The following is a 72,089-nucleotide window of genomic DNA, read 5'->3' on the forward strand; positions in this document are numbered from 1 at the left end:
CACTGTAATATGCGCCGTCAGTCTCCAAGCAGACAGCAAGCCCCCACCTGTCACCAACGTTTAGAGCAAAGCGTGCTTCAAATGAAAGAGCTCCTTCTTGGGTTTGCCGAGTTCTGCTTTGCTGGGCCTGGCAGTCTCAGTCCTATGCCGCTGCTGCTCTGAACTCCACCCCAGCCCCTCCGGCTTAAATGCACTGGCAAGTCTACTTGGATTCCTTCTTTCCCCTTTGTTCTGGGCTATATATGTATAAAGTAACATGGCTGCCCTGCACGTGGGCATTCATCATATCCGCTGTTTGGAACAGTGAGGGATAGAGCTAGTGTGTCATTGTGTTCACTTGAGGTAGGCCTCCTATGTAAAACTACATCAGGTGTGTTTTTGCACCTCACAGTGAGATCTCAACACCCGTTTAGTAAATGCCTTCACTCTAATCTGTGGCTACTATATTAGTCGGCTATCTATTATCAAGAGACATCTCTCTTACTTGTTACTTCTTTTTCTCTGTTACTCTATGAGCCTTAACTGTACGAATGTGCACAATGTTTCTGTTAGTTTATGTCAATTTCATGTTCTTGAAACCTTATCGGATATAACACTTCCCCGTGTGAGGTCAAAAACGTCTGCTCTCAGATGACACATAATGGTGTGAAGTCAAAGCTACCACCTAATGGTGTGTAGTTAAAACAGGCCGTTAGCTGTCATTTGTGGTCAGCTCATCTGCCAGAACAGGAAAGCACAAACTCCTGGACATCGGGCGCTCTTACAGAGCCTATGAAAATGTGTTCAGTAAGTATAGCACACTAACCGTTTGTGTTAAAGTGCGTTGTATGTTTGTAGAACATCTTTCATTGCTTCAATGGCTACAGACCGCATGAGATATGGAAGCTGTCTTAAATTAGGCTGAGTTCATGTCAGCACCCTCCCAAGGCATGTGGACATGGAGCCCCCTATTCTCTTCGTGAGTCCAGGGTGAGGGAGCATGCTCCTGAGGAATGTGCACACGTGGGGCTCTATTCTACATATGAGTTCATGATAAAGGAGCACCCTCCCGAAGCATGGTGGGCATGTAGGGCCCCATTCTCCCCATGAGTTCAGGGTGAAGGAGCACCCTACTGAGGAATGTAGATACATGGGGCACTATTCTCATTGTGAGTTCAGGGTGATGAGGCAACCTCCCGAGGCATGCGGACATGTGGGCCCCTATTCTCCTCTTGAGATCAGGGTGACGGGGCACCCTCTGAGGCATGTGGACACGTGGGGTCCTATTATCCTTGTGAGTTCAGGGTGATGGAGCACACTCCTGAGCCATGTGGACATGTGGGGCCCTATTTGCTCTGTGATTTCAGGGTGAAGGGGCACCCTCCTAAATCATGTTGACACATGGTGCCCTATTATACTTGTGAGTTCAGGGTGATGGAGCACTCTCCTGGGGCATGTGGATATGTAGGACCCTATTCTCCCCGTGAGTTCAGGGGGAATGAGCATCCTGCCGAGTCTGCTGGACATATGGGGCCCTATTTTCCTCGCAAGTTCAGGGTGAAGGAGCACTCTCCCGAGGCATCTGGACACCTGGAGCCCCATTCTCCCTGTGAGTTCAGTATGATAGAGCACCCTCCCTAGGCACATAGACACGTGGGGACCCTATTCTCCTTGTGAGTCCAGGGTGAAGGTGCATTATCCGGAGGCATGAGAAGATGTGGGGCCCTATTCTCCTCTTGAGATCAGGGCGAAGGTGCACCCTCCTCAGGCATGTGGACACATGGGGCCCTATTCTCCCCTATGATTTCAGGTAGAAAAGGCAACCTCATGAGGCATGTGGACACATGGGACCCTATTATCCTTGTGAGTTCAGGGTGATGGAGCACACTCCTGAGCCATGTGGACATGTAGGGCCCTATTCAACCCATGATTTCGGGGTGAAGGAGCACCCTCCTGAGTCATGCGGACATGTGGGGCTCTATTATACTTGTGAGTTAAGGTGGATGGAGCACCCTCCCAAGGCATGTGGACATGTTTGACACTATTTTTCCTGTGATTTCAGGGGGAATGAGCACTCTGGCGAAGCCTCTGGACATGTGGTGCCCGACTTTCCTCACAAGTTCAGGGTGGAGCACTCTCCCAAGGCATCTGGACACCGGGGGCCCTATTCTCATTGTGAGTTCAGCATGAGGGAGCACCCTCCCATGGCATGTAGACATGTGGGTAACCTATTCTCCTCGTGAGTCAGGGTGAAGGAGCATTCTACTGAGGCATGTGCACACATGGGGCCCTATTCTCCTTGTGAGTTTAGGGTGAAGGAGCACCCTCCCAAAACATGTGGGTATGTGGGGCCCTATTCTACCCATGAGTTCAGGGTGAACAAGCATGTGGACACACTGGGCCCTATTCCCTATTTTCCTCTTGAATTCAGGGTGAAGAGGCACCCTCCTGAGGCAAATGCACCCATGGGGCCCTAATTCTCCTTGTGAGTCCAGGGTGAGGGAGCACGTTCCTGAGGAATGTGCACACGTGGGGCTCTATTCTACATATGAGTTCAGGATGAAGGAGCACCCTCCCGAAGCATGGTGGGCATGTAGGGCCCCATTCTCCCCATGAGTTCAGGGTGAAGGAGCACCCTACTGAGGAATGTAAATACATGGGGCACTATTCTCCTTGTGAGTTCAGGGTGGTTGAGAAACCTCCCGAGGCATGCGGACATGTGGGCCCCTATTCTCCTCTTGAGATCAGGGTGACGGAGCACCCTCTGAGGCATGTGGACACGTGGGGTCCTATTATCCTTGTGAGTTCAGGGTGATGGAGCACACTCTTGAGCCATGTGGACATGTGGAGCCCTATTTGCTCTGTGATTTCAGGGTGAAGGAGCACCCTCCTAAGTCATGTTGACACATGGTGCCCTATTATACTTGTGAGTTCAGGGTGATGGAGCACTCTCCTGGGGCATGTGGATATGTAGAACCCTATTCTCCCCGTGAGTTCAGGGGGAATGAGCATCCTGCCGAGTCTGCTGGACATATGGGGCCCTATTTTCCTCGCAAGTTCAGGGTGAAGGAGCACTCTCCCGAGGCATCTGGACACCTGGAGCCCCATTCTCCCTGTGAGTTCAGTATGAGGGAGCACCCTCCCTAGGCACATAGACACGTGGGGACCCTATTCTCCTTGTGAGTCCAGGGTGAAGGAGCATTATCCTGAGGCATGAGAAGATGTGGGGCCCTATTCTCCTCTTGAGATCAGGGCGAAGGAGCACCCTCCTCAGGCATGTGGACACATAGGGCCCTATTCTCCCCTATGATTTCAGGTAGAAAAGGCAACCTCATGAGGCATGTGGACACATGGGACCCTATTATCCTTGTGAGTTCAGGGTGATGGAGCACACTCCTGAGCCATGTGGACGTGTAGGGCCCTATTCAACCCATGATTTCGGGGTGAAGGAGCACCCTCCTGAGTCATGCGGACATGTGGGGCCCTATTATACTTGTGAGTTAAGGTGGATGGAGCACCCTCCCAAGGCATGTGGACATGTTTGACACTATTTTTCCTGTGATTTCAGGGGGAATGAGCACTCTGGCGAAGCCTCTGGACATGTGGTGCCCGACTTTCCTCACAAGTTCAGGGTGGAGCACTCTCCCAAGGCATCTGGACACCGGGGGCCCTATTCTCATTGTGAGTTCAGCATGAGGGAGCACCCTCCCATGGCATGTAGACATGTGGGTACCCTATTCTCCTCGTGAGTCAGGGTGAAGGAGCATTCTACTGAGGCATGTGCACACATGGGGCCCTATTCTCCTTGTGAGTTTAGGGTGAAAGTGCACCCTCCCAAAACATGTGGGTATGTGGGGCCCTATTCTACCCATGAGTTCAGGGTGAACAAGCATGTGGACACACTGGGCCCTATTCCCTATTTTCCTCTTTAATTCAGGGTGAAGAGGCACCCTCCTGAAGCAAATGCACCCATGGGGCCCTATTACACTCATGATTTCAGGGTGCAGGAACACCCTCCTGAGGCATGTGGACAGGCAGGCCCTATTCTCCTCCTGAGTTCAGGGTGAAGAAGCACCCTCCCGAACCATGTGCACACATGGGGCCCTATTCTCCTTGTGAGTTTAGGGTGAAGGAGCACCCTCCCAAAACATGTGGGTATGTGGGGCCCTATTCTACCCATGAGTTCAGGGGGAACAAGCATGTGGACACACTGGGCCCTATTCCCTATTTTCCTCTTGAATTCAGGGTGAAGAGGCACCCTCCTGAGGCAAATGCACCCATGGGGCCCTAATTCTCCTTGTGAGTCCAGGGTGAGGGAGCACGCTCCTGAGGAATGTGCACACGTGGGGCTCTATTCTACATATGAGTTCAGGATGAAGGAGCACCCTCCCGAAGCATGGTGGGCATGTAGGGCCCCATTCTCCCCATGAGTTCAGGCTGAAGGAGCACACTTCTGAGGAATGTAGATACATGGGGCACTATTCTTGTGAGTTCAGGGTGATGGAGCAACCTCCCGAGGCATGCGGACATGTGGGCCCCTATTCTCCTCTTGAGATCAGGGTGACGGAGCACCCTCTGAGGCATGTGGACACGTGGGGTCCTATTATCCTTGTGAGTTCAGGGTGATGGAGCACACTCCTGAGCCATGTGGACATGTGGGGCCCTTTTTGCTCTGTGATTTCAGGGTGAAGGAGCACCCTCCTAAGTCATGTTGACACATGGTGCCCTATTATACTTGTGAGTTCAGGGTTATGGAGCACTCTCCTGGGGCATGTGGATATGTAGGACCCTATTCTCCCCGTGAGTTCAGGGGGAATGAGCATCCTGCCGAGTCTGCTGGACATATGGGGCCCTATTTTCCTCGCAAGTTCAGGGTGAAGGAGCACTCTCCCGAGGCATCTGGACACCTGGAGCCCCATTCTCCCTGTGAGTTCAGTATGAGGGAGCACCCTCCCTAGGCACATAGACACGTGGGGACCCTATTCTCCTTGTGAGTCCAGGGTGAAGGAGCATTATCCTGAGGCATGAGAAGATGTGGGGCCCTATTCTCCTCTTGAGATCAGGGCGAAGGAGCACCCTCCTCAGGCATGTGGACACATGGGGCCCTATTCTCCCCTATGAATTCAGGTAGAAAAGGCAACCTCATGAGGCATGTGGACACATGGGATCCTATTATCCTTGTGAGTTCAGGGTGATGGAGCACACTCCTGAGCCATGTGGACGTGTAGGGCCCTATTCAACCCATGATTTCGGGGTGAAGGAGCACCCTCCTGAGTCATGCGGACATGTGGTGCCATATTATACTTGTGAGTTCAGGGTTATGGAGCACTCTCCTGGGGCATGTGGACAGGTAGGCCCTATTCTCCCCGTGAGTTCAGGGGGAATGAGCATCCTGCCGAGTCTGCTGGACATATGGGGCCCTATTTTCCTCGCAAGTTCAGGGTGAAGGAGCACGCTCCCAAGGCATCTGGACACCGGGGGCCCTATTCTCATTGTGAGTTCAGCATGAGGGAGCACACTCCCATGGCATGTAGACATGTGGGGACCCTATTCTCCTCGTGAGTCAGGGTGAAGGAGCATTCTACTGAGGCATGTGCACACATGGCGCCCTATTCTCCTTGTGAGTTTAGGGTGAAGGAGCACCCTCCCAAAACATGTGGGTATGTGGGGCCCTATTCTACCCATGAGTTCTGGGTGAACAAGCATGTGGACACACTGGGCCATATTCCCTATTTTCCTCTTGAATTCAGGGTGAAGAGGCAACCTCCTGAGGCATATGCACCCATGGGGCCCTATTATACTCATGATTTCAGGGTGCAGGAACACCCTCCTGAGGCATGTGGACAGGCAGGCCCTATTCTCCTCCTGAGTTCAGGGTGAAGAAGCACCCTCCCGAAGCATGTGGACAAATTGGGCCCTATTCTCCTCCTGAGCTCAGGGTGAAGGAGCACCCCCTGAAGCATGGGGTATGTGGTGCCCTATTCTCCCCGTGAGTTCATGGTGAAGGAGCACCCTCCCAAGGCATGTGAACATGTGCGGCCCTATTGTCCTTCTGAGTTCACGGGCAAGGAGCACCCTCCCGAGGCATATGGGCCCATGGGTCCTTGTGAGTCCAGGCTGAAGGAGCACTATACTGAGGCATGTGGACATGTGGGGCCTTATTCTCCTTGTGAGTTCAGGGTGATGGAGAACCCTCCTGAGGCATGTGGACACATCAGACCATATTCTCCAAGTGAGTACAGCGTGAAGGATCACCCTCCCGAGTCTTGTCGACACGTGGGGTCCTATTCTCCTCTTGAGTTCAGATTGAAGGAGCAACCTCTTGAGGCATGTGGACAATTGGAGCCGATCCTCCTTGAGAGTTCTGGATGAAGGAGCACCCTCCCAAGGCATGTGGACACGTGGCGCTCTATGATCCTTGTAAGTTCAGGGTGAAGTAGCACCCTCCCGAGCCATTTGGACATGTGAGTCCCTATTATTCCTGTAAGTTCAGAATGAAGGATCACCCTCCCAAGGCAAGGGGACAGATGGCGTCCTATGCTCCTCGTGAGTTCAAGGTGAAGGAGCACCCTCCCGAGGCATGTGGCCATGCGGGCGCTGTTCTCCTCATGAGTTCAGGATGAAGGAGCACCCTCCTGAGGCATGTAGACACATGGGGCCCTATTCTCCTTGTGAGATCAGGGTGAAGGAGCACCCTCCCAAAGCATGTGGGCATGTGGGGCCCTATTCTCCCAGTGAGTCCAGGGTAAAGGAGCACCCTCCCGAGGTATGTGGACATGTGGGGCCCTATTCCCCTCTTGAGTTCAGGGTGAAATTGCACCCTACCGAAGCATGTGGGCATGTGGGGTCCTATTCTCCCCGTGTGTTCAGGGTGAAGGAGCTCCCTCACAATGCATGTAGACACGTGGGGCCATATTGAAGTAGCACCCTCCTGAGGCATGTGGACACCTAGGGCCCTCTTCTCCCTGTGAGAACAGAATGAAGGTGCACCCTCCTGAGGCATGTGGACATGTGGGGCCCTGTTCTCCTTGTGAGTTCAGGATGAAGGAGCACCCTCCTGAAGGATGTGGACACGTTAGGCCCTTTTCTCATGAGTGTTCTTCTCCTCTTATGGTCATTGGTGACTTGATTAGAAACATGAAGAGGGAACTCACCCTCGCCTTCTACTCTAGGGGTGTCCGCAGCAGTTTTTGTTTGCGCTTATTTCCCTTCTCTCTTTTCCCGCAACCAGTGCTTTCGAGGGCCTTTATCGAGGTTCTTCTATCCTCTACCCTGTAAGGGACTCATGGTGATGAGAGATAAGTGGGCAGAACCCTCTTTTTTGAAGGGGGCTTGACTCAAGAGGGTAGGAAGTACAGTAGGAGTAAGAGTGAGTCAAAGCTACCCTAACCAAAAGCGTGACATAGGGTCACAAAGTTAATGTATTGTCATGTAAAGCAATAAATAAAATAATAATATTTTTGTCACTCTGCCTACTAACCCACATATATGCAGACCATAATGTGCTCAATAATGCATATCTTCAGCGCTATGGCACAGTTTGTAAACATGTCTCGTTTCTTGTTAGTGTAAATTAAAACACTTTTTTTGTTTTTCCTGCATCTTCGGTTGTTTTGTCTCTTGAGCTAGTAGCTACCTAGCTCAGCTGCATACCTTGTGACCCTATGTCACGCTTTTGATAGGGTAGCTTTGACTCACTCTTGCTCCTAAGGGACTCATCGTGGCCACAGTAAAGACACACACAATTAATCACAGTTCAAGGGTGTTTATTGAACTGTATAAATGGGTGAGAAAAATGCCTAACCTAATCCTAAATCTAAAATGGGAGCAAGCTACGGCCATCAAATAATAGTACGGCAGTCCTAGTGGCGTCTTGTCAAATAAAAAAGGGCCTATACAAAAAAACGTATTGCCAATCTTTACAGCTAAATTACAAAATAGTGTTGGATAATGTTCACTAGAATAGAAAGAAGTGTTTACAAAATGATAAGTCAAGATGGCATAACTGGGATCTCCCTTCCCCACATTTTTAGCATGGGACAAGGCAAGACTCTCAAGCACAGCACACTCATGGGCTTCTCCTGCACTTTATTTTGTCCAAAATATCAGGGTCTTCTGTGGCTAAGTCTCTTTTAGACCCAGTTTCTTGCCTCAGAGGGCCTGATGTACTATAAACAACAAACTAAAAGTTCCCTTCAGTAATCTTCCCATTGGGTGATTTCCTTTCACCCGTGGATCCCCCTCAACCATGCTCCGATCCTTTTTGTAACGTTGGATTCCTGCCCTCTGGTTCACATTTGCCAGTTTCACACACTTCACTTGTTCGTAATACCTTGCAGGATTGACTTCCCTTAGCTTTTTCTTATCCCCTGTCAGGCTTTCCATATTTATCGTTCGTACACAGTTTACCTCAGCTGGGTGCACACGTCTGTTTCACAATGTCAAAATATTGTTTGGTAATTGGTTAAGGACTTTCGATTGTACAAGGGATTTTATCTCAACCCTTGAATGACTGTAACGCTCACCTGATTCCCACGGAGGCGCAGGTCTGGCTTCGAGTGCTGATGCTTCTTCAATGGTGAAGCGCAGGACTCTGTAGATGGACAGGAAGGGCCCTCTACTCTGGCTTCTCCGGCTCGCAGGAATATTCCCCTGTGCGTGAAAAGGGAGTATTACCTACTGACTGAGTTATGCTCAAGCCTCCCACTCTCTTCCAACCCTCCACGATACCCTTCCACGATTCCCCGTGAAGTCTCACCTTAGGATCAGAAAGGATGAGCTCTCCATCCTGCTTCTGATGCAGGGGCGCGTTGAAACCCAGTTACTTCACTGGATTGAGGATTGATGGGAGTTCAGGTAAGCTTGACTATTCAGGTAAGGCTCTGTAAAAGTTCTGTTGCAAGTTCAAAAGTCCAAGCTTAATAATAATGTTCATTGTCTTTTTGCAGCAAGCGCTAATGCTTATGTCTTTTTTCCCCTTAGTGGCCGGGGTTCGGAATGCCGGAGATATGGCACCGACCCGAAGTGAAACGTGCAGTTCCAGTTCCAGTAAATGGCAGGTTAGTTCTGGATGAGCGCTCAGGAACTGTCTTTGCATACGCTCATTCAATGTCTTTGTCTTTTTTCCCCATAGGGGCCGGGGTCCGGAAAATGCCTGGAAGCGGCAAGACCCGAAATGAAATGGGAATGACCCAACAGGTAAGTCTTATTCCCTTCCTTCTCTCATCTCTTATTCTTGTCTTTTTCTCTAGGCTCTGGGAAGTGGCTGTGTATCCGGATGATCGCTGCTGAAGATGGAGGAACCCAGGAAAGGTGAGTGAAATGCAGCGCTGCAGCGATCGTAACGAAATGCTTTTAAAAATAATGTCTTCCCTTTCAGGATCGTCGGTGATGTCTCCGTGGAGCAGATTTAGCTGGTAAGGTCTCTTGGCTCCCTTTGCAGGTGACCCAGGATGCTGACAGGCGTGGCTGAAGTCCAGATGCAGGAGCTGACACGGTGAGCGTCCAGCTGCGAGGAGCAGAACAATGCGAAGCGTGAGTTGCTGATCGGGTGTGGTTTAAATAGCTTTGGAAGAAGTTCCAAGTGTGTATCCTTCCTCCGATCAGGTATGTATCCTTCCCCGACCACACCCGGGTGGAAAGTAGTCACACAGGTAAAGTAGTTCCATTCAGGCCTCAAGAGGGCCTGGATGTGGCAGCATGGTCTGCATCAGGTAAGTGCACATAAAAACACTTGAACACATGTCTAGCTTTATGAGCCTGGCGCCTAAGGCGCCAGGACAGAGGTCCAACATGAGCCTGGTGCCTAAGGCGCCAGGACTGCGTCCAAAGGGCCCCAGCTTGGGCCCGCTGGCACTCCCCTGGGGGAAATGATGCCTGCCTCTGGGGTTGCTGGGTCGGACCTGGCTCCTTGGAGGTAGGCATCATGACAATGACCACCTTAAATCTGTATTGTGGCCTTTCCTACGGCCTCTTGGTACTATAATGTTCTGTAACGCTCACCTGGTATCCACGGGGACGTCACTCAGCCTGTTCTGACCTCTTACGACCTCAAAACCTTCCCTGGAGGCTATTCGACTGGAGACTGGGCCTGAAACACAGGATTGGTAGAGTTTAACTCCCTATTGTCTCTGTGTGCTTGAACCCCTTCTTCCCCGGGGTCCAACCCTTCCCTTTGATCCACAGCTCACCTTGTTTTCTTGGATAGTGTGCTCTCCATCCTGCCTTCAGCGCAGGGACGCGTTGATTGATGTGGGCTTGTTATTGCCTAGTTACTTCACTGGCAAGAGTCCGAAAGTTAAGTATAATGAGTCTTTTGAACAGTTCTCTAACTTTGTTCCTTTCCTTCCTTAGAAGATGGCCGGCGTCCGGGGAAGGCGGCGTGCTGCTGAGATGAGTAGCACTGAAGGTAAGTGAGAGAGCGAAGCGCGATGCACCCCTTTCGTATTTGCATTGAACTGAGTTCTTTTTCTGTGTCTTTTAGGTGCCGGGACATTTTCAGCGTAGATGCCGGTTATGAAGAACAAATGTGGTAGGTAAGCGCGGTATGCGGCGTCTCTAGATGTTGCCACGCTAACCTGGAGTGTCTTTTCCCTCTTGCAGATGGATGAGAAGTTCCGGAGACACAGGTCCCCCAGAGCGGCTGGGATTCAGGAAAGCGTTTGAAGCTCGTACAGTATTTAAAAATAAGTGAAGATTTGCAGAATGCTTACTAATGCCTTTTTTCTGTTCTTTTCCCTTTTCCTTAGGAAGCGGCGTGCCGGGATGGGAATGACACTGCCGAAGATGCCCGCAGAACAGAAGGAGCGATGACTGATGGGCAGAAGCGCTGCAAGGTAAGGCTGTTACTAATGGTGTTCTTGTTCTTGCAGGAGCTGAGCACAGAAGAAAGATGCAGGCCTACTGGATACCGATCCGAACACGCTGACTGTCACACTGCAGGTGCAGAAAACGCAAAGCATATTTCTCGGCATGGGTGTGGCTTAAATAGTCTCTGGGTATCCCAGGTGCCTCTGGGCTGAACCACACCCAAAAGACTAGACCGCACATGCAGTTCTGGGAACCAAAATATGTGGAGGCATCCATCTTGTCCCCATCAATGCACTACAAGTCCGATCCCCAATGTTATCTTATGGGAGTGAGTGAGTCTGGTGCCACAAGCGCCAAGTCTGACTCCAAGTGGGTCTTTGGAGGGATGGAGAGGCCCTTGAGGGCCATGTAGGTGATCGTAGCCTGGCTCCAGCCTGACATCTTGGAGGCCTGGGGACATGAGGGGCAGGAATCATGACAGCACTCCCCCCCAAGGCCCCTCTCAAGGCGGCTCTTCTGTCTGGTCCTGGTTTGGTTGGATGGTTTTGATGAAATCTTCTAAGCAAGCGAGGTGCATGGATGTACTCACAAGGCTCCCATGTCCTGTCTTGTGGACCATACCCCTTCCAGTCTACTAAGTAGTATAATTTGAATCTGACATACTTTGAATCCAGGATTTCCTTGACTTCTAATTCTGGCTCCCCGGCAACTACTACTGGATGCGGTGGCGTTGCTACCAGGGTCCCAGGTTGAACAGGTGTAAGGAGAGAGACGTGGAACACAGGATGAATTTGCATGTTTGACGGTAAAGCTAGTCTGACCGCCACAGGATTTATCACGAAGGTAACGGTGAATGGACCCAGGTATCTTGGATGGAAAGTTCGGGCTCCTTGAATGGACACGTGTTTAGACGCCAGCCAGACCTTGTCTCCCACTTGGTAGTTGGGGGCCTTTGCTCAGTGTTGATCAGCAAACTTCTTTTGCTGATTCTTAGCTTGAAGTAGGTGTTCAGCTGCCCTTTTAAAGGTTTGAGAAGTGGTTGTGTTCAAGGTTTTGACTGTTGGCATTTCCAGGGATGTAGGAACGTCCAATTCAGAATTATGTGGGTGCCTGCCATACATGGTATAAAATGGTGTCTGCCCTGTAAGAGGATTCAATCCAGCACTACAGCTAAGTCAATGCCTAGTCTGGGATACTGAATGGAAACCCTTATTGATATATCTTTATGTCCAGTTCATGAGTTCTGGATGACTACCCCTATATAACACCCCTCTCTTGGAACCCCCCTGACCCCACTGAGCCAAGAAGTAGTTCTGTTTTGCAAGTTTAAACGGTTTATTTGAGAATGTAAACAATATATATATATCACACTTTATAATAAATTAATAATTAGTTTCACACTTCAGAACATGAGCAGTTAACAACAATGGGTAATGTTCTACTAATAAACTGATTTGATTACCCAGGAGTAGTATAAAGGATGATGTAGCACGCTTGGGAATAGGAACAGAAGAATAAGGTGGTAGAGAATGCTTTATCTAGTTTCAGATGGATGCAATGTTGAATGAAAATGCAATACAGAAAATACTCAATATGATTTCAACAAAACAATGTAATCACTTTCCTCTGGCAATCCACTCCCCCCCTTTATGCAATGCAAGGAAATGGAACGAAAGTACACAGTTCTCAGAAATGCAATCAAATGTAATTCAGTTCACCCCAGCAAGCTTAGACTACAGAAGTTTGAAACACAGGCCCAAAATGCTTTTATATGTGCTGGCAATGAAGTGAGGAATATGCTGAAAATTATTTTAATTCCCTTTAGGAGGTTCAGGGTGAGTGAAATATACTTGGGATGAGTTCAGGCTCACTTTAGCAAGGATCTAGGAGTAACTAGCAGGTTAAACGATTTTTTGGCAAAGGAAAGCAAGGAAGCTGCTGTTTTCACACGTGGCTGGATTTTTAACCAAATCGCGAATCGCGGCAAAATTCGCGAATGCGTGAATCACGATTACGGCAGAATTATGAGAAGTAGCAAGTCGGTTCTAAGCTCGTTGAAAAGCTGAGATTCCAAGCTTTCAGAGGAAAGTTAAACCAAGTTCCTAGCCCAAACGGTTCCAGAGATACGGACGATTAAATAAAGGTAGTTTTTCGGATTTGAAATGTTAAAAGTTCAAAGCGACAGGTTACAGCTTGCAGCTAGAAAATGACAGGTGACAGCTTTGCAAATGACAGGTGACAGTTAGGAGGCAGTTCTGGTTAGATTAAAATAGATTGAATTATATTATTTTAACTAAGAGATTGGTTCTGCACAGTTCTGCTAGGTACTCACAATATATTTTGAAATAGGCCTCCCCACGGATCTGGTCAGGTTTTGGACTGGACTCCGGTTCTGGTCTCGGCACTTCACAGTGATCTGGGTCAGCTCTCTGGTTCTGCTAACAGCGGTCTGGGTCACTCTGGATCTCTGGCCTCTGGTTCTGGCTACTGCTCTGCTTTCTCTGGGTACAGCACTGCTTCTGGATCTTTCTGGAATAGGGTTTCAGGCCAGAATCAACACCTGGGTCCAGCTGTGAATATTCTGCAAATGATTTTTGGGCCTGCTGACAAATACTTTTGCTTGCAGTGGGCCTTCTTGGTTCAAAGTTCTGTAGTCTCTGTTTAGCTTGGAAGTCTAAGTGTAGGATCTCTGGATGTGAAGTCGTCGGTCAGAATGCTCCGCAGCAAATGGAATTAAATGTCCCTACCTGTCCCAGCAGTCTCTTTTTATGTGTTTTGAAAGTGGGTGGAGAGGCTAGCTTTCTAGGCCCAACCCCTTCAGAGTTCTGATAGGTTGGAGAATTATTTGCGTTCTCACTGGAGAGCAGGATTGTGTGTCAGAATGATGTCATTTAATGGCTTGCAGAAAGGACACTCCCCTGTCAAATTGCACACAAATCTATATTTGATCAAAATACACATTTCTCAAATACATAGTGGTTTGTCATTGCATGTACATATTACCTATCACATGAGGTATACTCTGTTCAAACTCTGCTCTTCCTGAGGGCTTGCATTCAAAAATGGCAACTTATTTTCGATTTTAGTGGGTTATGCAATCTTGGTTCTTCATTAAAAATTATACACATATACACGGCCTGTCCTTACATACTCCAGTAAATTCCCATGTCTCTAGCTTAAACACAGAGTCTGTAGTATCCATAAATAGCGGGGTTTTGCCCCAGAACATCACACAAATTCCCAACGCGTCTTAAAACGTGCACAGAAAATTCACAAGAATGATGGTATAATTTAAATAATTTTGACAAGTCCGCACTGTGAGTTATACATCTTTCTTAGAATCATATTCTGGCCAACAGGGGTGTGTCTTTTCAGGTCACATGGTGTAGAAACCAGTTTATCCAGTTTCTGCCAAGCTCAGAGACCCTGCCCCTCCCAGCTTCTGCCAAGAGGAAGCTATTTTACGGTCCCCCTAATAAACCATCTGCCTGGGCCCTGGAAGGCCCATTGTTCAAGAGGAAGCCATTTATGGCCTCCCCCCAATAAACCCTCTGCCTGGGTCCTTTGTTTAGTCTCTAGCAGTCCCTTGGTTATTCAATCAGAGAGGGGTAACCTCCCCTCAGAATGCAGCCAGGCCTGAGAACTGCTGTGGATCCAGTTTCACTCCAATTGGGGGGAAGTTGTCGGGCAGAATCCAGTTCCTTAAGCCAGGCCCCAGCTACTGTCACTTTTAGTTACCCAGTTTTCTGCATTCAAATAAAACTAACAATTTTTACACATGCAGCTGGAATGCTGATTCTAAGTTCAAAACTATGACATTTTAACAGTGACAAACTATGTGGCAGTCACAAGTCTGTCCCTCAGTTTATTTACACATTTCGATTTTTGGTAATTTTAAATCCAGTTTCAGTTTAAGCCGCTGCAGACCTGCAGAGCTCAGCCAGTCTTGTTATAAACCTTCAAGTCACTTCAGAATATAACTTTACATTGTATCCACCTCTTAGTAAGTCTTTCTTTGGCCTGCTTTTTGTTCATTCATTCAGTTTTACACAAATGTCTGGTGTTGTTTTAAAACGCCGGCTTTCTAATAGTGGTGAGTACTGGTAATGCAACCATTTTTGGGATTTAAGAAAATGAATTCCCCACAGTTCTAGGTTGCTTTTGGCAATCGGCATTGCCATTCCCTATGGTTTCAGGCTACTGTGTGGGTAGCCCATGGTGGTTTTAGGCAGTGCCCTTCTGTGCCCATAACATCGGCAAAAATGGGTGGCAGCCTATTCTTCATGCATTTCCCTGTGCATTTTCTGGGAAGCTCTGGCCTTCATGATGTTTTCAATGCCAGTAATGCACAGTTTTTTTTGGTAGGGCTCGGATGCATGGGTAAAAACATCCCACAAGCCCCCCTCTTGCGATGGCCATTCTGTTTCACTGATGGAACTCGCAAGATCTGGGATGTTCTCCTCATCTTCTTCCGGTAGATGGCACAGTTCAGCATCTTTTTCTCCATCCGGTCGGATCGATCGGTTCTCCTCGCCGGTCCTGATGGGAGGGTTGGGCGGTACCCCGGGCCCCTTGCGTCTCTGCTCCGGTCTCCGGATCGTCCTCCCTGGCCAGTCTCAAAGTTTTCTTTCTCCTAGGACGACAAAGGAAGAGCGGCAATACCTATTCATAGACATTTTTCCCCCACCATTGATATAGTGGGGTGGCATATAAATTTATAGTCAAAACATATGAACATGCACATTTCTTTTTGCATTCAAAAACCAAAACACCCACATTGTGAAACTCAGAATTTGATAGGCGATATGTAGGATATTTTAAGTTAGAACTGAATTAATCTGAGACAGTACCCTCTAGGATTCCAGAGGATTCCTCCAGTTGTTGCAGAGTGTGCCTGGGATGGCGACACTTTAGCTGATTTATATGTACCCACTTGTCTTCCCCCTCTGCCAAACCGCCTTTGGGGATGCGGATCTTGTAGGCCACAGGGGAGATCTTGTCTATAATCTCAAAGGGTCCCTTCCATGTAGGCAAACATTTTCGCTGTTTGGCCTGGTTCCTTTGGAAATTGTATAGATAGACCCGGTCCCCCACCTGATATTCCTTCCTGGAAGTTTTCAGGTCATAGTGGGTCTTCATACTCTAAGCTGATCTTTCTAGATTCCGCTGAGCATAGGCAAAAGCATGTTGAAGGTGTTTCCTTAAATTCTCCACATACTCATGAGTTGTGGAGGCATTTATTAGTGTCTGCTCTTGGGTTCTGTAGAGCAAATGCTGGGGAAGCATCTTGCGTCCAGTCATCAACTCAAATGGTGACAATTTGGATGCAGATGAAGGGGTAGATCTGATGGCCATTAGGACCAGAGGTAATCGGATATCCCAACTTGGCCCAGAATCTGCCACAAACTTCTTTAATATGCTCACAATGGTTCGGTTATATCTCTCTACTGCCCCAGAAGAAGCTGGCCGGTAAGCAATATGTAACTTTCTCTTGACCCCCAGTATCTCCCACATCTTTGTCATCACTTCACTGGTGAAGTGGCTACCTCTGTCTGACTCAATCCTTTGAGGTAGACCAAAACGGGAAAAGATGTGGTTAATCATCAAGGCAGCTGCCATTTCTGCCTTGCAGTTTGGGGCTGGGAGACATTCCACCCACTTGGTAAACAAGCATGTCACAGTCAAGATGTACTTATTCCCCCTAGCGGAGCGAATCACGGGGCCTACAAAGTCGATTTGTAAATCTGACCATGGGAGTGTCATTCCCCTCTTTTGGAGAGGCGCCCGGTGTGTGAGGGATGTTGGCTGAAATTGTGCACACACAAGACAACCCTTCAAATATTGGTTGAGGTCCTGGCCCATGTGTGGCCAGTAGGCAACCTCTCTTAAGATCTCAAGTGTTGTATGAAACCCCCTATGACCGGCGGTAGCCGCATCATGGGCGTGACTTAACATCAGGCTTCGGAAGGAGGTAGGAACCACCCACTGATCATGGCCAGCTTTGGATTTCCTTACCAACAAACCGTCTTGGATCCGGAACATTTTTGGACATTTCATCAACACTCTTAGGTCCTCTTTCCCAATGTACTTGGTATCCGTCAGGGGAAAGTTCTCAGGGTCCTCAAGGTGTTGGTAAAACTTACCAATAATTGGATCCCTCTTCTGAGCTGTAATCAAATCAGCATCAGGGGTCTCCTTGCTCCATTGGGCAGTTGAAAGATCATTGTGAGCATTTGTCTGGGACCTAGTGATAGCAGTGACCTGGATTTCCCCCAACAGGGACTCTATTTCGATTAGATCCCCTTGGATGGCCCCGGTTTTGGCCAGCTGATCAGCTAAGTCATTTCCAGTTTTGTCTGGTCCCTCTACTTTGGAATGACCCTTGATCTTCTTCCAATAGATGGTCATCCCATTCGATGTGACCAGATCATCAATGTTTTGGATCAACTTCCCATGTTTCAAGGGTTTGTTGTTAGCACATAACATGCCTCTGGTTTTCCAATTAACCAGGTGCTCCACGAACCCGTTCCGTACATAATCCGAATCTGTGATTATGACCAGATCGTGGAGTTGATGCTGGACAGCAGTGAGGATAGCCTGATGCACAGCCATCAATTCTGCCACCTGACTACTTCGGGGACCAATTTTGTATCCGGCGGAGGGTTCTTGGAACTCCTTCACCCATGCATTCCCTACGCCAGCCACCAGTTCTTTCTCCCCGTTGTTGTCAACATGGTAAGAGCATCCATCCACATAGACAGTGGGCATTCCCTCACACTTGTCCTCTTCAAAGACTTTGTGTGGGGAATTAAGGTATGCCTCCATGTTGTCCTTGATTTTTAGACTTTCGTCCTCAAGACAGTTTTCTCTGGCACAATCATGCAAGTCAGCCAGACCTTGCGCGAGGGGACTCTTCTTGTTTTGGCCATATCTGACCTCCACAGGAAAGCCTTGCATTGACAGAATCCAGGAAGTAATTCGGGAATTACTTACATTTCTGGCCCGGATTCTGTCACTTTGGAGGTATTGAAGAGGCTGGTGTGGAGTCTCCACGATGATGTGTTCCCCCTGGATAAATGGGCGGTAATTCTTCAATGCCCACACCGTTGCCAGGAGTGCCTTCTCACAATCGTTGAATTTTTCCTCCAAAGAGGATAAAGTTTTGCTCGCATAGGAGATTACTTTATTGACCTTGTCATGCTTTTGGTATAATACTGCCGTCAAGCACATATTAGAGAACCCCGTCTCCAGGAAGAACTCCTTGTTTCTGACAGGGTAAGCTAGGCAAGGCGCTTGTGAGAGGCTTCTTTTGAGTTGTTTTACCGCCTCGGCTTGTTCTGGACCCCATTCCCATTTGACCCCCCCCTTCAGGAGATGAATCAGGGGTCTGGTGATCTCGGCATAGCCCTCAATGAACTTTCTGCTATAATTAGTCAGTCCAAGGAGGCTCCTTAGTTCCCGCAGAGTTGTGGGGTCTTTCAGTTTCTGAAGTGCTTCCACTTTCTTTTCCTGGGGACAGAAACCCTGAGGAGTAATCTCATGCCCCAAGAAATTAACACGGGTTCTACACCACTGTGCTTTCTGAAAGGAAAGTTTTGCTCCGGCGGCCCTCAACTGGGTCAGAACATAACGGATCTCCGCTATGTGTTCCTCCACAGATGAACTTTTGATGAGGACATCATCTACATAAGCCAGGTTACCCCTTGCACCCAGGTCGGGCATGGCCTTGTGTAGGAAAATGTTGAATTCATTGCCGGAGTTGAGGTATCCGAAGGGAGTCCGGGTCCATGTGTACTGCTGGCCCCCAAAGGTAAAAGCCAGTTTGTATTGGTCCTCCCTACTGACAGGCACGGTCCAGTATCCATTGGTCAGGTCGATTGCAGTGAATACCTGTGACCCCTGGATCTGGGCCAGCCCTTGGTCAATGTAGGGCAGAGGCCATCGGGAAGTATGGACCCGTTTGTTCAGCTCCCTAAGGTCGGCGCAGAGTCTCCACTGGCCATTTGGCTTCAATATTCCCAGCACCGGATTATTGAAGGTGCTGTGTACTGGACGGATTTTTCCCCGGGACTCAAGGTTCTTGATTATTTCAGTAAGGGGCTCCATGGATGCGAGAGGCAAACAATATTGCTTCACAAACACTGGAGTCATGCCTGGGGCCGTGGGAATTGTTGTTGTGTGGATGTCGGCGCGACCACAGTCATATGAGTCTACCGCAAAGAGATCTTGTCAATCCAAGAAAACCTTTTTTCAACTTTTGCTTCTGTTCCAGAGTCACGCAGGCATCAGCTAGGTTGACTCTCTCTTCCACCATCTGCCTGAAGCCTGGAAAGACCTCTGGTTTGGCTATTTCAGCGGCCTCCTCCAGCTGGGTGGAGAAGTCCCTGGTCAGAGTGCTGATTTGGACTGGAGGCTTCAGGTGGGAAAGGCAGCCCTCATGGACCTGGAAAATCACCTCATCCCTCCTGAAGTCACAAGTCACATCTTCCTTACCATAAGGGCAAGAAGTGTACACCAGGAAGTTCCCCCCATGCCGGGTAAAAATCCTGTCTGGTGTTGTATTGTCCTCACTGTCACTGTCAAAACAGTCCTTGGGGATTGGTCCTAACAGTTCATTTCCTAGATCAATGGAAAAATGTCGGTCATCAACCGCCATTCCAATAATGGTGCCTGCGGCTAGAGTAATACTCTTTAAGTCGCTGTTATCCACCTCTATTGGAATGGTGTCATGTTCTATGTTGACTAATGGAGTTGGGTTTACCCCCAACCCTTGCTGTTGGAGAGAAGCATTTAGATGTATATAAGCATCAGGGTTTTGCAATTTCTGTCCTCTTTTAACTTTCACTTCCAGGGAGAATTGTCGGGTCCTTTCTGGGATGGTGACTTCCTCTTTGATCTGAATTTCAACTGCATAAGGTAGCAACTGAGCTGACCTAAATGCTTTTTCTGGATCATCAAAGCCCATGGGATTATCTGCTAATCGGGACCAAGCTTTGAAGTTTATTAGGTCCAAACTAATGGCAAAGCGATTGAGAATGTCACTGCCTAAGTAAAAGGTGGCAGTGACGTCTCGCATGACCCAACAATTATGGACTATGCTCTTGTTGCCAATGGAGATTTTGAGCATACACCTGCTTGGCAGGAGATGTTTGGAATTGGGTGCTTCCAGGTCCATTTCCCATTTGTCTATCAGTTTGAATGTGGGAATGGCTGGATCTTTTGGGAGTTGGCAGAACATGGCCTCGCTGATGAAGCTCTTACCGTTGTTCACGCACACTCGAGCGAGAACAGAATCCTTCCCATCATTTAACTGAACAGGGATGAACAACTGCTCTCCAATTTGCTGAATATCAGCCAGGCTCTGAGCTGATTTCACATCTCTCTGGACTATAGGAGTGAGAGTTTCTGATTGTGGATTAGTAAAGAATTTCAGGGTGTTTCCTTCCAGTGTGGAATACCACCTTAAACTGGAAGGAAGGTTGATTTTCAGAAATAGAGTGGACCCCCCATCACCAGTCTGTTGTCCTACTGCTATTACTGTCACGTCTGGAGATTGGTTGTTCTGGAAGTGAAATTGTACTTGGTCAGATTTTTGTTCAACCATGTGGCACGTGCCGTTTAAACTAACATGGTTGACACTCTGTTTTAATTGTATTGGTCGGCTAGTCTGGGTTCAGAGGACCTTGTTTACACAATCTATTAGAGGTGACAGCCTTCTCAGGAGGTCATTCCCTAGTAAACAAGGGGTGCCCTCTGGAGTCACTACTATGACCGGGTGTTTCACCTTGTGTCGCCCAATTTTAATGTCCAAGTCTGCAGTCCCCTCAACAGGAATTTCCTTCCCGTCAAAGTTTTGCAGTTGTCCAGGAAGAGAGGTGAGAGGAATATGGTAATTCTCCCCCCTTCCTGCATTTAGTTCCTCAAAGGCCCTTTTGGACAGAAGGGTAGCTTGGGATCCAGTGTCCACCAGTGCCAAAATTGTACCCTGCCCCTGTACTTGCACCGGGGCATAGTATCTTCCCTCCTTCTCCTCAAGGGGGCCCAGATAATGCACATTTTTGGACAACTGGTGGGCTAACTTTCTGGTTTTGGACATTGCTAGAGAAGAGATTTGGGCAGAATTCTGTGGAGAGTCTTGGGAATCTGAAAGAAAAAGTTGGCAACTGGAGATCAGAGCCATTGTGGGTTCCCCTGGTTCCGGTTCTGCCCCCCCCCCTTCTTGGAGGCAGTCACCAGGATGGGTTTGAACCAGGGGATTTCGGTATTGTGGGTTCTGGGATGAGATGATGGGCGGCTGTAGCTCAGTCTCCATATCTCCCCAGTCTGAATTGACATCCCTTGGGACCCATTTTTCCTTGGGAGGAGTTCCCCCATCTCTGAAGGAGAAGATCCTTTTCCCAGGATCTTCTGAGGATCCCTCTCCCTCAAATTGGAAGATCTGTACCTCCTCCGCAAAGTGGGTCTGTTTGGGTCCTTTGTTTCTCCTACCCCCCCCTTTGCTCCTTGGGAGGCAGGCTTTCAGGGGTAGGAGATTTTGTTTCCGGTTCCTGGTTTTCTAGGAGCTGTTTACAAGTTGGGAAGGAAGCTTCCTCCAAGGCTTTACACCCCCCTTCCCCTTGTGCCTCATCCCTTGGAACCGGTGTGTCATCGGGGTGCTGCCCCATCATTGTTCAGGAGCACCAGGTCCAGAGTTTGGGGCATTCTGTGGTGGCTTGCTCATCTGAGGGTTCTGTTGAGCCCTCAGTATGTGACCCAGATCTCGTGCCATATTTTGGACCTGGCGCTCTAACTGGGAAACCCGCTCAGGCTGATACGGGGCTCTATTTTCTCCCCTGGGCTAATCCCGGGAAGGGTAGCTATCCCTTCTCTGGTTGTACCCCTGGTTGGGAAGATTTTGGTACCCCTCCACCCTTGGCCTCCCGTCTCCCGGATTAGGTTGTCTGGGCTCAGGGAATTGGGGAAAGAAGGATGGATGATTTTCGGGCTGGAAATTGGGCGGATACCTGGGGAAAAAGTTCTGCCCAGGATTTGGAGAATTTCTGCCCTCCTGTGGGAGGTTGGGAGGGAAGTTCCCTGGGTTAGGTGCTTGGCTGGACCCCCCCCCTTGGGCTGGAGGAGTCCACACATAACCCAGGATTTTTCGGTTTCCCTTGTAGCAGGGACTTACATAGTCAGGGGAGCGGGGGACCCCATCAATTGTGCCGTGGTCTAGTAAGGCCTTAACTGAGGAACTGAAAGCGCAGGCTCTTGCATTGCAACAGGGAGCAGGGGCGGATAGAGACCAGGTTCGCTGGGAAAGGGAAACTCCTGAGCATAACCTCAGGAGCCCCAGTACCAGAGGCCTTTATCTCTCTCAGTCCCTGGACTCTGCCCCTGGCGCACATGAGCACCGGGCCACAGGGATGGCAGATTACTATCCAGCCAGAAGCATGGGGGTCATAGGCCAGTACCTCCCAGGAATGGAGGGGCGGGCATCCGGGGATGGGCACCCAAGCACAGTGCAATTTAGTGGGGAACCCCAGGAGAATAGGCCCATTAAGTGCATCCTGAAAACTTCTGCCTAGTTAGGTCAGTGGGGGGGGTACCCATCAAATCCTGGCAGCAAGGAGGAATCTGAAGACTCCTCTGAACGGCGCAGGACGGTGTGGGACTACCTCCTCGACTCCCTGTCTGTGACTGGCCCGAGGGCCTTCTGGGCTGTGAATTATTAGGTGCAGGTAGGTTTTTAGGCCCCCCCATCTCCAAATCCAAAACGGGGGTGACCTTTACCTCTGCCACCTTGGCAGCAGCAGGGGTGCTGTTGGTTTTGGGATTTTTCTGGGTATTGCTTTTATTTTCTATGGGCTTCTGCACCTCATAGATCCGGGTAGCCTGTTTAATGACCCAGTCTAAAGATCTTTTCTCATAAAAAATCTCTCACGAGCTGGGTCATTATATATTTGGGCAAGGCATGGAAGAATGTATTGACAAATTCTCTGCTGTCTATGCGCACCCTTCTGGTGGTCTACGCAAAGGCACGTTTCAGTTCTTGCACAAATTCTTGTGGGGCCTGATCCTCCCCACATTGCAAATTGTAGGTTGCCTTGCGAGCCTCTTGAGGATTTCTGTGAACAGAAAAATGTTTCAAGATGGCCGCCTTATAGGTGGACCATCTTAAATGATTTTGGTCCTCCAGCCCCGCAAAGAAACTGGAGTATTCTGGTGAGAAGGTCCACTTTACATATTGAATACAGCTTTGGCTGTCCTTCAAATGGAAAGTCTCCATCATTTGCTCGTAAAGCTCCAAGTGTTCCCAAACAGAATACTTGGCGTTCTTGTGATAAGGCGTGATGACACTCCTTATTGCCTTTATTTTGCTTCAATGGGTCCTTAAGCAAGGCCCTTTTTGCCTTATTGGCCTTTTTGGTTCTGGTAACCCTGGTCCATTCATCCTCTGACTCAGAGGCACTGCTCCCAGAGGTTCCTGTCTGATCTTCCAGGTTTTCTCGGATTCTGCGAGCCTGGGATTGGCTGGCAGAATGTGGGGACCTGGTCTCCTGTGTCCTGCGCCGTTCAGAGGAGTCTTCAGATTCCTCCTTGCTGCCAGGATTTGATGGGTACCCCCCCCCCACTGACCTATCTAGGCAGAAGTTTTCAGGATGCCCTTAATGGGCCTATTCTCCTGGGGTTCCCCACTAAATTGCACTGTGCTTGGGTGCCCATACCCGGATGCCCGCCCCTCCATTCCTGGGAGGTACTGGCCTATGACCCCCATGCTTCTGGCTGGATAGTAATCTGCCATCCCTGTGGCCCGGTGCTCATGTGCGCCAGGGGCAGAGTCCAGGGACTGAGAGAGATAAAGGCCTCTGGTACTGGGGCTCCTGAGGTTATGCTCAGGAGTTTCCCTTTCCCAGCGAACCTGGTCTCTATCCGCCCCTGCTCCCTGTTGCAATGCAAGAGCCTGCGCTTTCAGTTCCTCAGTTAAGGCCTTACTAGACTCTATCAGTCGCTCCTGCATCGCTACCTGTTGTTGGAGCCTATCATTGTGCTGACAGAGAGCCTCATTTTCTCTCTGTGCCTCCTGATTGGTCCTGGAGTACTGGGCCAGCCTCTGCTGCAGGAGGGTTACCTCCTGAGCTGTGTCCCTATTGGCCTGCTCCTTTCTTGCCAGAGCATCCTCCACCCTCCTGGTGTGCTCTAACAAGTTCTGGTGTTCTTTTTGGAGGTCACCCAGTCCCTGGAGGGCCAGGTGATTTTCTTCCATTTTCCTTTTTAAGTGGCAGACTTCCTGGCCTAAGGTATCCCTTTCCTGACTAAGAGCCTGCATCTGTGCCGCCAGGTCGTCCCTTTGCCTTTGGAAGGCACCAGTTTTCTGGCGCTCCTGGTCAAATTCTGCCTGGGTATCCAGGTCTTTCAAAATCAGTTTATTGCTCTCTGACTTCTCCCTATCTAGGTGGCTTTGCAGGGTGACTACCTGCTCAGTACATGCCCTATTGAAGTCTAACTGTTGCTCCAGCTTTTTCTGGCTCTGCAGTAGGGAGTCCAAACCTTCTTGGTACTCCTTCTGCAAGGCCAGAAATCTGGTATCCTGGTCCGCCTTTTCCTGTTGCAGCACATCCATATCCTCCTTTATTTTAGTGATGTACCGTCTGCTGTCATTTTCTGACTCCTGGCTCCTGAGCAGCCTCTGCTCAGAAGAGTCCAGATCAGATTGGGCCTTCTGTAGTGCCAGCAGTTGCCTACTCGCCAGATCTTGGCCTTCAGCACATTTGTCCTGCATGGCTCCCATATGTAAATATAAATATGCCGCTACCCTGGCAATCTTGTGGTGCTCATCCTTGGCCTTAGGGGCCATATATAGTTCACTCAGGGCCACATGTAGGGGACCCTGATCTCCCCATATATCTGACCCTGTTTCAGTGACCTGTTGCGCGATTGCCTGCAACCAGACCGTTTGGTCCTGATGAGTCCACTCACCTCTCACAAATAGCTTATGTAAGAAGTGTTCTCTGGCTATTTTCATATCTACCAAGGTCGTCATTCTGGAATTTGAGTTCCTTCCTGACTTACAGAAGTTTATATTTTATTTTTGCAAAACAGACCTTTTCCTTAGAGCGTTCCTTTGAGGAGTGCTTTACAGCGTAACACCTCGTGGTGATCCGACCGCATATGTGTATCTGGTCAGCTGGCACACTGTATTAATCTGCACAAGTGATAGATCTAACCCAAACGTCCGGGCCGAGCCCCCAATTTGTAAGAGGATTCAATCCAGCACTACAGCTAAGTCAATGCCTAGTCTGGGATACTGAATGGAAACCCTTATTGATATATCTTTATGTCCAGTTCATGAGTTCTGGATGACTACCCCTATATAACACCCCTCTCTTGGAACCCTGCTGACCCCACTGAGCCAAGAAGTAGTTCTGTTTTGCAAGTTTAAACGGTTTATTTGAGAATGTAAACAATATATATATATATCACACTTTATAATAAATTAATAATTAGTTTCACACTTCAGAACATGAGCAGTTAACAACAATGGGTAATGTTCTACTAATAAACTGATTTGATTACCCAGGAGTAGTATAAAGGATGAGGTAGCACGCTTGGGAATAGGAACAGAAGAATAAGGTGGTAGAGAATGCTTTATCTAGTTTCAGATGGATGCAATGAAGAGCAAGGCCCTCACCACGGACTAGCAGCACATCTACAATAGAGAAGAGAGACTGTCGGAAGCGGCTGCAGACCTTACGCTCGGCAATTGCGTAATTTCCTGTAGTGACGGTTTGACGGTCACGTGTGTGCTGGTTGCTGGGTCCGCTACTCAAAACGCTCGAGTTCGCAGCGGACTAAAGGAGCTGCGAGTGGCACGAGTGGCGCGCTGCAAGCTGTGTGACTCCTTAGAGTCGGATTACTGGAGTTGTGTGACTGTCCCTCGTGCACCTGTTCGATCCTCCTGGATCCTGTTCGACCCTGGGGCCGGAAGACTGCCTGCTACTACCCCTACTACTACCCCTGCCTCGTCTGCCACACTTGAAGACAGGAGGCTGGGGCTGCTGCTCTCCACCGCCTAAGGTCTTATCCATACGACCAAACACTATCAACTTGAAAGGAGGTGCTGGCGGTGGCTGTGCGGTGGCTGTGCGGCATAGACAGGTATCGGGTTGGGGAGTGATTTCTTGCCCAAGGCGGGTGGTGTTATTAGACAGCGCTTGGGGAAACTAACTTGTTGATTTTTGATACTAAGCAGGCTGTGTCTAAGGTGGCCTTTGTGAAGGTGTCTGATTTTGCTACATACTGCGCACTGTGCGAGTATGTGGACAATTGGAGTATAACCCGATTGTTTACATATTAAGTGCAGCGTGCGGCTGAGTTCCCCATTATTCGTAAACCAGCTGATTGGTGGGGTCTGTTGGTGGTGCCTTTGACCCACACAGCTGTGAGCTGAGCTTCCGCTACTTTGTTCTATCCTTCACCCTACTGTGGGTGTATAGCTAAGAAGTCTCTGAGTGTGTGGGCATTAATTGCAGGATATAGTCAACCCAAGAGCGTGAGTGTGAGCGCGCCACTCTCTGAAGCTCCCAAGTTGTGGGGACTGTGGGCAGTGCCTTTGACCCACACAGGAGTGTGAGCGTACCATTGGATCTTTGCGGGGGGGACCTGGTACCCAACCCGTGCGGTGACCTATTCTCAGCCTGGGGTGTTTACTGCTAGTTACCTGCTGAGCCCACCTCGGTCGCACCTGCACTGTATGCATAATGCGCAGATGTACTGAGTGAATACGTGACTCCAATAACAGGGGAATTCACCATACTTTCCCGGAGACTGTGGGCTTTAGCCTCTGAGCCGGATTTGTCAGCCCCCTGGATTGCTGGACAAGGGGAGAGTAAAGATCAAGGAGGTAATCTGTCTCTGCTTGTCAGTGTAACATCGGGGGAATTATTCCTCCTCCCAATTTGTAGTCCCCTTGTATAACACTAGTGGAGACTAATTGACATCCCTGGGACTCTGAAAATCTAGTGATCCGCTACATAGCTATGCAGCGGGGTAAAAGAGCCACCTATTCGATCTACAATCTACGTAAATCTAAGTGCCCCCCTACTAAGGAAATTAAAGAATGCCCGAAAAAAGGGGGTAAGATCAATAAGAATGCCAAACTCTCCCTACCAGTGACGCAAGGGGCCATCACTGAGTATTTTCTGAAGAATCCTTCCCCTCCCATCAATTCAACAGCAATTGAGGAAATGGTAACATCAAATCCTAAGGGGGATAACTCTTTAAACACCTCTAACTTCGATGATATTGACAACAATTCCCTCCTGGAACTATGTTTATCCATACAGAGAGGAATGCGGGCTCCAACTCCATCAAGACCTACAAGTAATATAATGAACCCAAAGATATCAGCATGACCAAGGCCATAGGGGAGTTAGACACTGTGGGAAGGAGTGAACGTCTGTCTGCCTCGCCTAATTTAGCAATGGCGTCGATGGAGGATGAACCTGACAACGAGATAGAAGCCAACATTGATGAGCACTCTAGCTCTTCCAAGATAATTGAGCTGCAATCTTCGGTGGCGGCTTTACAATTCGCCATCAAGATACTCTTACAGATGTCTGGACGCATCTTGGCTAATACGAATGCCATTACCATAGCGCTAGATCAGAAAGATCTACCACGAGAAGAGGCAGAGATTAACCTATCGGAGGCATTATGTATAGGAATAGAGACTAATGATCAAGAATTGGCGATGGAGGAAAATGAAGATCTGGAGGTATTTGACAATAATAATATACCTGAGTTACCCCAAGATGAAGTGGACGAACAGGAGCGGGAGTACAGTCCCCGGTTTCCCCTCACTCGTAAACAACGCAGATTGGCAAAAAAGGCACAGAAGAACAAAGTAGCTGCATTGGAAGTTCAGCACCCTCCATCTAGCCCTAAACCAGCGGGTGAGTCACGATCAAAAAAAGCTAGAAAGAGAATGGTAAGAGCCGCCCAAAGGGCCGCTAGGACTAAGGGCCCCTTGACAGATTGGCTGATAGCCGAGGAAAAGACAATTGTAGTGGATGACAATGAAGCTCCCGTGACATATGAAGAACCTAACCTTGAATCCAGTATACAAACACAGGTGGAATACGTACCTGAGATACAGGCGTCAAAAGATCCCGATGAACCAATAGTAATGGACCAGAAAAAAGTTGGGGACGAGATAACTGCCCAGCGTATATGTTTCATTAAGAACTTATACCCAAGTGGCAAAAACCCCTGGTTAGCACGTTCGGAGTTGTTAGCAAGATTGTATCATATACCTCAATTGCGTGTGTTAAAATCGGAGGATTTTTTGTTTATTGAACCACTGGGATGTCCGAATCCCAATGTATCAGCTATACACTGTATTTTTCCGACCACGGCACAATTGATCAGGAAATATAAAGAAGAGTTGATAGTAGTGGACATTGAGATTGACGTGGACCCCCTGGAGAAGGATCCTACACAGGAACCCGAGGTTTTTACACCAGTAACTGTGGTAGACACTGTGTCTAAAATAAAGGGAGGGGAAAACCCGGCTCTGATGGAAATACAGCAAGTTCTGAAGTCCCTACTAGAAGCTATCCCGCAATTGATTAAGAACCATTGATGTTTATCATTACTCTCCTGGAATTGCAGAGGTTTTTCTCACCTGCTGAGGTCGGAGGGCTCTGCACATATGATAGCCCAATATAGCTGTATTTGTCTACAAGAGACGTGGTCTCTTGACCCATTATTACTTGACGGGTTTGTGATACATCAAGCGCCCCCTAAACGGGGTAGTAAGGGGCGTCCCTTTGGAGGGCTATTAATCGGGATTGTGAATTCTATTATGTCTCGCAAACTACAGTGTAAAGCTGAGGATCAGCTATTGGCAGTTGAGTTTGAATTAAATGGGGAGAGAGGCCTGGAAAGGTACTTATTAATTAACTTATATAATCCACCAGGAGACTTGGTGTGTGACTCTCTGCAGGAGGCGATACAGGATTTGTTATCCGACTGGTGGTTAAAAGTAGGAAATGTTGCCGTGATGATCATGGGGGATTTCAATTGCCATATGTCTGATGAATCTCACATATCTTCAAATCCAGACCTCAACACAAGATGCGAAATGATCCATGGAAAGAGAGATGTTGAGGGTCTGGGTTGGCTCAAACTATTTGGAGCTTGGGACATGGTCATGATTAATGGCAGAACTTTGGGTGATCGACCAGGGAAACACACCTGGTCTAATGGAACTGCTGTTAGCACACTAGATTATATATTTATGTGCCCCGAGCTTCAGACAAGAGTAGTTGATATGGTTGTGAGGCAAAATGAATGGAGTGACCATGCGTCACTGCAGTGCTCATTTAGTATCCCTTTATGCCCTCTGTTGACTTTGAACACGGGCACTATCCAAACAAACGTGGCAGGATCCAGAATTGTGTGGTCAGAGAAAAATATCAATTCGGCTACAGAGTCACTTAAAACCATTGCAACTCTGGGCTACCACGATTTTGAACATATGACTATAAATGAAATTGAGGATTAGATATCCAGATTCACTCGTAAACATGCTTTGGCTAAGAAGGGATATATGCTAAAAACAGGGGGAGTAACGCCCTATTTTAACAGAGAAATTAGGGATGCCAAGAGAGATTTAAGAGCGGCCATTCGGAGTGTAAAACGGTGGAATGCATATGGAGCCGGGTACCGCGAGAAGTTAAGAAAAATTAAAAATCGGTATACAACAGTGGTTAAAAATATCAAGGCCTGCGAGGAAAACACTAGGTATCAAAAATTAGTGCAAACTATTTGCACTAGAAATCCTCGTGGTATCTGGTCTCTCCTTAATGAAAATAGAGAGAAGGTTAAGGGCCCCCTTATTAACCCAATAAGCAGGAAGATGTGGGAAAAATTTCTATTGGACCGAAATACAGGTGATATAGAAACTTCAAATAAAGATAGGGTAGAGGTGCCCTTTCCTTCGCCCATAGATGTTTCCCCAGAGGCAATATTGGAAAAAATAATTAGCCTTAAATCATCCAGAGCCCCTGGACCCAACGGTTTGGCGAATGTAGTGATTAAGAGCCATCCCCTGTTTTGGGCTGATTTACTCTCTCTGCTTTTCAATAAAATTCTAGAGCAAAGAATAATCCCCCGCTCCTGGCAAACAGCCATTCTTATCCCTGTGTTCAAAAAAGGTAACCGTATGGAGCCTAATAACTATAGATTATTATCCATGTTAGATATTTCTGGTAAATTGTTTGCTGCACTGTTACTCAGTGAATTGCAACAATGGGTTGACAAGGCCAAAATACTCAGTAGATTCCAATGCGGTTTCAGACGAGAGTTTTCCACCTCCCATAATCTACTTGTCATGGAACTACTTCGTACACGGGCACTCAGTAAGGGGCAGCCCCCATTGTACGCTTTGTTTATTGACTTCCAGGCTGCATTCGATTCCATCCCGCGAAGGAGATTATGGGTTAAACTTGAGAAATTGGGATGTCCACCTAACCTATTATACTATCTAAAATTACTCCATCATAACACAACGGCATGCCTTAGATTGGACCAGGAAGGTAACTCAACACGTAATGTGATACAAGATAGTGGGGTTAAGCAGGGATGTGTTACGGCACCTTTAGTATACAATCTCTATGTATACGATATCCCTGCAGCCCTGGCTGAAGCGAACAACTGCCCCCCGAAAGTGGGTGAGGTGTACTGTATGGTATTAGCGTATGCGGATGATCTTGTGATCTTTGATAATACCATAAGCGGTTTGAGGCGTTCTGCTACCGCTCTGTGGGATTATGCCAGAATAAATGGACTGAAGATCAACCTAGACAAAACGAAGGTACTAAGATTCACGAGTAAAAAAGCAACTAGGGTGAATCTAATGGTACATGGAAGTGTCATACCTTATGCCCCATCCTACTGCTATCTCGGAGTTGATATTGAGCCCCTAGGTGATTACTCATTGTGTAGACAGAGGCGTTCCATGAGAGCTATGCAAGTCACCTCGCTCATCGCCTCATTTACAAAAAAACAGGGTGGTTTTACCCTCTGGGGAACGCGTCAGCTCTATATTCAAGTAATGGCACCGATGATTATATATGGGATAGACTCACTACATACAATGGACCTAGGATGGTTACAAGTGTTGGAGGGTAAGTTTTGGAGACGGATCCTCGGGTTACACCCGGGGATACCGATGGCCTTGATCAGATTAGAACTGGGACTACCCTCCCTTAAAGCCATGGTCTTGAAGAAAAGAGCTGGTTTCCATCTCAAGATGACTGATGATCCGATCAATCCCCTCCTATCGGTGATCCATCAGGAGGTGACCAAAAAATATACTACGTCACTCCTTTATAAAGATATGATGACATTCCTAATCGACATTGGATGGACACATAGAAGGGTTAACACCTCCAAGGAAATCCTATATGCCCTAGGTAAAAAAGTGGACTTATGGGATTGGCTTGAGAATTATAAGCACATGAGTAACCTCAAGTTGTATCAGTTTATTAAATATCGTTTGTTTAACTTTATGAAGCCGTAAACCTATCTATCCCTCTGTCCCTCTAGTAAACTTAGACGTTTCATTCTCTTATTCAGATTTGAGCAATTGCCCACCCTGTACAACAGAGGGGCCTGGGAAAAAATCCCGTCCGACAAACGTATATGTCGCCTGTGTAAATCCTCTCATCACTTAGAGACAGCTCGACATCTACTTACGGAATGTCAGACATTGAGAGCTACAATCATTCGTCATTTGGGTGATTTTGTACATGATCATGCTATGATACCTGAAATGTCTTTCTGGCTATATTGCACTAATACCAGCAATATGCATTTATGTATCGCCCTTTATAACATTTGGCAACAAGCTGAGCGGGAGTTGAAGTGTGGATTAGTACTATCCTAAGATGGAGGAAATGTAAGGGGGTGTACGATGAATCCACTTAGAGACTGAAATGAGTGAGCTAGATAGCCCATATGCAAAGGCCTTAATTAGATCCTGGTGATAGAATGTCAATGTTTAATCCTTAGTTAGGATATTTAGTTTTTATATGACTTTTTCTTTTTTAATACAAGTGTGTATATAGCTTTGAGTATAATGTTTTTTATATGTGATTTGTAATATGTAAAAATTATATGTGTAAAGTCTGAATTTATTTCATAGTGTATCACATTAAAGAATTTGATTTGAATGTTGAATGAAAATGCAATACAGAAAATACTCAATATGATTTCAACAAAACAATGTAATCACTTTCCTCTGGCAATCCACTCCCCCCCCTTTATGCAATGCAAGGAAATGGAAGGAAAGCACACAGTTCTCAGAAATGCAATCAAATGTAATTCAGTTCACCCCAGCAAGCTTAGACTACAGAAGTTTGAAACACAGGCCCAAAATGCTTTTATATGTGCTGGCAATGAAGTGAGGAATATGCTGAAAATGGTTTTAATTCCCTTTAGGAGGTTCAGGGTGAGTGAAATATACTTGGGATGAGTTCAGGCTCACTTTACCAGGGATCTAGGAGTAACTAGCAGGTTAAACAAATTTTTGGCAAAGGAAAGCAAGGAAGCTGCTGTTTTCACACGTGGCTGGATTTTTAACCAAATTGCGAATCGCTGCAAAATTCGCGAATGCGTGAATCACGATTACGGCAAAAGTATGAGGAGTAAGCTTGTTGAAAAGCTGAGATTCTAAGCTTTCAGGGGAAAGTTAAACCAAGTTCCTAGCCCAAACGGTTCCAGAGATACGGACGATTAAATAAAGGTAGTTTTTCGGATTTGAAATTTTAAAAGTTCAAAGCGACAGGTTACAGCTTGCATCTAGAAAATGACAGGTGACAGCTTTGCAAATGACAGGTGACAGTTAGGAGGCAGTTCTGGTTAGATTAAAATAGATTGAATTATATTATTTTAACTAAGAGATTGGTTCTGCACAGTTCTGCTAGGTACTCACAATATATTTTGAAATAGGCCTCCCCACGGATCTGGTCAGGTTTTGGACTGGACTCCGGTTCTGGTCTCGGCACTTCACAGTGATCTGGGTCAGCTCTCTGGTTCTGCTAACAGCGGTCTGGGTCACTCTGGATCTCTGGCCTCTGGTTCTGGATATTGCTCTGCTTTCTCTGGGTACAGCACTGCTTCTGGATCTTTCTGGCATAGGGTTTCAGGCCAGAATCAACACCTGGGTCCAGCTGTGAATATTCTGCAAATGATTTTTGGGCCTGCTGACAAATACTTTTGCTTGCAGTGGGCCTTCTTGGTTCAAAGTTCTGTAGTCTCTGTTTAGCTTGGAAGTCTAAGTGTAGGATCTCTGGATGTGCAGTCGTCGGTCAGAATGCTCCGCAGCAAATGGAATTAAATGTCCCTACCTGTCCCAGCAGTCTCTTTTTATGTGTTTTGAAAGTGGGTGGAGAGGCTATCTTTCTAGGCCCAACCCCTTCAGAGTTCTGATAGGTTGGAGAATTCTTTGCGTTCTCACTGGAGAGCAGGATTGTGTGTCAGAATGATGTCATTTAATGGCTTGCAGAAAGGACACTCCCCTGTCAAATTGCACACAAATCTATATTTGATCAAAATACACATTTCTCAAATACATAGTGGTTTGTCATTGCATGTACATATTACCTATCACATGAGGTATACTCTGTTCAAACTCTGCTCTTCCTGAGGGCTTGCATTCAAAAATGGCAACTTATTTTCGATTTTAGTGGGTTATGCAATCTTGGTTCTTCATTAAAAATTATACACATATACACGGCCTGTCCTTACATACTCCAGTAAATTCCCATGTCTCTAGCTTAAACACAGAGTCTGTAGTATCCATAAATAGCGGGGTTTTGCCCCAGAACATCACACAAATTCCCAACGCGTCTTAAAACGTGCACAGAAAATTCACAAGAATGATGGTATCATTTAAATAATTTTGACAAGTCCGCACTGTGAGTTATACATCTTTCTTAGAATCATATTCTGGCCAACAGGGGTGTGTCTTTTCAGGTCACATGGTGTAGAAACCAGTTTATCCAGTTTCTGCCAGGCTCAGAGACCCTGCCCCTCCCAGCTTCTGCCAAGAGGAAGCTATTTTACGGTCCCCCTAATAAACCATCTGCCTGGGCCCTGGAAGGCCCATTGTTCAAGAGGAAGCCATTTATGGCCTCCCCCCAATAAACCCTCTGCCTGGGTCCTTTGTTTAGTCTCTAGCAGTCCCTTGGTAATTCAATCAGAGAGGGGTAACCTCCCCTCAGAATGCAGCCAGGCCTGAGAACTGCTGTGGATCCAGTTTCACTCCAATTGGGGGGAAGTTGTCGGGCAGAATCCAGTTCCTTAAGCCAGGCCCCAGCTACTGTCACTTTTAGTTACCCAGTTTTCTGCATTCAAATAAAACTAACAATTTTTACACATGCAGCTGGAATGCTGATTCAAAGTTCAAAACTATGACATTTTAACAGTGACAAACTATGTGGCAGTCACAAGTCTGTCCCTCAGTTTATTTACACATTTCGATTTTTGGTAATTTTAAATCCAGTTTCAGTTGAAGCCGCTGCAGACCTGCAGAGCTCAGCCAGTCTTGTTATAAACCTTCAAGTCACTTCAGAATATAACTTTACATTGTATCCACCTCTTAGTAAGTCTTTCTTTGGCCTGCTTTGGGTTCATTCATTCAGTTTTACACAAATGTCTGGTGTTGTTTTAAAACGCCGGCTTTCTGATAATGGTGAGTACTGGTAATGCAACCATTTTTGGGATTTAAGAAAATGAATTCCCCACAGTTCTAGGTTGCTTTTGGCAATCAGCATTGCCATTCCCTATGGTTTCAGGCTACTGTGTGAGTAGCCCATGGTGGTTTTAGGCACTGCCCTTCTGTCCCCATAACATCGGCAAAAATGGCTGGCAGCCTATTCTTCATGCATTTCCCTGTGCATTTTCTGGGAAGCTCTGGCCATCATGATGTTTTCGATGCCAGTAATGCACAGTTTTTTTTGGTAGGGCTCGGATGCATGGGTAAAAACATCCCACAGCCCAGTGCTGGTGTGTAGGGAATTATTATAAGCATATTTAGCTATCCATAATAGGTCGAACCATCTTCCTTCAGCTTGGTGTAACATGCAACGCAGATACTGCTCGAGCGTCTGATTTGTCCTCTCAGTTTGACCATCCGTTTGGGGATGGTGACTGGTGGATAGCGGGATGTCGATCTGGGCCATAGAGCAGCATTTTCTCCGGAAGTTAGATACGAATTGAGTACCTCGGTCTGAGACCAAAACTGAAAGAAACCCATGGAGCCGTACGATGCCTTCAAGAAATACCTTTGCCAGAGTGGAAGCATTTGGGAGCCCCTTAAGAGGAATGAAATTTGCTATTTTTAGAAATAGGTCCACGACCACAAGAATAGTGTTAAACCCTTGACTGGGTGGTAAATCGATAATAACATCGAGGGACAACATGTGCCAGGGTGCTGATGGGATTTCCAATGGTTGTAATAGCCCAGCAGGATTCTGCTTGGATGACTTGTTTTGAGCACACACTCCACAAGATAGGATGAATTGGATAATGTCTTTACGCTACGTGGGCCACCAATAAATACGTTTTACCTTGGCTAGGGTTTTAGCGATTCCGGGTGGCCCTCGATCAAGGAATCATGATAACCGGACATGACTTGTTCTCATAGTTCTTGGTTTGGTAAGAATAAACGATTCCTGAAGTAGGGCAACTGATCTTTTATCGTGTAATGTTCTCCTTGTGCACTCCACGCTTGTAATTGCTCCGGACTCATCAGGTTTTGGATTTCTTCATGTAATTCTTTCTGAGTTATGGTTGCTGTGATTCCTAGGAGCTTGTCACTCGGGATGATTGCTATTGGGTCAGGGGTCTGATACCCTTGCTCTTCCACCCCCATGGAAAGGGCATCGGTCTTCCCGTTTTTCACCCCTGGTCGAAATGTAATCACATAGTCATATTCAGCAAAAAAAAGAGTCCAACGTAGTTGTCGTGAGGATTGGGCCTTTGCCATTTTTAGGTACTGGAGGTTCCGGTGGTCAGTTATCACGGTGATTGTGTGTCTGGCGCCCAAGAGGTAGTGCCGCCATGCCTTAAAGGCCGACTTAATGCCCAGGAGTTCTTTGTCTGTGATAGCGTAATTGAGTTCAGGGGGTGTGAATTTACGCGACCAGAAGGCAACAGGGTGTAACTGGCCCATTTCAGGGTCCTTTTGTGAGAGGATGGCTCCCATAGCCATGCTTGAGGAATCCGTTTCCACCAGGTATGGGAGATCAGGACGAGCGTGGGGTAAGATTGGGGCAGATGTGAATCTTGCTTTGATTTCCTGGAAAGCCTCCTCGGCTTCTGTTGTCCACTGGAACTTTTTGTTGCTTTTCTTTAGTAATGATGTGATGGTATGCACGATTTGCGAAAATCCTGGGATGAACCGGCGGTAGAAGTTTGCAAAACCCAGCATACTTTGAACCCCCTTGAATGAATTTGGGGATGGCCAGTTCAGGATAGCATCTACCTTGTGTACATCCATTCGGATTCCATTCGGGCTGAGAATAAAGCCCAGGAATTCCACCTCGGAGACGTGGAATGAGCACTTTTCGAGCTTGGTGTAGAGCTGGTGTTGACGGAGTTCCTCCAATACGGATCGGACGTGTTTAACGTGGTCCTGCTTTGATGCAGAATATACTAGGATATCGTCGATGTACACTAGAGCACAGCCATCAATCAATTCCTGTAGGACATCATTCATGAAGTATTGAAATGAAGCAGGCGCGTTGCAAAGGCCAAAGGGCATTACTTGATATTCATACAAGCCGTATTTGGTGCGAAAAGCGGTTTTCCATTCGTCCCCCTGTTTTACGCGAACAAGGTGATGTGCACCCCTCAGGTCTAGTTTTGTGTAGATTTGGACATCTTTGACTTGATCAGGCAATTCAGGGATCAGTGGCAGGGGGTAGTGTTTTTTTTACGGTAATCTGGTTCAGTGCGCGATAGTCGATGCACGTTCTCAAGTCCCCCTCCTTTTTCGGTACGAAGAATAGAGGACTGGCTGCTGGAGACTTCGAGGAACGGATGAACCCGTTGGCCAGGTATTGGTCAAGATAGGCCTTCAGGTGCTGGTTTTCTGGTTCCGTGAGTGCGTAAATTCGCCCACAAGGGATTTGTGCACCGGGTATCAGGTCGATTTGGCAATTGTATGGTCTATGCGGTGGCAGGGTATTAGCCTGTTCTTTCTGAAAGACATCTTGAAAGTCCTGGAATTCACTTGGTAGGGTGCCGATTGCCACAGTCGCAAGAGTGGAGGTTCTGGTGTTTATTGGTTGTTTCTCTTGGTGATAACATGTGTGGGCGCAAGTCTCAGGAAAGGCCAATTCTTTTGCTCGCCAATCGATTCGAGGATTGTGAGCTACTAACCATGGTATTCCCAAAATGAACAGGAACTGTGGTGCATTAATGAGGTCCAAAATGATATATTCTTGGTGTCCATCCTGGCACAGAAGGGTTAAAGCTGTAGTGCATTGGGAGACTGGACCAGAAGCTATTTCTGTGCCGTCGACTGTGGTAACAGTGTCGGTGGTTGATTTAGGGCGTAACAGAAGCCCTATCTTTGCCTCAATATCCTGGTCGATGTAATTCCCAACGGCTCCACTGTCTATGTACGCTCTTACTGCGTGCATCCGAGATGGTTGTTGGTTATTGATCAAGACAAGAGATAGTGCAACATGGGAGGTCTGTAGTTCACTTTCTTAGCTCGTAAAGTGGACCCCTACACTTGCCGGGCTGGAGAGTTTTCCGATTCCTTGATGGTATCTTCCTTGTCTGTGGCCCTACCGTCCTCCTCGGTGGCTTCACAGGGCACTCTTTAAGGAAATGACCTGACCTTCCGCAGTAAGGTCTGCTTTCTGCTTTAGTCAAGGGGGATCTGACCCCCCGATTTGCATTGGTTCTCCTGAATCTTCTGTTGTTCGGGCAGTATTGTCCTTTAAATGCACATACATAGGGCGAGGGTCCGGTCTGGTTCGATCTGCTCTTCGGTCCTGCAACCTATGATCCAGTTGAACAACAAGGTCAATGAATTCTGAGCAGTCTTTCGGGGGGTTCACTACTTGTGCGAGAACATCCTTGAGCTCCCCCCACAACCCCCCACAACCCCCGATGAAATAACATGGTTCTCTTCTCCACTAGCCATTCTGCTTCAACTACGTCTATTGAACGTGGCTATGTATGTTATTAGGTCTTGATTAACCTAGTGAAGGGACCGAAGTTCGTTGTCTAATGCCTGCCCATGAGTACGACGGGCGAACAGCTTTTCCATCTCCTGCTGAAAGCCCCTGAAGTCATGCAGCAAACACTAATGCCTTTTTTCTGTTCTTTTCCCTTTTCCTTAGGAAGCGGCGTGCAGGGATGGGAATGACACAGCCGAAGATGCCTGCAGAACAGAAGGAGCGATGACTGATGGGCAGAAGCGCCGCAAGGTAAGGCTGTTTCTAACAGTGTTCTTGTTCTTGCAGGAGCTGAGCGCAGAAGAAAGATGCAGGGCTACTGGAGACCGATCCGAACACGGTGAGTGTCACGCTGCAGGTCCAGAAAACGCAAAGCATGTTTCTCAGCCTGGGTGTGGTTTAAATAGTCTCTGGGTATCCCAGGTGCCTCTGGGCTGAACCACACCCAAAAGACTAGACCGCACATGCAGTTCTGGGAACCGAAATATGTGGGGGCATCCATCTTGTCCCCATCAATGCACTACAAGTCCAATCCCCAATGTTATCCTATGGGAGTGAGTGAGTCTGGTGCCACAAGCTCCAAGTCTGACTCCAAGTTGGTCTTTGGAGGGATGGAGAGGCCCTTGAGGGCCATGTAGGTGATCGTGGCCTGGCTCCAGCCTGACATCTTGGAGGGCTGGGGACATGAGGGGCAGGAATCATGACATGTTCACAAGAAAAGGGCACCGGCCAGAGTCTTACGAATGGATGCTCATCTGGCACCGGACCACTCTGCAGTTGGTCTTTCCCTGGGTTTTAAAAGTTCACTAGCACACAAGTTCTTTGTTCATAACAAGTTGCCGTTTGAAACCTTCGCTCAACACCGTTTGGTTTACTGTCGGTTATCCCACCGGCTCACCAGTTGTGCTGACCTTCGAGTGTTTCTTGTGTCTGGAGCCAAGGACATGCCCACGGTGGCTGGCGTGCCTCCCATCCTTGTTTATCATTGTGGGAGGGTCCTATGCACCATTGGTTTCTGTTACACCACACGTCAGCTGTAGCTTTATGATTCCTTTCGTCGAGGCTTTGGGAGTCTGGGTCAAAAAGGGCAAGGGCACTTCCCTTCTTGTTGTCCTTTCCTGTCTCACCGCCTTTCTTCTCCATTTGAACTGCCATACTGGAATAGCTGCTTCCTCATGCGTTTGTCCTTGCTCAAAGTGTGCTCTCGTGGTCTTTCTTTTATCCCTGTGGGGAAGAGAAAGGGCTATCAGGTGTGTGTAGTTATTGTCAATTACCTGACTCTGCCTGACCCTTGTGTTGGGACACATCAGGTAAATGGCTCTGGTGTTAGTCCATTGTCTTTCATGGTATAAGAACGTGCTTGTGTCTTAAAAGGGGGAGTTAGAGCTCCTGAGTATCCTACAGGGTAGGAAAAGGGTGTTATAAGGAAGAGGATACCACATCTCACCCGTCAGTGTCCCACTTCCACTCCCCGAAGACCCCCATCCAGATAATCCTCCCCCACTGTTCCACACCCAAGAACTGAATCCAATAGCAATGTCCTTATTCTGGCCACCTGGATGACAGATCTCCGGGGACTAGAGGGTGAGACACCTTCAGTTTTCTCACAGCTCCCGGTATTTAAAAATGTTTTTTTCACTCTTGTTCAGCTCCTCTCTGCCCATCTTGGCATGTTTGGTGTTCCCTGTTCTTCTCCTTTACACCCCTATTTCTTGCATCAGCCATCTTTTCTCGCCTCATTTTCCTATCAACGCTTCATGATATGATGTGATATGATAGTTTATTTATATAGCGCCTATACACAATGTGTTTCAAAGCTCTTTCATGTGGCAGTGTTGTAAATTCCGCTCAAGTGTCCATGGTGGGATCTCCATGTTTTCATGCACTTCAAAATGCTCCATCACCCAACACTCCCATAGCAGGCAACCTTGTGTATAGGACGCCTTGGTCTGCTCAATTAGAGTGGGGCTTTTGAGCAATAAGGCACAAAATCGGCTTTAAAACAGTGCTTACTATCAGCAAATACAAATGTAATGTAATGTAAATGGTCTTGTATAGAGCCTTCTGCCACTATTGCAGCCTCACTGTATTTGGCTCTATAAGTCAAAAGGTGTGAGGGGTTCATTCGTGATATAGTGGGAGGGGTAGACGTGAAACATTTGGTGTTGATGGGAACGGGTCAGAAATACCCAGTTCCTGAGTGCACATCTTTTTTTATGGGTTTGGCGGTTAAAAGTGGGAATATATTACTCATAGGGAAGAACCCAAGATATGATACACTGCAGTACTTTAGATCTGGTTAGCTGCTGATGTGGGGGGGGGGCTATATGGCTAATGAGGAGATCTCAATCGTGGCTTAGTTACTGTTCATGTGCTAAAGGCTAGGCTTTTGGTGGCCATCTGTGGGGATTTGTGTGTACTGTAAGTTGATAGGAGATTTTAGAGGGGAGTCAGATTGTTGGGGTAGGGGGAAGTAGGTCTAAAAACGCAAAATAACCTTTACCCATGCACTCCTACTCATTTGCAGACAGATGGCATTTCTCTAGCTCACAATGCCAACTGTCTCTCTCTCTTGCTCTATCTCAAGTAGACACATTGTATCCCATGAGGAACAAAACAAACATCTTCCAGCTAGCAGGTGAGGGAAAGTGGTGTTGTGAAAACCCAGACAATACCATTAGCTACCTGCTAAGGCTTATGGGAGGCAAGAACTTAAGGTTCAGTGGAAGGGCAGCTTGTAATTGGAGGACCAGAGTCACCCATTTCCCCTTCCTTACTATGTTGGTTTACACGCTCAGAGATGCCTCAAACCTCACTCTAACATGCCCAGTTGATGTGCCCAGTGGCCTGCTGAGACTTTTACACATCGAGGGCAGGGGAGGCAGGGCAAGGCATATGTCAGGCCTTTGTAAGGCATTGATCGGGGCAGGTGCAAGAATCCCTGCTCCTTGCACTGAGAGGTCTACCCTGCTGACTGCTATATGCCCAAAACACTTCTCACACAGTCTGATATGAAATATCCTGCTCCCTCACCATCAACAGCTACAATTCATCTGGTTTTGAGATGGCACCAGGCCTTCGCTATCAGAATGATGCTGCAACCCTTCAGGGGGCGCTTCATGATGAAACAAGGGATAGAAAAAATAGAAGGTTAAGTGGGGGTTCCTCAAAAAATATGCATCACCTTGGCCTAAAAAGGGGGATGGTAGCGCTTGTCCTGCAGTAGGGTGAAGAGCAGCGCATTGGCAAGCACTGTGATGAATCAACTTCAAGGGTACCAATGGCCCAGCGGTGAATATCAGTTTCTAAACCATCAATCAACCTCACACCGTTAATACACCAGAAGGGATACAAATAGATTGGAATAACAATCAAATTATAAACCTTCTTGTCTAATTTTGGTAACGCAGATGGAATAACAGGCTTATCTCCGAAATGTTGTGGATCACTGGTCAGTCTCAAAACAGCGAAAATACAATTATTACCCAATGATAAAAGGGACTGTCCAGTCAAGGTTGTATAACAAATATCTACATTATTTATCACAACAGATAGTTATAGCAACACTATGAAATACAACCCACCCTGTAAAGGAATGCAGAGGGTCGACACTTTCAAAGAAGGAAAAAGGATGCACTCTGGATGCTGACAGGAGGGTAGTCGGTAGGGTTAATAACCACAACAGTTTAAGTTTAGCACAAAGGGGACCACGGGTCTTAATATGTCTCTAGGGGCCTTCTGGGAAGGACAACAGGGGCAGAACCCCAATGTACCTTTGGCTGTAGAATTTCTTGGTGCTAACAGGGTCGAGTCGGCTTCAGTATGATTTGCAGCTTCTGTGACAGAGTTGAAGATGGGAATCAGCTGCGGGTATCAGGAGGCAAGATGGTTTGGTGAGCAAAGCTGGACGAACTGCTGCAGGCTGGCCGACATAGTGGCTCAGGGTCAGGAATCATTGTCTCAGTGAAGATCAGCAGCTCTGAAGCAGCACAGGCCAAGATACCTTGGATGTCTTTAAGCAACCATGGCTTGACAACTGCCAGCTTTGCCGTCAGTTGCGGATCGAGGAATTCCACTGGCTCGAAAATCCCCTTGAAGGCAGACGTTAGTAGATGCTTGTTGAGGCACTTCTCCCAGCTTCTTCAATGGGCTTGTGTCGTCCTTTAAGGCAGATGGCCCAAAGCTGAAGATTTTGTTGTAGGCTGCTGACCTGTTCTTGGGTGCTGAGTATGTTCTCAGACCTTCTGGCACTTCCTACCTAGGAGGCTTGCTGCAAAACCTAGCGGGGCACGCTGTGTGCTGGCTGGGAACCTGTTCTGCAGTGGCTGGAGGGTCCTCTGAGTTCTGGATCTCCCTCTGTTCCCTGGGAGATGTTTAGGGGAGGGATCTTTGTTCCCTCTTTGGAAATCCTGGCCTTCCTTTACTGGTGGAAGATGTAAGTCAGACTGTACCTCGAGCCAAGGCCCAAGATTGAGTTCTTCTTTGTCACTTCTGGTGAAGTCAGCAGATGATTTGCCAAAAAAGTGGCTCAGTCCTTTTTTAAAGCGGAATGGGCCACAGTGATTGGTGTAGGCTAAGCCTACATTTATGAACCAATCCTGGGTTCCCTATCAACAATCTTCATGCATGAATTCATAACCAGAGTGTTTTGCAACAGGAAAGGTAAATGGGTGAAAACTTGCAATGCTAAATCCCACCCATCTTCCTGTGTGTGGTTGTTCAAAGAGTCTCTCTTGTTAAAGCGGCAGGGCGCACTTGAAACTATGGCAAGACCAGACTCTCTGGCTCCTGCAAACTACATTCTTGTACCTTATGAATAATCATATGATTCACTTTTGCATAACTGGCAAAAGCATTAATAGATCTTTGCAAGCCAATTGGTGTTACATCAAATAGTATGGTGTAATCAGGTATACTAGCCAAGAAATAGAGACAAAGTTGAACTTTGGCAGAAAATGATGTCACATTTAAAATATTTGTGAGATCTGTGTATTTTAAATAAAATGGGAGCCAGCACACAGCCTTGTTTTAGGTTGCAGTTTGTTCTACAAGGACTGGTTAGTTCACACATTTGTTTTAAATGCACAGTAGCTGTTGTGTCTGTGTAGTGTATTTTAATATATTACAATTATGATCCAATCACCCAATTTTCAGGTTTCTTCCACAACAAAGGTTTTGAAACTCTGTCAATAGTTTGGCTATCGTCCACATGAAAACAATATAAATTATTCTTTATATCGTATTTGGTTTCTGCCATTAGATATTGTATAGTTGAAATATTACTCATAGTCCTATAATTCTTTCGAAATCCCATTTGAAAAGTTTTTAGTAGATCTTTGTCATTGGCCCATTTCATAAGTTTCTTTAGTAAAATTGTGGTGAAGATTTTTTGACTTGAATCCAGCATCGCAAGTAATCAAAAATTTGCTAGTTTGAGTTTCTCGCCCTTTTTAAAAATAGGGATATTGATTGATTTCTGCCATGTTTTGGGCAGCTTCCCCGAGGCTTCTACGGCTCTGAAGATTTTAAATAGAATGGTGGCCTAACAAGATGGATAACCCTTAAAAATGAAATTTGGAATCCCATCAGGGCCAGGAGTACATGAAGGTTTCAAATTGACAATGATATTCTTTATATCCTCGTAGTCCAAAAAATTAAGAAAGTGCCTAGTAATCTGGGTGAATTTTAGTTTTCTCTCAATCTTTGCATCATAAGATATTTCGTTGATGTAGGAATTCCATACTAAGGCAAGGATAGGATTCAGTTCCAGTGAAGGGGTAAAAAATGTTACTCTCATTGGAGCGTGACCAGAATGTTCACTTATCTTGAGTTTTTAGGCGAACAAAAAATATGATCAATTGCCATTTTCCCTCGAGCGTTTGTGTTGGCGTAACCAGGTTTTGTATCACATTGTCAAAATGTTCACTCTGACAAATATATCCTTATCAGACAAGCAGACACAGCTTTGGTTATAGGCCCTATCACTCCGGTATGCACATTTTTCTAATGTATCAAGTTATCTCAAGGAGCTGAGTGTAATCTACTATAGTTACACAAAGATTTAGATTGCTTCGTGCAATGTGTGATGTGGGATGTTTTTACCCATGCATCCAAGCCCTACCATAAAACTGTGTGTTACTGGCATTGAAAACATCATGATGGCCAGAACTCCCCAGAGAATGCACAGGGAAAACATGAAGAATAGGCTGCCACCCATTTTTGCCTATGTTGTGAGCACAGGAGGGCACTGCCTAAAACCACCATTGGGCTACACACACAGTAGCCTGAAACCATTGGGAATGGCAATGCAGATTGCCAAAAGCAATCCAGAACTGTGGGGAATTAATTTTCTTAATGTCAGAAATGGATGCAATACTGGTGCTCACCACTATCAGAAAGCCGGCGTTTTAAAACCACCAGACTTTTGTGAAAAACTGAACAGATGAACCCAAACCAGGCCAAGGAAAGACTTGCTAAGAGGTGGATACAATGTAAAACTATATTCTGAAATGACTTGAAGGAAGTAACTATTTAATGTATATATAAAAAAAATAGCTGGGGATGTCAGCAGCTTAAGTGAAATTGGACTAAAACCACTAAAATCGAAATGTTTAAATGAAATGAGTGACCTACTTTTGAGTGTAACCTAGTTTGCAATTGTTGAAATGTCATAGTTTTGAACTTACAATCAGCATTCTAGCTGCATGTGCGAAAATTGTAAGTTGGATTTTAGTTCCCAGAAAACTGGGAACTGAAGTGACATTTAGCTGAATTCTGCCTGACAACTACCCCTGACAGGAGTTGAACTGGCTCAACAACTCTTCCCAGGCCTGGCTGCATCCTGCTGCCCCCACCAAAAGTAGATCACACCTCTCTGATTGAATTAAGGGAGGGGTACCTGCGGACTGCAGGAGGTTGAACAAAGCCCTGTCCTGGGCTCAGGCAAATGTTATATTGGGGGGGGTCGTAAAATGGCTTCCTCTTGGGAGAAACTGGGAGGGACAGTGCCTGTGAGAGCCAGCCGAGCTTGGGGGAAGTGGATAAACCAGTTATTCCACCATGTGATGTGGGAAGCCACACCCCTTTTTGACCAGGGCATAATTTTAAAAAGATAGATAACTCATAGTGCGGACTGGTCAAAATTATATAAGTAATATCATTCTTCTTGTGATTTTTCTGTGCACGTTTTAAGAGGTGTTAGGACCCTGTGGTGTATTCTGGGGGGTTGCTAGCGGAAAATACGGTCTAACTCCAAATGTCTGCAGGTTAAAAATCTGACACTTCATCAATTAATGTCCATACTCCTTGCGCACATTTGTGTAATTTTTGGTAAATGTCCGATATTGGTAAACCGACCAAAAAGCGCAGAATTTTGTCATTTCTGAATCCCAGCTCACAGGAACATGGGGCTTGAACAGAGACCTGTCTTAATTCATCTGTAATATATACATGTAATTTCAACAAATTGTGTATCTGGGAAATATGTATTTGAGTCAGAAATAGATTTGTGTGCAATTTGACAAGGGAAGGATCCTCTGACCCATAAACAGACCTCATCATGATGACAATCCATTTCCTTCCCCCAATCAAGGGAGAGAGGAGGAATTGGCCAATAATAAGGGAGAGGGGCAGGTTTAAGTATGACCAACGCACACACCCACTTTCTAAAGACATAAAAAGGACCACTGAAAGACAGGCAGGACATTCACTTTCCACCTTCTTGCGGGACGCTTTGCCACGAGACTGCAGACTTCAAATCCATCAACCTCCAGAGACCAGAGATCCAGAGAGACCAGAGTTCCAGGGAGACCAGAACTGTGCAGTGCTGAGAGCAGAACCAGAGACCAGACCGCTGTTCAGAACCACCCGCCGGAAGTCCCGTCCAACCTGACCAGACCTTGACGGCTTATTTCAGAAATATAGTGTGAGTACTCACTGTGCCAAAACCAATCTCTTAGTTTAAAATAATCTAATCCAAACTATTTTAACCTATTTAGAACTACCTCATAGGAATCGTGTATGTCATTCTGTCCTTTTTAAAGCTGAAAACTGTCACCTGTCATTTTGAACTTTTAAATTTCAAATCCGAAAAACTACCTTCACAAAATCGTCCGTATCTCCGGAACCGTTTGTGCTAGGATAAAGCTAAGATTCTAGGCTTTCCAACGAACCTAGAACCGACTTCCTACTCCTTATAGTGCCTCCGTAATTACGCTCGACACACGCGATTAAATTTGCCGCGATTTGACATTTTACACAATTTCAGCCACGTGTAAAAATCAGCAGCTCCTTGCTTTCCTTTGCTAAAATTCGTTTTAACCTGCTAGTTACTCATAGAGCATTGCTAAAGTGAGCCTGAGCTAATATAAACTAGATATCACCCACCCTGAACCGCTAGAGGGAATTAAAAGCCTTTTCAGCACATTTCTCACTTCATTGTCATCATAGTCAAAGCATTTTGGGCCTGTGTTTTAAAATCATACCTGTTTTTCTATAAGCTTGCTAGGGGGGAACTGTGTTTCGTATTGCATTTTGTTGGGATTCTTGAAGACTGTGTGCTCTCCTTCCATTTCTTACATTGCATAGGGGGGAGTGAATTGTCAAGGAAAAGTGATTACATTGACTTTTGTTGAAGTCATATCAAGTTTATTTTCTGTACTGCATTCTCATTCATCATTGCATTGTCCTTGAAGCCATGAAGCATTCTCAGCTACTTTATCCTCTCTATATCACTTCTAAGCCATCAAAAAGAGTGTACCACTGTAACATTATCCATTGTTGATCACTATCATCTTCACAAGTGTGCTATCAAATATTAAATTACTATAAAAGTGTGATAGATATATATATTGTTTAATTTTTCAAATAAACCTTTTACATTTGCAAAACAAATCTACTTCTTGGCTCAGTGGGGTCAGGGGGTTTCTAAGAGAGGGGTGTTATACAAGGGTTCATCATCCAGATTATAACTTGCCATAAAAATACATAAATAAGGGCTTCCCTTGGGCATCCCAGACAAGGCACTGACTTAGTGGGATTGCTTGATTGGAGTCACTTACAGTGAGGTTTTTGGTTAATTCCTCCATTATTCAAATATGTTGGTTCATCAGATGAGTTAATTTGGTCTGGTTAGTGATAATGATGTTAATATTCCCACTAACCGTTGTCCATATTAGTCAGTTGCCTTGATTATTTACCGTTTGTTTATGTTTAATATGCTTAGGTTTAAGTACATTTGCTGTGCCAACTTGCCAAAACAGTGAGAGATGATCACTTACTGTATTGTTTTGTATCTGGATGGAGCTACCATATTTTGCCATAATCGCATTAATGATGACATAAGCACTATGAGAACATGTTATTCCATTGGACCAAGTAAAGGTGGCAGTGCTGGTAGCAATTTTACAAAAAGCTAGACATTCTAAATCAAATTAAATCAAAATTGTCGCCAATCACGCTCTGGATCACCTGAAACAGTTCATGTCACCAGGATTCATTATACCACAGTTCTGGTTAGAATAATACCACTGCATAAGGAATTCCCTGATTACATTTTGAATCTCTTTAGTGTATAGAACTGTAGGCAGATCGTAAACATTTATAACAATAATTTTCTTTGAAAGCGAGTCTTAAGTCTGAAATGTAGCAGAGAGAACATAGCATGAGCTAATAGGTGCTGTATATAATTCTAAAAAAGAACTAGATCGAGTTCCAATTACCTATCATCCACTGGCCCGCCCCCTTACAGAGGGATTAGCTAGTTTATGGAGTATAGTGTATTCATCGGTATTAAAAACATTAGTGAACCATGTTTCTTGTAAAAAGAAAAGATCAGCGCTTAAATCAAAAGCAAGGCCCTCAGGATTCGAGAATAAGGAGAGATAGTCACATGTATTCCATGACAATCAGGATAATGTGCATTTTCTAAATAGGTGTCAATTAGATCCTTTCTGGATGATTTCAGGCTTCCAATGGAAAATGTCCTTTAATTTTACCACTGATGAATGGGATTCCAAAAGGATGACACGTTCTGAACTATTCATAGAACTTGAGGCGTCCTTGTTACCCAAAGAGTGATCCAGAAAGGGCACTGTTTTTTTTGTTTTCCGACAAATGGTTAAAAGAAAGGCCCAGAACCTCCAATGGGCTAATGTTCGATTTTATTAGAGCAACCCACAATGGAGAAGAACATTCCACTAAAGCCCAGTAGGTTGGACTACCTATTCTTGGAAGTTGAATCTTGGTAATATCCGCAGAGGTGATTATGATTAGTTGGTTCATTTTACCAAAAAGGCCCAAAAGCTGTGTGTGATTTACAAATGAGCTGTAAATTGAAGGATTTCTTTCTTCCAATAATATCCATCTTCCTAGTGCTTTCAAGTCCTCTTCCACTGCATAGGGTGTTATAGGTTGAATAGTCAAAGAACCTTGCAGCTGGGGAGCAGGTGTAAGTGAATCTAGGTCACCTGGCCCAAGCCCTGCCCACCTGGTGCCTTCCTGTTTGCCGCTATTTTGCCTACTTAAGGAGCCCTCCAGCCGCTTTTCCTTTGCAGCTGGGGAGCAGGTGTAAGTGGATCTAGGTCACCTGGCCTAAGCCTCACCCACCTGGTGCCTTCCTGGTTGCTGCTCTTTTTCACCACTTATCAAGCCCCGCCCACCTGGTGCCTTCCTGTTTGCCGCTATTTTGCCTACTTAAGGAGCCCTCCAGCCGCTTTTCCTTTGCAGCTGGGGAGCAGGTGTAAGTGGATCTAGGTCACCTGGCCTAAGCCTCACCCACCTGGTGCCTTCCTGGTTGCTGCTCTTTTTCACCACTTAGCAAGCCCCGCCCACCTGGTGCTTTTCTGCTTGCCGCTCTTTTCCCTTCTTAAGGAGCCCTCCAGCCTCTTTTCCTTTGCAGCTGGGGAGCAGGTGTAAGTGGATCTAGGTCACCTGGCCTAAGCCCCGCCCACCTGATGCCTTCCTGCTTGCTGCTCTTTTCCATACTGAAGGAGCCCTCCAGCCTCTTTTCATTTGCAGCTGGGGAGCAGGTGTAAGTGAATCTAGGTCACCTGGCCTAAGCCCCGCCCACCTGGTGCCTTCCTGGTTGCCACTCTTTTTCACCACTTATCAAGCCCCGCCCACCTGGTGCCTTCCTGTTTGCCACTCTTTTCCATACTGAAGGAGCCCTCCAGCCTCTTTTCATTTGCAGCTGGGGAGCAAGTGTAAGTGAATCTAGGTCACCTGGCCCAAGCCCTGCCCACTTGGTGCCTTCCTGGTTGCCACTCTTTTTCACCACTTATCAAGCCCCGCCGACCTGGTGCGTTCCTGTTTGCCACTCTTTTCCCTACTTAAGGAGCCCTCCAGCCGCTTTTCCTTTGCAGCTGGGGAGCAGGTGTAAGTGGATCTAGGTCACCTGACCTAAGCACCACCCACCTTCTTAGCCCGGCCTCTTCCTTCCTGACCTTAACTCTTAGATCAAGGGCGTTTCTCGTCCGGGCGTCCGAAGTGAAGGGCAGTCAAAGAAAAGGGCAATTCCTTTGGACTTGTTCGAACCAGGAGGATCCAGGACCCGAAACCCTGCTAAGACAGCAGATAAGCATGCGTCAACATGTGTTTACACCCTCTGTCCCACAGGTCATCCCATGTTGTTCCCTTGTGTCCCCCCTCCCTGCACACAGGAGTCTGTCCTGCTACATAATGGCTTAGCCAAGTACATGCAAAGTACTGTTGGCTGTGGCTGTGGATGGGACTGACTGGCCGCCTTCGTTCTTTCCAGCGCTGAAATCGTCCTGTCACTTCTCGAGAGCGCTGCTTTCTTACGAACGATTCACTTGGTTTGGTGGAGGAAGTCTTTCTGGGACACACACGAACTGCCTGACCCACGCATTTCCTGCTGGAGGTTTCCTCCCCACGGGCGACTCCGCCCCCCTGTGCTGTGCAACGCCCAGGAAAGCCAGGATAAAGGCTTGGTCCCCGGCGCACCCGCGCCGCGCACTTAGCCAAGTACATGCAAAGTACTGTTGGCTGTGGCTGTGGATGGGACTGACTGGCCGCCTTCGTTCTTTCCAGCGCTGAAATCGTCCTGTCACTTCTCGAGAGCGCTGCTTTCTTACGAACGATTCACTTGGTTTGGTGGAGGAAGTCTTTCTGGGACACACACGAACTGCCTGACCCACGCATTTCCTGCTGGAGGTGACTTTTCCCCCGCCCATCCTCCGTTTACTTGCCCTGTGTTTAGGGGCTTGTGGGGTGGGTGCGACGATTTGTAGGGCTTGTGCAGTACACTACACATTGTGTTTAGGGGCTTGTGTTATTTCACCCTAGATGGGGTTTGTGTGACAGCCTATACTTTCCTTAATGTGGTGTATCCCTGAACATATGTATCCTTGTTCCCTTTAGGTTTCCTCCCCACGGGCGACTCCGCCCCCCTGTGCTGTGCAACGCCCAGGAAAGCCAGGATAAAGGCTTGGTCCCCGGCGCACCCGCGCCGCGCACTTAGCCAAGTACATGCAAAGTACTGTTGGCTGTTCGCGGTTCGCGGGGTGCGAGGTGTGGGGCATTAGGCTCTAGCTTACCTCTTTAGGTTTCTGCAGCAATTACGCTGCCATTTTAAAAAAGGTGGATCGCGGCCATCCATAGAGTTTTGGCCCAGTATTAATTGCTCAGTGCCTCTTGTGTCCCTAGGCTTTGGTATGACCTACGTTCTCTCATTTGGTCTGTAAAGGTGAGGCTAGCCAAGGGGGTTAAATTTATTTATTTTTTTTTAGGCCGCGCAGTTGGTTTGGTTGCTGGTGCAACGAGGGGAAATGGGTCCCATCTTAAGAAGTGGGAAATCCGGTTCTGACTCCAAAGAGACTGCCCAGCCTTCGCCCAACATCCTGGATAACGCGCTGCTTCCTCTGTCGCCCCCGCCCATTCATATGCCATTGCTTATGAGTGGCTCTCAGGAGGAATTGGTGGAGGGGGCGATGTGCGAGGGTAAACTTGAAAATGAGGTTAATCTATGCTCGCCCAAGCCCCCAACCTTGGCTGGAAAGTCTTCGGCCTTATTGCGGTCATCCTTCTCCTTACAAGAGGCGAATGATACTGTAGGGGAGGGGGGTTGTGGGTGTTGCTCTGGTCAGACTGCAATTTGCTCTCATCCCCAAGCTCAGCAAGCTCAGCAAGGGACTTCTTGCAACTTGGATACTTCGATTTTGGCCCCTATAATTGCTAATGAATTGGGGCGAAGAATGCGGCTTTCGTTGGGCCCTTCGTCTCCAGCCGCTTCCTCCTTCCCATTTCGTGAACAAGTACACTTACACCAGCCTCCATTATATAGCTGTGTAAAAGCGGGAGGCAACTTGAATAAGCTGGGGTTGACGCCATGTAGAAATGTTGATAGGGGGGCCGCTTGCTTTCATGAGGATCATAAGGCGGGGGTAGTTGAGCCTACGGGTTTCACTCAGTCAGTAGGTGGCATCCCTTTCGACTCCGGATCAGAGGGTTCTGAGCCTACCGCTCCAAAGGGTGAGGGCGGTTTGGCTTCAACCCCGGAGGAGTTAAGGCAGCCCGCACCTAGCACTGAAGCAGTTAATTTTCCCGTAATTTCAAGTTTACTTAACCTACTGGACAGAGGCCACGAACTCACGCATTATTCCATTAGGGAGATGCAGGGTTCGCTTTCCCTAATGAGAGACAAAATGGCAAAAATGGAGGGCTTTATTTTGGCGGAAGAACGATCTAGATCATGTTATGTGGCCCAAGTTGAAACACTTTTGGAAAAAATAGCAGCTTCCCACTTCCAGCCTCCAGCTGGTGTCACGACCTCGTCTCAAAGTACTCAAACAGACAGGGTTGTCCTCGCGATGGAACCTCCACAGAGATCTTACTCACAGGTGGTGAGTGAAGGGAAGGGTGAAAGAATGGAACAAGAGGGGGTCGATGACATCAACTTGGTTGAGGCTTTGAAACTCCAACATGTGCGGCTGCTGCAGATGGAGCAGCTTGTATATAAGCTCGTTGCCGCTCAGCGTATCTCAGAACCTCAAGATGCTGAAGGAGAGGCTGTTTTGGCTGGTGATAGGCAAACTTCCCCGCCTGACAGCCCCTCCATTCTGGTGGATTTGGTAAATGAGCAGTCTAGGACTTTTGATATGGCCGCTATACCGTCCTCAGAACCCGAGGACGAACCCGTTGAACTCGATGGTAGGAAATTTATCTCGCGGAAAGCTAGGAAATCTTTCATAAGAGCTCAGAAGCGATTGAAACAGACCAAAGCGCGACTCAAGAAAGTTGACATGGCTACCTCCGGCCCTGATAAGGTCCTGGCGACGGAGATGAGGCCATGTCTTAAAAATGGGTCTTGCCATGATGACTTGGGAATGGCTTTATATGACCTAGACGATGAAAGTAGGCGGCATCTGCAGATTGCCGCTCTGAAGAGCGGCGCCATGCAGATTATGCCTCTCCCCCCGGTAAGGGCAGGCTCTGACAAATTACAACCTAAGATGCAATGCTTCTTCCCCAACACTGTCTCGAAAAAAGTGGCTATTGGATCGTCAGCTCTTAAGTTAGAAGCAGCAATGGCGTCTCAACGGGATCCCCTGGCCAGCCAGGAGATACCTATTATGGTTGAGCCAGATGTCCAGGGGACTTTGGGCCATGCAGCTGCACAGGAGGGATCATATATAGAGCCAAGCTGCACCGCTGGGCCCACACTTATTACCTTAGCTTCTATGTCCCCGGCGCGCGCTCCCTGTGTTGATGTTGTGCCTCCTCCCTTAGTTGCTCAGGGGGGGGCTCACCTGGAAGAGCCATCCTTTGTGCAAACGCCAAAGGATATGAAATTAATAGTAGGCTGGACTAGTAATCCAGAGATAAATGGGCCGGCACGTATAAATAGATCCTTTCTAATGAACTCGTTTTTTCAAATTCCAGCACTAAGAAATCTCTCATCCAAAGATTTGGATTGGGTCAAATTAGCGACCCATAACAACAACAGAGTACTCTGTAGAGTTCAGTCTCAAATCATTACCAAAATGCTATTCGAATTTGCTGAAGACTTTTATTCTATTGGTCTTATTCCTAGATTGTTCTATGATATGGAATCTGCATGGGCATTTCTAGATTGGGTCCAACCCCCCCCCCTAGTTTGTCCTACCGCCTTGGCGGGTGATCTTCCTGATTCACAAGTTAATAAATTATCGATGCAATTGGCGTCACTCTCCCAAGCCTTAAGTGGTTTAGCCTGGTTAGAACCTTTGATAAAAGCGACTGCCGCTAACATAGAGCTCAATCCAGGCTCATAACTTCCAGGCTTGAATGTGGCCTCTTGGAATTGTTGTGGGTTAGGCAATCTTACTGCATGGTATAAGCAAGTTGAGCCCGACAAGAAGCCCGATATTTTGTTCCTTCAAGAAACTATGGCATTAAAGCCCTTTTGCCTAGATGGCTTCTCTAGTTTCTCCAGGGTGGCTGAAAGGGTTACCACAGGTCGCCCCTCAGGAGGTATAGCAATCCTTATAAATAACAGACTGAAAGTCATAGCTTCTACAGTGGATTCATCGGCCTCTTGTGTGCTAGTAAAATTGACGCTTAAGGGCTCCAAAGATTTGAACCTGCTCCTATTATCCATATATTGGAATCCCAAAGCCGTTTCGTTAGATATATTTCTGGAGGACTTAGAACGGATCCTATCTTATGCAGCTAGGGAATGGCCGGACTATGAAATCATGATCGGAGGTGATTTGAATTGTCATCTATATCTAAAGAATACAACACGTCCCTCTTCTAGTAGTTCGGCCTATACGCAACAGGCCAAGGACAGAGGCCAGAAAATATTATCGCTCTTCCACTCATGGGGGATTTATCCAATTCAATTGGCTTCTCATTCCATTCAGTTCTCTTGGCAGCGAGGCCTATCCACCTCACTTATTGATTATTTATTTGCCTCGAAAGCATGCTCTGGGCTGCTTGAACCCATACAGATTTTAGATCTGGATATGAGTGATCATCATATGCTATATTCTCGCTTGCATATGGGGGGGGAATGTTATGTAGCTTCGGCCCCTGCAGCCCTAGTGTCATGTGACAGAAATAAAATATCTGTCAATTGGAATCCTGCCAGCTGCAGGAAGGTGTCATTTCTGGTAAGTAGGGATATTTTAGTGAATTGGGACGCTAAAGTTTCCACAGAGAATGCGACCAAAATCAACGCAATTAATGCTAAAATGATCCATATGCATTTGGTAGATGTTGCGAAAGATCCCTTGGGAAAGTCGAATATTGGGATTGCCCAGATCAATGCTATCCAGGTCGCATGTCTAAAAAAGCAAAGAAACTGCGATCTTCGCATACTAAGGAAGCGCATCATATGTCAGTATGCTTATAATCGCCAAAAAAACATGATCGAGGCGCGTTATAAGCAACAGCTAACCCTGTTGCGTAGGGCAGCCCATATTCTAGCCAACCAACACATGATTGGCCTGCTGTGTAAAAAAAAAGTCCGAGACGTATGGGCCATTTTAAGAAATCCTGTAGGAAAAGCCGATCTTCGTATGGTGGCGGTTATTTTAGGCCCAGAATGGGAGGGGTTCTTTAGTTTGAAATTCTCTCTACCTGATAGGTATATTGAATCAGAGTGCATTCCGGTGCACTTATCTCTTCCGGTGATCTGGCCTTGGGAAGTAAAGGATATTATATGGGCAATTGAGCAACTAAATCCATCAAAAGCTGCCGGCCCTGATGGGCTGCCCCCTTGTGTGTACAAATCCGATCCCCATTTTTGGGCTAGGTATTTACTGTCATGTTATCAGTCGATTTATCACACCGGGATTATTCCAGCATCATGGCTTATAGCCATTATCATTCCCATACATAAAAAGGGGGTGTTAAGCAATCCCGCGAATTTCAGACCTATTGCTTTGATCGACACCGCAGCGAAAATTTTTACACGACTAATTTTGGTTGATTTAGAAAATCATATAAGGAACCTTAATATCTTGTCTAAAGCTCAGGTAGGTTTTCGTAGGGCAATGGGTACCCAATTAAACGCCTCAATCTTAGTACACTTAAGGAGAGCTGTGCACGGAGAATCCAAGGGCACCATTTATATGGCTGCCATTGATCTCACATGTGCTTTTGACAATGTCCTTCGAGCTCGCCTTTGGCTCAAGATGTTGGCTTATGGCATTCCATCCACCTTGGTGGCCCTAATTGCTGCCCTTCATACAAACACCTCATGTCAAATTCGGATTAATGCTAAGGGGCTCCTTTCTGCTAATATTCCTACGAGAATAGGGGTCAAACAGGGATGTAATCTGGCCGCAACTCTATTCAATCTATATCTCGCAGATATTGAGAATCTATGGAAAGAGATTAATTCATTTCCCGTAATACTGGGTACCATGCGTTTGCATTGGTTAGCCTTTGCTGATGATATTATTCTATTCAATAGAGTCCCTTTTGGTCTGCAGAACAAACTAAATACATTTTACGAATATTGTCTGCTGAATAACATGACAGTTAACCCGGTGAAATCCCATATTATGATTTTCACGGCTAAAAAAAAACTGCCTAGATTTACATTCACTATCAATCAGCAGTCCATTGCTAGGAAGGATGCGGTCATCTACCTGGGCTATCACTTGTCTAACGGGAACTCACTTGAGGGATGGCGGGCCTTGTTGAAAGCGAAGCTTGGCCCGCTAATGGGACAAATGCGAATAATTTACGCTAAATACTGTAGCTTTTCTCTCTTGCCCCTCATTCAATTCTACACGATGAAAATAGAGCCCATCTTGCTTTATACTCTTGATACATGCCTGCTGAAGTTGGGGCCCTTGTTAAACCAGATTCAAGGTCAACTCTGGAAGAAAATTCTAGGGCTTCCAAGTTATCTACCAAATTCCATTATATTACACGAGTTGGGACTCTATTCTTTAGCCGACAAATATCTTTGGAGGAAGGTAAATGCCTTTTGTAAAGTTCTTTTGCCTCCCCCTAACTCACTCTATGAGGAGTTTCAGATAATGTTGGAAAAAAATTGCCCGGCTTCGGTTCGGGAAGCAAAGGAAGAAATAATGGAGACTCTGGAGTCGCTTAATATGACTATGAAAGACTTGACTAGAACTCCAAGTAAAGTTAGAACTCGCTTCTTTTGCAACTCTTGGGCTCAAAATTCTGACAAGATTGGGGGTTACTCCTCCTTCACGACCTATGCAATGTTTAGACACGCTGTTATTCCAAGGTTGCCCTATATCCTATGTTTTCCGGAAAAAAGGGCCAGACAGACTTATATGCGCTTCCGTTTGGATCTTATCCACACGGGAGCGCGCATTCGGTCTTGGGCCGGGTATGGGGAGTTGGCAAAGAGGCATGGATGTCGATTTTGTCTGAATAGGTCTGAAAATGAAACGCTAGAACATCTATTTATCTACTGTAAATTTTTTGCGAATCAAAGATTGTACTGTTTGGCTTCTCTGTTCTTTTCTTACTCGAGCTTTGAAGCCAATTTAATATGGATAAGATGCATGCAGGGATCCTCGAATGCCATTATCTTAGCAACTGTTAGACTTGTTACATTGATTGAAGAACAGCTGTTGCCGATGAATTATGTAAGTTTTAACAGCATAGGTTTGGCCCACCCACATAGGTAAGAAATTTTGAACGTTATAATTGGTTGGTATCTGTACTTACTGCCGTATTTGTTTTTGTTTTTTTGTGTTGTTGAATTTTGATTGATTGCTTGTTGCGTCTTTCTTCTTTCCTTCTTCTCTTTTGCCCTATTATCTGTAAGGGTGTTTTGAGTGGACGTCGGCCTGTTATGATGTATACGTCTAGAGTATATTGTAGAGGTCTTATGATTGTACACACAGTGTCTTGGTATACTTGAAAGGTTTTATCTCAATGTCTTTTTAGAGTAAATGAAATTTGGTTGTATTCGTTTTATGTACATAATAGGCTTTTTTAATGTATTTTTATGTTTATTAATATTTGTAAAGGTGTAAAGTAAATTTACTACCGAAACAATAATAAAAAATTAAAAAAAAAAAGAAAAAAAAAAAAATGGTTTCACCATCACCGTCTTGTGGCCAATGCTGGATTTTACTTTTATGGACTTCATTGATTCACGGTGTGTCACCCTTTCTTAACTCGCATGCTGGACTTCCTTTGCATCTTGTACTCATTGTGACCCTGAATCATGCTGTTCCCATCTTCATCTTGTATCCTGGCTTGCAACATTATGTGTTACTACTGACGTCTGCAGTTGTATTCACTCTCCCCTCTTGCTTCTCCACTCTTTTTGACTGCTTACTCTCTGTTCTCTCCTCCCCTCTCCCTTTTCCTATCTCCTCCCCTCCTCCCCTTACTTTCTTCGATGCACTTGCTCTATCAGAATTGTCCCTGGACCTAGTATGATAGCAACCACGTCTGTCACTCCCCCATCCACTTACTGTCCACCTCCCCCCTTCGCTCCAGCACTATCTGAAATGTTGTCAGGTCTAGTACGATAGTCGCTTGTTTTGTTCCTCCTCTCCCTTTCTGCACCCCTCTCCCTCACCGTTTGTTTTTTTCTGGCTCTACAGAAATGTCATCAGCCCTAGTACGGTAGTCGCCTGTCTGTTTCCATTTCCTTCCCACTCTCCCGCTCCCTTCCTTATCTATGTCTTAGCTCTTGCACTATCTCAAATGTCGTCAGGCCGAGTACGATAGTTAATTTTATATCCTTACGGTTCATGACCTGTAAGAATGTCATTGTATTTTCCCTTGTTCCCTCCCTTGCCTTGAAGCACTTTGAAACGCATTGTGCATAGGCACTATATAAATAAAATAACATATTATATCATAACCAGATTTCTCTGTGTCATGTAAATATGGTAAATGATTTATAGTAGTATTAGTTAATACTTCCTGAGGATTCCATGTCTTTACAACGACAACCTAAATAACAACATAGTTTTAAAAAGACACCTGGATGACTAAAAAAGTTTATTTATGTATTTATTTATTTTTTAATTTGGGGGTCCCCTCCAAGCCCTCTGGTTCTACTGTCTTTGTACCCTCCCCCAACTACCCCTAACCCTTTTAATCCCTTACTTCTCCCCATATATCATTTTACTTATTTAGGTGTCATTAAAACAATGGGCCTCATTACAAGTATGGAGGTAAGGCAACAACGGCACCGGTATCACTACCGGCACGTTGCTACCGTACCGCCATACTAGGAGTTCTGCTCGCGGGTGCCCTTGCAGCCACCAGGTCTGACCTGGGGGCCGTACCGGCACCCATGAGCAGAACATGATGGTACCACTGTTACTGTTATTTACGGTACCGGTGCTACCACCCTCCCCATTCCCATTGGGGCTCAAATGGGAATGGGGATGTACTGGGCCTGTCACCCGCGAAAGGACAATTACCGGGTCCGACTGGGCCGGAATAGCCCGGTAATTGCCCATTTGCGGGTAAAACCAGCAAGGCTACCTCCAACCTTGTAATGAGGCCCAATGTGTCGTTATTTTGTTTTCGTTACAAACACTGCATACCCTTCCTGAGATGCTAGCGATTCAACACATGTTCCTTCAGAGCGGTTCATTTCGTTACAGAGTGGAGCCGCAGAGGGAGCTGTTACCGGGGAAACCGGGGGAGTCGTTTTTCTGGCCAATTTAAGTATTTGCATCCATTTGTCCATGGGATCATGTAATCTCGTCCTCCTCATTGTGCTATCATCTAGACAGTTAGTAATTAAGGTCTTGTTCGTTAAATTCCCGTTAGGTTTTTTAACACGTTTTCTCATCTGTTTCCTAGTTTCTACGTTGTAATCCTGCTCAGATGGGACCATTAGCGGGTCGTCAGATGAACACCTCATGTCGTTTGGGGAAATAAACATTTCCTCATAGTCCCTGTCAGTGTGGAAAGGAGTGGACGCTGGCGCAGGAAGTAGTGCTTGTGGAAGGAACTTGAGTGTCGTTTACTAAATTAGAGGTAAAATGATTGCGAGCTTTTTTTGTTAAAGTGTTCTGTGCAGCTTGTTGTTTCAGAAACTTTTTATCAACAGGCGCCAAAGTGCTTTGATTCGCAGCGTTGGCGTCCGAGTTTACTAAAACCTTGTCAACAATTTTGCCTAGCGTAATTTTGAAATCCACCTGCTCCTTAGCTCTGGTTCCTATCAATGCCGGCCCATCAGTGCCTCCATTTTAAAGGCAATCAAAGTCGTGTTGTTAGTTGAGCAACAATCATTAGAGCGGGAAGATGGATCAGTGTGTAAATCATGATTCAGGTGTCAGTCACTCTCAGAATTAGAAGCCTTAGTGCCAATGATGTTGTGGCTTCCTTTAGTCAGTGGTAGCATATTTTCACTACGTAAAGAAGCCCTCTGTACCCCAATGCACATATTTAAAAGAGAGTTGTTATTGTCTATGATGGGCGAGGCAAACAAATCTTTATTAACCTTTGTAACCGAAGAGTTTGTGTGACTGATCAAAGTTGAGACTTTTAAAGGAGTCGAATTTAATTCAATAGGGTTTGCAATATATATATTTATTTATTTTTTGCATTTATACTTATGGGTGATGATGTAAGTTGCCAGTCTCTTCTCCTGTGGATAGTCTGTTATTTTCTTACTTTTAGGCATAATAGAGGGGTTCTTCGTTTTCCTTTCAAGGCAGGCAGTAGTGTTGCGTGAACCATATAAACGAGTATTGGTACAATTCGTTGCAGTCAATACAACTGTAAACAGTTATTATAGAAAGCTTACAAATAAGAGCTCGAGGCTGTTTGTGTCGTGCCCCTGCCACCAGACACCAGACATTCTGCAACACTCCGTAGGCACAACACGTGCGCTGATGCACCAGCCACGGAATTATGAGCCGGTAACTTGAGGCGTGATGTAGAGCGCAGATCAGAAGGATCCAATAAGCCCAGGTAGTTTAGTACAGAGAAGCACCTCGAATGCAGGGAAAAAAAGCAGAACTTCTATCTGCAAGTCACCAGACACTCTGCAACACTCAGCAGCCATGACGCATGCGCTGAATTGTGAGCCGGTAACTTCAGGTACGATGTAGAGCTCTGAGCAGAAGGATCTACTAAGCCTAGGTAGTTGAGTACAGAGAACCGCCTCAAATGCGAGGAAAATAGCAGAACTTCTATCTGCAAGTCACCAGACACTCTGCAACACTCATCAGCCATGACGCATGCGCTGAATTGTGAGCCGGTAACTTCAGGTACTATGTAGAGTGCTGAGCAGAAGGATCTACTAAGCCTAGGTAGTTGAGTACAGAGAACCGCCTCAAATGCGAGTAAAATAGCAGAAGTTCTATCTGCAAGTCACCAGACACTCTACAACACTCAGGAGGCACGACCACATTCTGAAAAATAGTTCTGGATCCATATGTAATAATCACATTGACTACCCATATATTGTATATCACAACATATCACAACATATGTCTTACTCCTGGCAACTTCTCGTAACGTAGCTTCCCATGATGTCCATGAGTATAAAAGATCGTCTGTTAGTCCCTGAAGTGTCTCTATGCCTGCAAATTGGTCACACTTTCTGTGATGCCACTTTCTGAGGTGCCACGCATGTGCAAATTGGAGTAGAGTTCCACACTTCGCTTCCGCCAGGGACAACATAAATCCTTCGGTAGACTTAATTTGTCACAGCGGACAAAATGCAGTTTGCACAGACCATCCTTCTCACTTTATTGTGTGCTATAAGGAACTAGCTTGAACTAAAGCCTCTTATTTTCATCGTCTCTGCGTAACCTACTGGGAACAGTCCCATTTCACAATCCGGTGCACTTTTAGCCACCAGAACCAAGTGGCAGCCTCCACAGAGCCCCAGTATCCATCGCTGGAAGTTCACCTCATGTTCTGAGCAGCAGGGTTGTGGGAATGCAAATTAGCCCAAATGCAAATCCTTTTCTCCAGGAAATTGTCTTTGTCTAAAACTGCAGTGCTACTTTACACATAGCTTAATTAACTCAAGACAGACATTTTGCAAGGCTGTCAAGACAACCACCTTATTAGGGATCATCAGCGCAGTATAGCCCTGGCAGCACTGTGGTTGGAGTCTTTGGCCATTTTTCCGCAACACCAAGAAAGTTATGGTGGGTTGAAAAAAAGGTTTAAAAAGGTTTGAGAAAACTTTTCACCTGAAATGTGAAAATAGGAAAATCCATTGGAGCCAAGTCGCACACTCCACAGCGCCCCCCAGTAGCCGTCGCTGGAAGTTCACCTCCAGTTCTCAGCCGCAAGGCATTGTGGGTATGCAAATTAGCCCAAATGCAAACCTTTTTCTCCAGGAAATTACTTTGTCTAAGAGGGCAGTGCTACTTTACACATAGCTTAATTAACTCAAGACAGACATTTTGCAAGGCTGTCAGGACGACTACACACCTGTTATGTCTTCGAATCTTGTGTTGTGTTTTTGGGGTGGGGATTTGGGGAGTGGTGGGTGGCAGGGTGAGGAGATGGGGGTAGGTTAGAAGGTATTGGGGTGGACACCCCCATTTAAAAAAAAAGAAATCAGGGAAATCGACCTATGTGAAAACTTCACTGTTAAAGTGCAAGCGGGTCTAGTTCCCGCGGTAATAAAACACGTGGAACTGTTGCATACTGTATACATTATTTACGTGTACAGCACTTATGGAGTCCTGCTTCCGCTTCAGAGCTTTCTTGTGTCCGCCATCTTGTTTCCGCGTCCCCATCTCCATGTCAGGTGCATACTAAAATGCATGGGCACTAGTAACAGCTGGAGTTTGCGTCTCTGTCTTCCTGAAGTCATATTTGTTCTTGATTTATTAACACATTAATATAGCTCTGTGTTGGGCCAGCATTTTTAGTTTTTCTCCATTCTCAAAATGCCTGACTCTGCTCTGCAATAATGGATTCTTGTAAGGCATAATCTGAGAAGTCATTGCAGTTATGTGGTGCAGGCAGCCTCTTTTAAACTGATTGTATATGACCTGCCAAATAATATGAGTAATGCTTACTGGGCTCTTTTTCTCAGCATGTTGAGTCCGTGTTAATAGCCAGCAGCTAAATGGCATCGTTTAATGGGATTGTTCTCAACCTTTCAGGGTCTTGCGGCATTGGCGGCTCCGACGGTGCTTGCGCTTTTCATAATATTAATCTGTGAAGTTCATTGATGAAAAGTGCACACTGCTACTGGAACCAGATTGCTGCGCTTAATACCATGGACTGTGTTATAGAACCCTTACACCCGTCCCGGCACAAATATACTAGAACACTGGACAATTTATCCAGGAAATATAACAGTGCATTAGTGTGCTGCACCAGTGCGAAAGATTTCTTAAAACGGACCCAGAAGTTATCATTACCCAACTGAATGAATCATTTCACCTTGGCAGGAGTGAACTCACCAGGATTCACACAGGAATCAATTATAAAGCGATACAGGCCCCGAGCATGACCGTGCCCCTCTAGAGGCACGGAGCAGTGAAGTCCACCAGAGTGCCAGGACCACCAGCAGGAACGTCCAAGGAGCAGGCGGCGATGGAAGCAGTTGGGAAACTGCCCGCAAGACATAGGTGGAGTAAGGAAGGCAAGATGATCTGCAAGTGTGTTAGTTTGGCCAGCGAGACCAGGAAGAGACCATTTTTCTTTTCTTTTTTTTATTTATTTTGAATTAGCTGAATTAAATCAACCTTTCAAAAAAATATACTAAAAATAAATGATTGACAAGTGGACAGCATGTTGCACTAAAATATAAATATAAAATAAAAATGGAACAATCATTAATCATTACAAATTAGAATAAAATAATAAACAATTTGTTCATCCTTTCCAATGTTTGAATCTGTTTTAGAGCATGGTCGAGTATAAGTGATCCATGTATCCAACTCATTATGTCTTCCAACCTGAGATTTTTCTGAAAATTGATTGCTGCAATCTGAATTGCCACATACGAGGAACATAGAATCAGGGACCAACATTGGTCCTGAGTTACCCCTCCTAGCTTTGTGCAGAATCGGCCAAAATGTACCTCTCTGATGTGCTTTAGCTCGACACACTCAGTTATTAGATGTTCTAAAGTTTCTTTCACATCAGATTTCGCACAAAATCAACATTGATTATTATTCGAGGTCAACATTTTCCGCTTCACTTGCACATCTTTTGTTGACCACATATTAAAGCGGGTATGCAATATGGCCGCTCGGCATCCTACAGAAGGAGCTTTTACTAGATATGTTGCAAGTGTACAAACCTTTTTGGGTGGAAACCTATGTAGATCCCCATCTACATGCTGCAAACATATTTCCATCGTCTTTATCCAATCTACACCATATATCTTGGATTTTGCTTTGTCCGGGTTAGTCAATAACATTTCAATGGAACCATCAGCATCTGCTAATATATGATAGATCTTATTTGTCCAAGAAATGACGTAATCATGATCATTTGAAAATACATATTTGGCTAACGTTTTAAGAATAACTTTTAACTCTGTTGATATTAGGCACTTTCTGAACAAGGCGCATAATCGCCAATGATAGAGCGCGTGGAGTGAAACAAGACCTAGTTCTTATCTGACCCAGGCTATCGGACTACACTGCGGTAGGAAGAGACTATTAGAAAGACCATCCACTATGCTGAGTCCCTCTGATGACCGCAAAACAAAGGAAGTGATGGTCAGCCGGTTTAGAATTAATCTTAACCTGTGGCATTGCTCTGGACAACCCTCCAGACCATTGTTCTTCACTTGCCAAGCCATTACAGAAAGGGGAATTACCATATGCAAATCAGGCTTGGTGGAACCCCAAAAGGGGCAGTCCAGCCCAAACTGCTTGGTCACATCGCTTCTGCACAAAACCAGACCACAAGCCTACCCAGACATGTTTCGGGCCTTGTAGGGTCTTATCAGTGAGGAGTAGCTTGGGTCTCTAGGTCCAGTAGGCACATGACCCACGTATGGGCATACCCGTCCCAGTCAGGGTGACTTCAACAAAACAAAGGAAGTGATGGCTGGAATCCCCCTCCCTCCCAGACCAGTGTTATAAACCTGTTAAGCTATTACAAAAAGGGGAAAGACCATATGCAAATCAGGCTTTGTCCCACCCAAAAGGAGCAGTCCAGCCTGAACTGCTTTGTGGCATCCCTTCTGCATGAAAAAACAAGCATCCCAAGATATGCGTCAGCCTCATTGGGTATTATCAGTGAGGTGTAGCATGGCTGTCTAGGTCCAACAGGACTCACATCTGGGCATACCCGTCCCACTCAAGGTCACTTGAGCAAAACAAAGGCAGTGATGGCTGAAAGGTTTATAATTAATCTTAATCACTGCCATCACACTGGCTAACCCTCCAAGCCAAAATACTACACTTGCCAAGTCATTATAGAATGGGGAACGACCAATCGCAAAGCAGGGTTGGTCCCATCCCAGAAGTAGCATTTCAACACAAACTGCTTGGTCACTTCCCTTCTGCACGAGACCACAAACTACCCCAGATATGTGTCAGCCTCATTGTGCATTATCAGTAAGGAGTAGCTTGGGTCTCTAGGCATGGGATCCATGTCTGGGCATACCCGTCCAACTGGGGGTGACTTCAGCAAACGAGCTGAAGATATGCAAATCATGCTTGGTTGCACCCCAAAGCAGCAGTCCAGCGCAAACTGCTTGGTCACATCCCTTCTGCATGAGACCAGAAGCAACCACAACTCTAAAACCTATATTGCTATTACCAGCATGTTTAATAGTTTTAGAGACCCCATGAGAGGTCATTAATCATTTAGGATAATGCCCATTTCCCCACTTTTTGCTTGTGGATGGGCCAGCATCCCACGATAAAGACCTCTCCCTCGGTCCTTGAGGCTGTAGTATAGTTTGTCAAAGAAATCTTGTGGTCTCTGAAAGAATAACTCAGTTATGTCAGTGTGTACCTCACCCACTAATGGTTAACAAAGTAAACTTGAGTTGGAATATTAAACGATACAACTCACCCAAATCTGGGAATGAGGTACAGGAGCGCCTGCCATACACAGCACGTCTAACCCATCCTGTGCTCTCATTGTTTCCTTTTCACCACAAATTATCAATGAGCGACGACCTTTCATTGCCTTTTACCTCTCCTCCCTCTTCCATCTGTTCCTCCCCATAGACATTTTCTCTGCCTGGTACAAATAGCTGCTGTCTACTGTATAATAAAAAAATATCCTAACAATCCTTCTTTTAACAGACCTGTCTCTCACCTCCCTCACCACTCAAACATTCTCGAGAAGGATGTCTTTGACCGCATTGTCAACTACCTCAAGGATTACTCACTCTGTGATCCCCTAAACAGGTTTCCAGAGCAGACACTACATTGAAACTGCTCTCACCCATGTCTCCAACTTTCTAATGACTGCTTGCCACTTTCACCTCTCCCCCGTCCATATCCTGCTTGTTTGCACCTAGGCCTTTCATCATCCCTTACTCCTGCTACCGCTCTTCTCCCTTGGCTTCAAGGGCGCCATACTCGACAGAGTTTCCTTTTATCGCTCTTCCTCCATCTCATGGAACTCCAAAATGATCTCGTCCACACCGTCACCTGTGGAAGGCCCTCAAGGGACGTTCCTCGGCACACTCCTCTTTCCCCACTACACCTCCACCCTGGATAAACTAATCCAGTTCTTTGGTTTTCATTAACATTTCTTTGCTGATGACATCATGTTCTTCTTCCCCTTTTACTGATTCACCACTGCTATCTGTGAAGAAACCACCAGCTGCTTCACAGCCATCCATCACTGGATGGCTCTTCTCTGCCTGATGTTGTACTCCACCAGGATGCCATCAATGACATTTGTGATGTCATCTTTGATGTCATGGGTGTTAGTCCTTGCCATGCAGAGTGGTGGTGCGAGTTATGGTTGCTTAGCTTACCATAACTGCCGAATTGCGGAGGTTTTTTGGTTTTACCTGTAACCATAACGTCCCTGTAACAATATTTTCTATTGAATTTCATAGGTTTTTCATAGCGCAACTTAACCATAATGTCCCTTTAACAATGATTTTGTTAGTGAATTTCATAGGTTTTTAATAGGGCACTGCAACCAAACCGTTGCTTTAGCACAGTGTTTTCTGTAAACATGATAGCTGTTTGGTACTGCAAAGGAACCATAACGTTCCGTTGACAATGGTTTGTTACTGATTCCTTGGCTGTCCTCATGCTAAACAAGTGGAAAGGGCAAATTGTCTGGTGTATGTATCCATTTGTGCTACCCCTTCCTTTTCCGAATAGTGTTGGTGTATTTTAGCAATTACAGATGAACATGATAAGTGTTGTTCAGTGTTTGAGTAGTTTCTCTTTTGTGTTGCCATTGCATGGTGAATCTGTGCCGCACAGTAGTGGCCGAGATGACTAAAGACAAGCAATATGGACGTTTCCTAGGGAGACCGGGCCTGGGCGGCATATGTGCAATCACACTGCAAGTATCCGTATGACTCCATTAGTGGACGTATGTCCGCATCTTCTAATGCACTTTTAAATAGTTGTGGAAGCGCATGTGTATCCGTTGCACACCTATACCCATGCATAGGTCATCCATTGTGTGCTGGTAACACCTCCCCTGTCACCAGCCCTAGGGATTCATATGATAGGCTACTGCATTTCAAGTACTCCTGCAGACTATGTGGGTGGCTCTGCAAACCTACCAATGTGTGACTGAAGTATGCCTGGCTGTATAATGCCCACTGGTAAACAAGGAATAGCAACCTGCAGTGTAATGTGGGCATGTTAAATGTCGCATTCATTTGATTGATGTGCTGCTTGCCTTTCCATGGCCCGTGAAACAGACGCATCCTGTCTGCACTGAGCAGTGTGGTGGAAAGTGTCAAGAGGTTGCCTGCGGGTCGTACAGTTGAAGAAAACCTGTAACTGCAGGTGGGACAGTTTGCAATGACTCTGCAAAATGGCAAAGCTGGTGCGGCTTGGTCATGCACATAGTAGTGCATATGAAGGCAAGTAAGCAAACAGCAGAAAGTGCAGAGTGCAAACAATGTTAGTTGTGCTTAAAAAAGTACTGTACCTGCATGGGTCACACAGAATAAATGCCTTTCTCCTCCACGTAATGAAGCTGAGTTTCGTGTTGTTGTAAACATTCTTGTATTCCAGAATGAATGCATCTCTGTGAATGCTACTCCTAAGACTAATGGCGTAGCATGAAGTGTTTGTATGGCATGTGACGACAACTGAAATAAAAGCACTAGGGAACAGTGGACAGTCTACCGCCCTTCCAACAGTTATGTAGGGTAATTTAATGTACAGCATTTGCCACATCTGCTATGGGCAACAAACGTGGCACTCCTGTAGGGCAGCGGAACTCCAAAACATCCTTGCAGACCATATGCCGTGCTAGAGACCCTTACCCAACAAAGGGCATTGTATTGTGCATGTACTGCAACGCGCTACTCTACAGAGGGAAGGTTCTTTGAAGTGCGTGGGAAGGGTGCGTCCGGCAGCATAACAATGACTGGCGCCTATGTAGGTGAGCGCCACTATAAATAATTACTTCTCTCACCACGTCCCCTATGGTATCCATGCAGGTGCTGCCCCTTCTGTACCGAGCCTTTCCTGACGTTCCTTCTGTGGCCTATGTCAGAAGACCATAATACATGGCAATTAACCGGGAAAAGAAAAAAGAGAAAGAAAGAAAGCACCTTTCAGAGATGAACAATGGACTTGCCAATGAACGGATGCAGGGCGGGAGGCGCGGCACTGTGCAAAACACTGTAGTTCAATCAGTTGGAAAGGGAGTCACTGTTGAAATAGGTTACTTTATGTGTTACACAGTGTTTTGAAGAGTGTTAGTGCTCAACACTTACTACAAAACATTTTCCACTATTTTCAAGAAAGGCACCAACGCAATTTGGATGGGGTGTGCAGAAATCGGGATTGCAGGCATAGTAAAATGAACGTTATAGCTGGGAAAAACTGTTTATGCTGTGAAACGTCATTTTCCCATGTGTGAATTACGCCATTGGCACATGTCGTACAAAGCAACAAATACATTTCTTCGCAATGTATCACGCTTTCTCCATTTGCGGATCAAATAAAAAATGACACAGCCACATCGGTGTCTGCATAATGTGATAGAAAGTTATGCAAGAGATCAAAAACCAACGCATGACCTGGGCAAGTGCCTCCTTCATCGCAAACAACACAGAAACGCATGTTATATGCTGTGCAATGTTCCTTCCACAATGAACAACAATAATGTTGGCATGATTGCGTGTCATCAAAGTGTCACACAAACAAACCAAAATCAGTCACTTCATTGTAGATACTCCATAGCACTACACATCCACCTGATAGATTCCTAAATGAGCAGCCACTACACAGTGCTTTCCATTCACTTTTCAATCAATGTGTTAGGAACTCCCATAGAACCCACACGCTGTGGCTCCTGAAATACACAGCCATAACTGCACCCTCTGCATTTCTGTCCACAAATACACCATGTACTACAGTCTGTGCGTACACACCACACACAGAAACCTTATTGACCAATCCCGTAGCCTCTACAGGCCCATTTCAATGGCCGTCATCTGCAAAAGGGCCGTGTCTAACACGTTCCACCCTGCAACTATCACGATATTTGCTGACTTTTTGTGCTGTGTGCGTGAAGGAGTGGGGGAATAACTTTCAACCAGGGTAGGGGACATCGTTAGTTGTGGCGACTCTTAAAAGAGCCTTTTTTTTAAAGGTGCTTCCATAGAAACACCTTTTTTTGCGGTTTTTATAAGTATTTCTGTGTTTTTTACATCAGCTCCCATTCTTCCAATACGGTCGTCAGTGCAACCTGTAGATTGTGAAAGAAAATGTCATTACCACTGGTCGACAAAGACATGCCATTGCTTTTGAAAAGGTGTATATATTGAGAACAAATGTTGTCATTCTCACACGAGAACATCCCAGCAGCCCCCAAGAAGTCACACATGCTTCTGTTGATGAGACCCCTTCTGACCTCTGGCTGGTGACAGGAATCATTGGAATAGTTCCACACTATTCCCGGGGTATACATGAGAAAAGCACCTTGGCATTGGGAAGAATGCACTGCATTACTTTCATCATCTTCTTCAGTTGATGGTACACATGGGAACAAGTCATGCAACCTAAAAAGAAGGCTGCAAAGTGCACGACCACAACATGTACAGGTCCGGAAGTGGCCATGCGTTGATATTCTACAAGCACACCGCCGAAACAGCACGCTTCGACACTGTGCCACAAAGCCTCCACTCCCTCCAAACCTAAATTGCCTAAAAAGCCTTCTTGGAGGGCATACAAAAACAGATCTTCCACAAAGGCATCACCCATAAAGAAAACTGTGTGTCCTGCCATGTTTGCCAGCCACACTCCATAAACTAATGGAAAAAATGATTGCCGCCCTTTCCTGTGACGTACACCCTGATCACCTGATTGGAGATTCCGTACAGTCCCATTTCCATTGGCCACCATGGTGAGAAGCGCAGAATGTGGCATGTGCCTTTCCCCAAGTACCGCGGGGGCCGCCCCCCAGTGAAGAAGGAGGAGTCCTTCTCCCTATTGGTGCTCTTGCCTATGACGCATACCCAGAGCACCTTATTGGCCAAAGGCCATAGTCCCATTTCCATTGGCCACCATGGTGAGAAGCGCAGATTGCGGCACGTGCCTTTCCCCAAGTACCGCGAGTGCTGCATCCCAGTGAAGCAGGAGGAGTCCTTCTCCCTATTGGTGCTCTTGCCTGTGACGCACATCCTGAGTACTTCATTGGCCAAAGGCCATAGTCCCATTTCCATTGGCCACCATGGTGAGAGGCACAGATTGTGGCACGGGCCTTTCCCCAAGTACCGCGAGGGCTGCTCCCCAGTGAAGCAGGAGGAGTCCTTCTCCCTATTGGTGCTCTTGCCTGTGATGCACACCGTGAGCACCTGATTGGACAAAGGCCATCGTCCCATGTCCATTGGCCAGCATGGTGAGAAATGCAGAATGTGGCTCATACGCTTCCCAAAGTACCAGGAGGGCTGCGGCCACTGTAAAGCAGGAGGACTCCATTCTCCCTTTCCACTGCAGCCATGCATGCAAGGCGCTAGGGCCTACCCACAGAAAACACAACATAGTATAGGTTATGGTTAAATGCTCATGTCATGTGTACTGCACTCCCCATCTGCAATTGAGCCTGCCAGCTTTCACCCTGGCCACACATGTGCATGCATGGCTGCTTAACGTTGCGTTGTGTGTGCTGAACGGTATGCAGGAACCCATGTACATTAGCCATAGTTTACATGGGTGCTGCTGAGCACAGCCTTTCATGCTGCAATATCTTACAGCACACCCAAAAGCAAGGAAATTATAAGAGCCAAACAATAGAAAATGTACATGGTGGCATGTGCCTCCCTATTGTTCAACAGGGGCAATGATGTACACTGTATGCTAATTTACGCATACCAGCTCGCTTCTGCTGCTGTACAAAGTCTACAATGTCCTCCACAGCCATTGTGTAAAAGTCATCAACTTCAAATGCATGCAGACACCATCGTACACACTATGTTTAAATGCTCATGCCATGTGCACTGCACTCCCCATCTTCAATTGAGCCTGCCAGTTTTCACCCAGGGAACATATTGACATGCATGGCTGCATAATGGGTGTGCTGAACGGTATGTAGGAGTCTGTGTATATTCGCCTTATGTTACATCTGTGCTGCTGAACACTTCCTTTCATGCTGCAATATCTAAAGCACTCCATAAAAAAGGGGCTTATAAGGGGTAAACCATATGAAATGCACATGGTGACATGTGGCGCCCTATTGTGCAACATGGGCAATGATGTACACCATATGCTAATTTAAGCATTGCAGCTCTCCTCCGCTGGTCTACCAAGTGTTCAATGTCCTCCACAATAATTGTGTAATTGTCACCAACTTCAAATGCATGCAGAGTGACAACTGCATGGCTGCAATATGTTGTGGTGGCTGTTATTAAGGCCTACGCTGTTGGGTGCAGGTGTGGTGAATGGTATGCAAGAGACTGTGTGTATTGGCCATGTTTTATGTGTGCTTCTGAGCATGTCCTTTCATGCTGTCATATCTTACAGCACTTCCTACAGCACGGGTCTTTTAAGGGCCTAACCATAGCAAACACAAACGGTGACATGTGCCTCACTATTCTGCAACAGGGGCAATGATGTGCACTGTATCCTAATGTACGCATAGCAGCTCACTTCTGTTGTACGAAGTGCACAATGTCCTCCACAACCATTGCATACAAGTCACCAACCTGATATGCATGCAGACTAACAAGTGCATGACTGCATTACATTGTGGTAGCTGTGATGAAGGCCTAGCCTGCTGGGTGCATGGCCTGCGGTGCACGGCCTTCGGCCATGCACCCACCAGTCTAGGTCTTGCCCACTCCCACCACAACATAACAAAGCCATGCAGGCGAACATGTAGGCATGTGACACAATTCAGAAAGGCAATATAGGCACCAGCACTTCTACCCAACCTCTGCACCAGGAATGCATGGACAGATGCTGCACTTACCGTAATGCACAAACTTACCACAGGGATTGGCACCATTACCCACTTCCATGCAGAAACCATTGTAATAATGGCAACCAAACAACACAAACGTTGCAACATTGGTCCTGCACTCCACAATGTACTACGTGCACACAAGCAGTACTGCATAGTGCACTGCAGCATTTAATAATCTGCACAATGCACACTACTCAAGCACATGTAAGAACCAGTTGTAAGAACCAGTTGCACCGTAACCTCTTCTATATTTACACTATTCCATTAGTGCACCCAGTGGACACAGTATACAACTGGTCACTGCAGTATCTCCACCCATACACTGACAACTGTATAATGTTCTACCAATCACCACACCCATGCAACCAACCATGTGTGCAATGCAGCCAAACCACACACACAAAGCGACAATGTGGCACCGACTTTCAACCAGTCAACATACCTTTTCAACCAGTGGACATACTTTTCTGTGCAAGGGTTGCAGCCATGCATTAAAGGGGCTACGGACTTACCACACACAGCACACCATAGTATGCCCTATCTGTAAATGTGCATGTCTTGTGGAATGCACTCTCTTTCTGCAAA

The sequence above is a fragment of the Ambystoma mexicanum genome, chromosome 11 (assembly GCF_040938575.1).
Source record: "Ambystoma mexicanum isolate Mex_15411 chromosome 11, UKY_AmexF1_1, whole genome shotgun sequence".
In the NCBI taxonomy this organism is placed as follows: Eukaryota; Metazoa; Chordata; class Amphibia; order Caudata; family Ambystomatidae; genus Ambystoma; species Ambystoma mexicanum.